The 72089-nt window shown below is 34.7% G+C and overlaps 1 protein-coding gene across 1 annotated transcript; it reads left to right on the top strand.

Moving 5' to 3' along the window:
- The first annotated feature begins 39665 nt into the window (after positions 1–39665).
- On the top strand, positions 39666–65238 carry LOC137405100 (uncharacterized). The gene is made up of 6 exons (XM_068091325.1): positions 39666–39794; positions 40307–40354; positions 47168–47542; positions 49409–49786; positions 61848–62052; positions 65121–65238. Exons 1-6 carry the CDS (start codon positions 39701–39703, stop codon positions 65236–65238), a joined length of 1218 nt encoding a protein of 405 aa, XP_067947426.1. The 5' UTR covers positions 39666–39700.
- Positions 65239–72089: the final 6851 nt, after the last annotated feature.

The following is a 72089-nucleotide window of genomic DNA, read 5'->3' as shown; positions in this document are numbered from 1 at the left end:
AAATTCACGCATCACATGCTGAAATTTACTTTTTATGTCAAGTAAATAATTGCCCAAAGTTTAACAGGTTTGTCGAAAGACTTTTAAGTAGATGTTTGACTGTACTTACACTTAGAGGTTAGACTGTACTCATAAATCAAGGTTTTAGTGTACGCATAAGTAGAACATTGCCTGCAGTTGTAAATAGAGGTTTAACTGTACTTATCAGTAGAGGTTTGACTACTCATATGTAGAGGTTTGATTGCACTTGAAAGTAGAGTTAGACTGTACTCATAAGTAGAATTTTGACTACTCATAAGCAGAGGTTTGACTGTACTCGTAAGTAAAGGTTTGACTGTACTCATGAGCAGAGGTTTGACTGTACTCGTAAGTAGAGGTTTGACTGTACTCATAAGCAGAGGTTTGACTGTACTCGTAAGTAGAGGTTTGACTGTACTCATAAGCAGAGGTTTGACTGTACTTGTCAGTAGAGGTTTGACTACTCATAAGTAGAGGCTTGAGTGTACTCACAAGTGAAGGTTAAATTGCATGACTGTTTAGCGCCAACTCATGCTTTTGGTATAGCAATTTAATGGATCATTTGAAAAGCAGTTGACACAGCCAAAAGGTTTTAATGAGAAAAACTGTCAGAGTGACATTTTAATGATTAGAACTCACAAGCCCTGTTTGTTTTTAAAATTGCTTTATACCTTGACCCTTGCAATGTATAATAACTAGAGGAGAAACAGAGCAATTTAATTCTAGTGGAAAAAAAGTAAACAGGGAGGCTGAATGGAAACACTTTCATCTCTCTTTTCTATGGTTGTCTTTTTATATGAAGTGATTAAACTTTTTTAACATTCTTTTTATAGTGAAAGTCACCCTGCAACTTTCTATGGTGAATGTATTTTAATTTTAAACATTTTAACAAAAGCTAACATCACCGGTGATTGGAATCTTTGAGCCAATTTTATTTGTTGTGGTTTGATTTCATTTTTGTTGAATTTTGTTTGTAAAAATGCAAGAGTTATTTAGAACTGGATCTAAAAAAAGAACTTACCTTTAATAAAAGATTTTTTAAACAAACTTACTAAGTATGTTCCCATATACTTGTATTAGCAGCTCGCTGTGTTAAAAGATAGGAGTAAAGGCAAGATCAGTGGTCTAACCTTGGTTTAGTCAAATCTAAGTTTATGTAATATTTGTTTGTAAAACATTATTTCCCAAAGGTACTTTGGAAATAATATACATAATATATGTAATATATTATGCATATTATTATATATATTATGATATATATTAATAATTTTTAAACTCACAATCAATTCTTGCTCATCAAGGCCCAAAAGGTACTTTGGGACCTTAAGGACCAAGGTATTATTATTATTGGTACTATGATTATCATTTTATCACTTTTTAAACTTGGTTTGCTTAAAGATCTGTATATTATACATGTATATAATATCTGTATATTGTATTATAATATACAGATATTATATACATGTATAATATATAGAGATACTGTATATTATATATTATAATATACATATCTTTAAACAAATTAAGTATAATTCTAAATATTAGGTATTATTCTACATATTTATTTTATTCATTCTTGCAGGTAATTGTCCTCTCTTTATTACAGGATATATTGATGACTCGGATTTATCCTTTAATACATACAGTCAAGGAGAAGGTAGGTATTTAAAGATAAGAAAACTTGCATGATATCGTTACTGTTAGCGCTTAGTAAAATGACAGGCATGAACAAGTGGCTATATTAATTGTCCCACGACCAAACGAGCGGAGCGAAGTGTGGGAGTTTTTATGATAAATGCATGTGCACACAACTTACGAAAATTATTCATCAACAATGAGACGAACCCTCGTCAAGAAATTTCATCAACAAATTTAAGCATCGTTATGTAAAGTCGTTAGAGTATAATAACGATACAAAACACATTTAAACCTATTTAAATATGTTACCAAGTCTCTGTAAACCGTCGGTATTATCTTAAAACTTACCCATCTGATCGGATTATACACAAATAGACAGATTAATTTCAACGAAAATCGCCACAAAACACTTGAAAAGCTTGGTTTAATAAAAGTTAAGACCGAAAATTGAAACGCCGAGGGACAGATAATAGAACGATGAAGTCTTGCGCATTTCACGAAAAAATAACGTGCGCTTTTTACCAGTCTATAGCATTGTCGAATTGCTGAAGGTGTTGGCAATTAACATAGGAGTACAGAAATCATTTCATTTTTGCCGATTTCAATTTTTTCATTTTCATTTGCCTACACATTTGAATACTTTCCCATTCTAACTGATGTCCAACGCAGTATAAGTAAAGCAAATGACAATGATATTTTTTAACGTTTCTTATGAGATTATTACAATAATTAATTATAAGTTTGGATGACTACAGAACAATGACTACGTAGTACAGACTTTCTAAAAATCTAACGCAGTGTAAGTAAAGGCATGACGATGATATTTTTTCTAACGGTTCTAATGAGATTATTGCAATAATTAATTATAAGTTTGGATGACTACAGGACAATGACTACGTAGTACAAATTTTCTAAAAATCTATATAAATATCACAACTTCGTGATATTGTTAGCTATGCCGTTTTGAAATGTAAACAAAATTGTGCATTGGTTTTTTATTATTACTATATAAATAATATTGGTTATTCTAATAATATCAGTGCATTTTACTTCTAATATTGGCCAATATTGCATTTCTTTTTTTGCAGGAGGAGAGATATAAATATATAATCTTTTCCTTTTATTATTGCTATTTGTTGTATGTAATAACACCCAGTACATTACAGCTACCATTGCAGTTATCCTATTTGACTGCTAATATTGCATTTCTCAACCATCAGTACCCTTTCTTTTTTCCAATATCACTTTGGTCGTGGGCTGTATGACAGTGGAATTTCTAGTTTAATAGTACATGTAGAAGTCATGACAAACTTCAGAGTAAGTAGAGGACAACTGCAAACAATATCCAGTTTTCAGCTAGTTTTTTATGAACAGTAATTCGTGAAATATTAAAATTTTGTAAAAATTAGTGTTTGGCCGAATATGCTTCAAATTTAGTTCAAAGATCAGAAGGGGAGAAGAAAAGGAGGGCAAACCAGTTTGTGAAACGTCCAGTGCATGACACTGATCAGGAATACACCAATGCTTCATATGTAGAAAGGTATGCAAATGTTTACATGTCTTCAAACCTGATAATATGGAGCCATTCTAGTTCAATTAACTTCTTTACCTTTGACCGAACTCAGTATATAGAAGGCTCTGGCTTGAATCAGTAACAATAGTCTGTAAAAAGGAATAAACAATATACAAAGTCTATATGACATGCGGAGCAAGTATCTTAATGGAGCAGCATAAATCGTAAAAGACATCATAGAGTTTATGCCATCCAATAGGGCCACCGCTAATCAACCAAATTAATTTGCTGATTTGCTATTAAACTGCAGGTAGATTAATGTAAATGCAGGTAAAGGTGATATGAAATATTGATTTTTTAGGGTCAATAACCAGGATGACTCAGACCCCTATGAAGATATGTCGGACTGAAGAATTTTTTCATCGAATGTGTTACTATTTTAATATTCTAGAGGTTCTGTAATGAGACTTCATCAACTACCAATCATTACTTGAGATTATTTTTACTTGTTCCATATTTTACTGCTTTTTGACTATTATATTCCTTTCCAATAATTTTATTTACTGACTCACTTTACTCACTGAAGTAAATTGTAATACTATAGTAAGTGTAATACTATAGTAAGTGTAATACTATAGTAAGTGTAATACTATAGTAAGTGTAATATTATAGTAAGTGTAATACCATAGTAAGTGTAATACTATAGTAAGTGTAATACTATAGTAAGTGTAATACTATAGTAAGTGTAATATTATAGTAAGTGTACTACTATAGTAGGTGTATCGCATTAATATTTAGTTTTAGTTTTAAGACTTGATTAATTAACTCAATTAGTGAAATTTGCCAGAATACAAAGTCGTATTTGAGAACTTACTGTTTAACAAATTTTTTTGAGATATTTCAGTTGCAGGACTGAACATATTAATAGAGTTTGGAGTAGCCAAACAGTAAAAAAATGGTTCATTTTGACAGAGTATCCTAAATACTGTGGTTAGCATTATTACTATACGTTGAACAGTTGTCTATTGTTAGCCGCGCAATGCTAGGCTAGGTAGCAATGCTAGGCTAGGTAGCAATGCTAGGCTAGGTAGCAATGCTAGGCTAAGCAGCAATGCTAGACTAGGTAGCAATGCTAGGCTAGGTAGCAATGCTAATGTAGTAATTTCTATACTTATTGTCAAAGAAAATTATATATAAACTGGTGATAGATGCACTTTTTAAAGCGATTAACTTTATTGAGTGAGTTTTGACTAGTAGTAACTACGCTAAATTTTTAAAAAAGTTATTCTATAGTGTGATAGTCATTTTATCAAGCTGTTGCTATAAATTGACTAAGTTTGCTGTTTACTTGAGCGTATTGATTTATTTATCCAATCAGTTCTCAGTGGGAGTCTACTCAATAAGTTCTTATGCTATAATAACATTTGTAGGAGAGGTTATGGTTTAGTAAGCCATTAGGGTTATGAATGGCGTTTAACCAAACTTGGAGAAATAACAATTTTTTATATTATTGTTATTTTAGAAAATGTGCACAAAACATCTTAATGAAGGCCTAAAATTATTAGAATATTAGTTATAGGTTTAACAGTCGCTTACTATACTAACATTTTGTAGGCTTTTGCTTTGTTAATAACTAGTTTCTTATTAATGAGCTCAGTATTTAATCCTGTAGAGATGAAAAGTACTTATGCGCAAATAAATTGTTCAATAAGAATATGGTATCTTTAATGTATATGGGAGTCCAGGTCAATATTTAACTCAAATGAAAAATGCTCTAACCTACCCTCATGGATGTAATATAAATGTTACATGTGGTGTAGGATTGTAACAGTACTTTTTTAAAAGAGTCTAATACTAATAAAGTTACCAGTGCACATCTTTATATTCAGGGCACGACCTATAATAGGTGCCGATCACTCTTTGACTACTCCAGCTAACTGTCTTCTGCCCAATAATAATAAATTCGAATTTTCTGTTTTAATTAATAGCTGGAAGATAGGCAGGAATAATTTTCAATCAATCAGTTTCAGTAATATTTAAGGACATGTGTCCTTCCCCGCCTTCTCAAAGAATTTTTACCACAAATTCAAATTATCTCTTAAATTATCTATCAAAGATTCGTAAATGCTTTGCTTAAAAGATTGTGCGAGGCTTGTTCAGAAACCGGCATCTATCACCAGACACGTTGTGTTTGTAATTGATAGAGCTGTAATATCCTACCAATCACTCTACAACATATTGGGAATGGCTCAGTTTATTATTGAACACAGATGGGCTGCTTTATGTAGTTATTGCTAATAGCTCATAGGTAAGGTCTCATATTGATTATTGACTGTTATAATCAATTTATTTGATTGATTAATGTAACTGAGATTTTACAGTTGAACTTTCCAGATGCTGCAATTTAGAACTATGGTTTCAAAGAAAATGAGAGCTTAAGGATAAAGGATGTCAAAGGGTTTTTCCATAACCTGATGTTTATTTTAAGAACAAGAAACAGATGCAATAGTAATAAGTTTAAACTAAATTATACGAATAAAAGTAAATGTTTGAGACCTGAAATATAGTCACCCTCTTGTTCTCTTGATAATCGACTCTTCGGTTTGCTCTGCTGACACATGTCTGCCATGATGAAGCTGTGTGGAAAGAGTGAAGATTATGAGTAAATATTCATTGTTTTATATTGATTCAGCATTAGCCTTAGTGCTCAATAGTGAAACTATATGTTTTGGGTCTTTGATTGTGAATCTTGTAATTTTAGGGGTTTCTAAATACTTTTTTCTATTAGCTGAGATTTCAAAATATGTAATCTCTAATAATAATCCCAGGTCTAATGTAGATTGGTACCAGATATGGATATTGATATTGCACGGCACAAGTTGTTGTCTGGGCTATAACAAAAATGTTTTGGTGATTATCTGAGATTTCCTTATGCCAAATTCTAGAGGTCTTAATACTACAATGGGTACACAGGTTGAGTCTGGAAGTTGGTTTGCAAAGGTGATCATCTCATCCCCAGAATTTGTAGATGCTATCTCCATGAGGATATGTTATGAAAGTTGCAATAGTGATGTAGGTTGTTATTCCCGTTGTGTCTATCTGTACATGGCTGATATCAGATATAATACTAGCACGACTTACCGAGCTCAGGAGATCTTTATTCTTACCGGAAAAAACTCATGAATTCCATGGAAACCTTTCTCTGACTGGAAAAAGCTCACCAAACTCTGGAGCAGTGTTGCTCATGAAACACGACCTTTTTTGTTCAGGGTAATATTTTTCCACCACTCACTCAAACAATGCTTGAAAACCACTGGTGAATGGTGATGCTGTCTCTAGCACACGACCCACCAGGGATCAGGAATGCTTCTGCTTCTAAATTCCGTCTTGTGGAGCAGAAATCTTTGATCCCACCACGGCCACCAGTGTAAAAAAACTATTGTAAAGAAACCTGCTGGTTTCCTTTAATCTACACAACACAGTCAAGAAAGAACACTGAGTGTTAACCTCAATGATATATATGTTTAAAAAATATACATAAGCATACATGTATGACAGCCAATGAACTACATTAAAACATGCAGAGAGTGTGCGCATAAAGTTCAGCCAAACAATTGAATCTTGCTTGTTATATGTGCTTTCTTATTTTTTAGGCTCCGCTCACTTTTCACTTTAATTTTTGCTCTGTTTTCTACTCGGTCGTCTGATTGTTTTCAACAGTGATCAGGCCTTCTCCGGTAGCCCATTCAGTACTTATTAGCTATTGGTTGACTGCCCCCCAAGCCTAATTAATTTTTCAATAGCCTTATAATTAAAATAGAGCTGCACAAAATTGAGTATAATTGGAGTAATTTTTAAAGTAATCCAGATTCGATTTTTGCAACCTAAAGAGAACATTCCAGGCTACAATTTGCTATAAATATCTGTGTATCTTTACAAATTCTATTAACCGCAATTTATAGTAGGCCTACTTTCGTGAAAAATCTTTTTGATCAAAGTGAATGTCTGTTTCAATGCAGCTCACAAGCAAATTTTTGGTACTGACATTGCTGGATTATGTTAAATTGATAAGAAGCCTTATCAGCAGCAAATCAAAAAACGATTTCTCAATTCCAAGCAATGGAACAGGTCTTACAAGCTTCTAACCAACACTACATCACAACATTACCAAACACCATGTGCTTATTCTTGTTCCAATAAAGTCTTGCCTTTGCCTAAAGCCATTGGAGAACGAAACGACCGTAAATATAGATGTGGCACTCTGAGAAAACATTCAGAAAGAAGAAACAAAAGCAGAAACAAGCTACAAACAAAATTCCCACCTTTGTCTAGATACATTTCTATTTCGAATTTTTCGTTCGTTAAGTATTGCAAAAATGATTGCTTTTATTTTTCAAAATGGCTGATTTTTTGTTGCCAACAAAAAGCAATCTATTTTAGTTTGCTGTTGGTATACAAAAATTAAACAAAAAAGACATAAATATAACCAGAAACCGAGTTATAAAAACATTCGCTTGGCGACATAATGGTCTCTCTGCCCATTAGTGTCAGTATCACAAAACGACAATTAAGTCGCTATGTCTGCAAAAGAGTTAATTAAAATATTATAATCATGTGTAGCATAAAAAAATCTTCATCTTACACTGTTAGAATATAGTTTGTTTGAAATTCACAACAAAAAATTTGGTTGTTTTTCGTTTTTTTACCGGTTTAATTATATAGTGCCACGTAAAACTTACCCTCTTCAAGGTTTGTATTCACTTGTTGCTAATTGGGGTGGCTAGTGTTAGGCGACTAGTTATGAACACCTGGGGGTGTGAAAGGGGCGGTGTAAGCCCCCCAACAGGTTTCTCTCATGTAGGGCCTCAGCCGGGCCTCTCATGTGAAGTTTTAAAAAGTTTATCTGAAAGTATCAATATTTTTCTATTTTTTGAGATTTGTTTTGTTTTAGGTGATGTGACTGCCAGGACGTTTTTAGATTAAAATAGGCAAAACTTGACCGCAGTTAAAACGCTCAGAAAAAATACATCGTTTTCTTTTGAGCGTTTTCACAACGATCAATTTTGCCGATTTTATTTTAAGTTCATCCGAAGGTTTCCACGCTTTTGATGGGATATGGCCAAGCGGATGTTTGGTAAAACTTGACCTTTTGCAAAACATTATAGAAATATTTTTTGCCGCTGATGATAATAATGACGCCTAAGAACTACTAAAAGTTGATGTTTGTCTCTATGGCTTGGAATAAAGTGATATTCTACAACGATAAAAACCGTCTCCATAGCCGTTGGGCCAATAACTGTTCGAGTAAATGATGTTGAGGTGGAGTTATCTGAAGCAATTTATCATTGCGTGGGAACGGATCAAACAAATCCGTTCATTTAAGTTAACCTCATGTTAGAGATGAAATGTTACATTTTATCCGAGGGCGAGTTATCCGAGTTTGACTGTACTTAGCCGCGGAAAATTCCTAAAAAGATGGGGCGGCTCAGCTGGCCAGCCGCCCTTGATGTAAATAAACTTGGGTCAGAAGATATGGTGAAGTGTTGGAGGAGAGCTGAAACTTGGTGAAGTCACAACATTTCAGCTATAAAATGTTTCTCATTGACTCTGTACACTGTCGGTTTTTGGTATTGACTCTTAGAGACGGTAACTTTGGGTCACTAGAAACCAAATAAATAACATTTGCGCGTCAGTGTCTTCCAAGGGTTGTAATATCTACATAACAACTACTATGAAGAACAAATCAGAGACAATAATACCTAGATAGCTTGTCCACCGAAGAGACCATTATGTGCACAATTATTCTCTGACGCTGCACTGCAGTTTGGTAGTGCAGTTGGTAGAGTACTTGGCTGGAATGCTTTGGCAAAATATAACTTGGTTCTATTCCTGCATGGAGCAGTCGGTCTTTCCTAATGCTCTTAGTGTAGCTTTGAACAGACAGACAGACAAGGCTCTTATTATTATAAAGCTTAAGCTGCATAATATCGTCATGATGAAAACATTGGAGAGAGAGAACGGAGACATCGACTGGCATTTTTCTAGACATTTGTTTATTTGTATTTATCGATGTTCACTCAACCTGGGGTATCACGGACAATGCATTTTTTTGATATGCAGCTACTCACTGATTTGTACACAAGTAAAACTTTACTAACCGAAGGAGAATGTATTGGTTTATATGGTTTATGTCTTTTGCAATTACATAGTTTTATATTTATTATTATATTATATTATTATTTATAAATCTGGTACTGCTACCATCAAATGTGATTGCTATTTGTTATTGTTTTTATTATCATTGTTACTACTGAAAGCTACGAATATGATTACATTTATTAAAATTACAGACTCTCTCTTCTACACCAGACACTGCAGCCTACGCACGAAAAATCACATGCAACTATCACAGTTGCTTTTATTTCCTCTTTGTCCTTTGTACCCTCCGCTCTTTTTATTTTTAGCTCATTTTCTGTACAACCCAAACACACTAACCTAGCTAGGTACAAACTCATTTGTGACATGAAAAAACCCTCACCCAGAACTACTAGTGCACACCTGTGATCATAGTCTAATTGAATGTTATTAATTATTGAGTACATATCACAGTGGCCGCAGTTTGATGATTACTTTCGACCCATGCAGCCAAACCTTCTCACACCAAGTATGTGTTTTGTCTATACAAGGGACAATGGAGCTAATAATAAAATTGTTAACAACTTTTTGTACTCATTTCCATTCCTCCTTACTTTAAAAGTTAAATCAAAGTTTTAACAAGCCATCAACAAGCATATTGTTGAGCTGATCAGCGAACTTGAGTTTGAAAAACAGAGCTATTATGTATAATGGGCATGAATGGGTCATAGCACCTGTCATCAAGTGCCATATGTAAAATAGGTATACATGGGTCATAGCACCTGTCACCAAGTACCATATGGGATCCATAATACAGACTTATTAAATATTCATGTGTCAGCCTGAACTGTACAAATTTTAATTGTACAGGTTATCATTGTCCACTTTTCAGTCACTGTAAAGATATATATTAAAGCATCATTGGTTCTGTTTTTATACACAATATCTATTGTGACTGTCACAGAACATGGTAGTTTGTATTGTTTATAACAATAATTTTACAATACAATAATACTGTACAAAAGAGAAGAACATTAATGTCAAAAGCAAAAAAACACAAATAAAGTAAAATAATACAACACATGAGCTAACTTATATACACACATATATACACAATGCATACATGTACAAATCTACAACGATACAAGGTATTCGTAGATCCAATTAATCACTTCTGGTATCGCAATGCTGCTGCTGAAAGATGAAATGTGTCCAGCAGTCTGTATTGCTTATGTGGTATACATAATAGTATTGCGGCAGAGTGTTGTGGCCAGAGCCCTAGGGACTGACCCCTGCGTCACTGGGGTAATTGAACCGAGCCTTCCTGCCATCGGAGAAGGCTTAGCCACCAATAAGTAAACTCAGGCAACTGAATAAACAAAAGCAAACCAGATCGGCAAATATGATATGATACAATATGATATACACAATAATATATAATGCATTCAAAAATGTATCACTGTGTTTTACACATTGTCATGCCTTCAGCAAACTACTCTACAACAAACAAGTACTAAATCAGTGAGCACATTTTGTAAGGTATGAGAAAGACAAGTGTAAAATACTACACTGTGTTTATATTTTGAGTCGCGAGTGTAGCTTTGAAAACTACCCACCGACATGCTGCCGCAATTTTTGCATTAACGAAAAGCAAAACAACAAATTATATCTAGTACTAGAGATGTTGTTTGACCATGAATAACGCCCTCACTACGTAAGTACAAGTATTAGATATTTCCGAGAGTCTTATTGTTTAACAAACTATTTTTAGCAATTGTGCATTTCCGCATTTAATTCAAATTGTATTGATAATTAGTATAAAACATATTATTTAAAGTTAATCCTAACTTATACTATTTTTATAGAGTTGGTTAGACTTATATATTTTCATAATGTAAAACAAGTTTCTTACGTGAAGGCACCTGAACCCCGAATGCAATGAGAAGTTTAAAGGTATAACTTTTAAACCCCGTGTATAAGCTGCGCTTAAAATTCTTAAACAAAATTTTAGGTTGAAATAAAATAAACAAAATGAAAATTTTTGTTGCTTTTTATTTTTTATATATTGTATCATTATTAATGATTGGCATATTGAATGCCTTTCATGACTTCTGGTAGCGGGTGTCAAACCAGAGACCTGTTTCTTGCTAATTGCTTTACCACAGTGCTCTTCTTCCTTCTTCAGCTGATCTTACATTTCCAGCGGTGCTCCCCATATATGTGGAAAAGAACTTCAATCGTAGAGTTTTATCACAAGGTCTCAGCTATATGGCGACTGACAAACACTACCCATTCCAGTACAGTGACGATCTCAACTCCGCTTTACCGATAACTGATATCCTACCACAGTCTCAAATCAGACTAGATTTTACAGCTCAAGCCGAAATAGCCTTAGAGTACATGTGCCTTGACTATGTGAACATCACTGGAGTGAGCGGATATGAGAATAACACAGTACAAATCTGTGGTACTAAGGCTCCTCAACCGACGCTCTACTTGAGCGTGATAGACAAGAGTCTGACCTTCATATTTTTTACCGATTACCAAGACATCTACCATGGATTCGTCATGGAATATTCTTATAAGAGAAACTGAGTATAGAGAGAGAGAAATGGAGAGAGAGAGAAACGGAGAGAGAGAGAAACGGAGAGAGAGAGAGATAGAGGAAAAGAGAGGGAGAGAGAGAGGGAGAGAGAAAGAGAGAGAGGGAGAGAAAAGGGGAAAGGGGGAGAGAGAGGGAAATAGAGGGACAGAGAGGGAGAGAGAAGGAAAGAGAAGGAAAGAGAGAAAAAGAGAGGGAGAGAAAGGGAGAGAGAGAGAGAGAGGGAGAGGGAAGGAGAGAGAGGGAGAGAGAGGGACAGAGAGGGAGAGAGAGGGAGAGAGAGGGAGAGAGAGGAAGAGAGAGGGAGAGAGAGAGAGAGGGAGGGAGAGAAAAGGGGAAAAGGGGGAAGAGAGAGAGAGGGAGGGAGAGGGGGAGAGAGGGAGGGAGAGACAAGGGGAAAGGGGGAAAGCAAGAGAGGGAAATAGAGGGAGAGAGAGGGAGAGAGAAGGAAATAGAGAAAAAGAGAGGGAGAGAGAGGGAGAGAGAGAGGGAGAGGGAGGGAGAGAGAGGGAGAGAGAGGGACAGAGAGGGAAAGAGAGGGAGAGAGAGGGAGAGAGAGGGAGAAAGAGGGAGAGAGAGAGGGAGAGAGAGGGAGAGAGAGGGAGAGGGAGGGAGAGAGAGGGAGAGAGAGGGAGAGAGAGGGAGAGAGAAGGAGAGAGAGGGAGAGAGAGGGAGAAAGAGGGAGAGAGAGAGGGAGAGAGAGGGAGAAAGAGGGAGAGAGAGAGGGAGAGAGAGGGAGAGAGAGGGAGAGGGAGGGAGAGAGAGGGAGAGAGAGGGAGAGAGAGGGAGAGAGAAGGAGAGGGAGAGGGAAAGAGAAGGAGAAAGAGGGAGAGAAAGGGAGAGAGAGGGAGAGAGAGAAAGAGGGAGGGAGAGAGAGGGAGAGAGAGGGAGAAAGAGGGAGAGAGAAGGAGAGAGAGGGAAAGAGAGGGAGAGAGAGGGAGAGAGAGGGAGAGAGAGGGAGAGAGAGGGAGAGTAACAGTGTGCGTGTTTCTTACTAGTAAGTGTGATGCCTTTTGTTAATATAAAAGGTTCTAAAGAGTTTTGAGTTTTTCATGATCCTGTGACCTTGTTGAACATACTGAACCTACCAAGTAGCATATACAGTTATATCTCAAAATATGAGCTTAACGTGTTCTGGGACTGAACTCATATGTTAGTGTTCTTATATCTCAATACATTATTTCTTATACAAAATAACTAAATGCAAGTTAATCCGTTCCCATACTTAGAAAGAATCACCTAAACAGGATATTACTTTTTTACTTTAGGATAACATTTTTTAATTGTTGTAATTCGGTACCTACACTATAGAGTAGCAAATACCTACTTAGTGGTTATGATCTGCGCTAGAATATAACATTAAAATGTACAATAGTGGTGTACAAGTGTACGTAGTGGCTGACGGTAGTGTGAAAAGCTGCGTAACATAGCAGTAACACTGAAAGTAACTTGAATAAGTTTAGCTAAACACACACTTAAAACTAAGTTTTAATCTTTTACTAAACTTAACTTTACTTTTGGTCTTCGTCACAATTTTTGTCATCTGTTTCTGACTTGGCGTTTTCTGCCTCGCTCTCACTATAACTTTTAGCTGACCTTTGTGAAACTTTTTAAAACTGATTTAATGTCGAACTGAGCGATGTTGTTTTCGAAAATAATCTTTCGCATACTTGGCCATTTATCGGCTATCTAAAACCGACTCGCATGCTCATATTTCAACTGTTTATCACACTCCAAGACAGAAACTTGCTCCAAATTTTACTCATATCTCGAGTTTCTCGTTGTGTTGGTGAGAGATATCATATGTCAAGATATGACTGTGTATGTATATATGTATATATATCTTGTATATATATATCTCGTGTATATATATATATATCTCGTGTATATATATATATCTCGTATATATATATATATATCTTGTATATATTCCGTGTAAATATATATATATATTGTATATATATGTATCTCATGTGTATATATCTCTACATATATATTCTCATATCTCAATGCAACGTTTCCTATATAAACTAACTAAATACTAGTTAATCCGTTCCCATACTATGAAAAACTACATAAAACAGGATATTATGATATAAAAACATTTTTTTAATTGTTCTAGTTCACCAAATACACACAAAAATAAACAAATACCTATATAAAGTTTATGATCTGCCATAAAATATGACATTATTATGTACAGTATTGTATGGAGCTCTTACTTTCGAGACAGATAGTAGCGGCTAACAATGGTGCGAGACAGGCTTGACAGCAACACGTTGCAGAAAGAGTGTACAATAGTTCAGATGGAGTGTACAATAGCCCAGAAGAAATGTACAATAGCTCAGATAGAGTGTACAATTGTCTAAAGTGTGCAATAACTAATCTCAGACTGCTTAGATTTAAAAACAAGGGTTGAAAAGATTTGCTTAATGTTTTTGGATTTCAGCAAAGCTCTTGAGTAAAACTTCATAAACTGAAATTTGCTGGTTTTAGAAATAAATTGTTGCAATTACTTTAATCCTTTTTTCACAAAAGGCGTCAAAAGGTTTTCATGAATGACAAAGAATCATTGACGCAAGAAATAGATGTTAGTGTTCCGTAGGGGTCTCTTATTGCTCCAGTATTATTTTTATTACACATAAATGATATTGTTAGACTTATTCCAAAAGGCTTTGCCTACGCCGATGATACTGTCTTTGTAAATCATCACAAAGAGGTGCAAATTTTTGGGGCGAATTGCACTCTCCTTATGCAAATTATCAGCAACTAGTGTACTTCAAATCATATGACAATCAATTTACAAAAATCGCATTTTCTTCTTTATAATACTAATGAAAACCTTCGAAACAGCTTTACTCTTAAGTTTAACAGTCAATCTATCACTTGTAGACGTGAGACAAAATTGTAAGGATTTGTTTTGACAGATCGACTCTCTTGAATAATCATGTCGACACTATTTGTAGTAAGGTCATAAAGTCATTGACTCTGCTCCAGTTTTGCAGGCCATACATAAACTCAAAATCTGCCATTGAATTTTATTATCAGTTTATATTTTGCCATACTATTTATGGTATCCACATTTATTAAAATCTAGCCCCAAGATATGTCACAAAAGACTTTTTTTGTTACAAAATGAGCATTCCAACTAGTTGCAAATCTACATCATATTTCTGCATCTATTATTCCAACGAATGATCTTTCCAAATCTTTGCATCTTCTTAATCTGCCTATGCTAAATGTTTATTTTACATCCATTCAAGGTTTCAAGACTTTTCATGGTTTGTGTCCTCATTTTTACATGACAGTTGCAAGTTATCAACTCATTTCAACTTAGGTGACATGAAATAATTCCATGCAACCACTAACAATTATTTTGAAAATATCATTGCTAGCTGCTTTACCAATCTTATACCTAATATCCGTTCTCTTAGCAGAAAAAGACATTTTAAGCACTACTTGTCAAACTACTCATTTGATTTTAATGACTGTTGCCCTTTTCTGTTTTACTGTTGTATGGCCTAATTTGAAAAAAAAACAATTCTATTTTTGAAATGGAACTGTTGCCAATAAAGTACTATAATTTATATATATATATATATATATATATATATATATATATATATATATATATATATATATATATATATATATATATATATATATATATACTGATGAAGAAGAAGGTTGCAGTTCACTAGAAGAGAGTGCTCAATATTAAAATAGAGCATTTATATAAACTATATTAAGAACTGAAAACTTTTAAAACATTTTACAACTTAAAGTTTCATGGTTGCTACCATTCATCAGGTAAAATTAAAATGAACTGAAGCTCATATGACTGTACGTAAAAACACATCGAGTAGCTTAACGATAAAGGCCAGCTACTTATACAGTAATACAACAATTTAATTGGTTCATGTCACAGCATTGCAAATTAAGTGCTTATTTGAATGTCTGCACTTTGACACAAGTTCGTTTCTTGAGCCATATATAATTACTGCCATATATAATAAAGCTGCCATATATAATTACTTAGTTCTGTTGAAGTTCGTTTTGATGGATTGTTGAAGCTGCTACGATGGTTGTAATATCTTTTCTTGAATGAGCCCTCTGTCAAGCCAACATATGTTTGTTTGGTAGCATTAGGTTTGTTGGTCATAACTGTAGCATGATAGATTACAGAACTGGACAAACATACATTTGGCCGTGGACATGTACTTTTATTTCGACAGTTGCATGTTGCTGTTGGCTTTTCGTTTGATAGCTGCGCTTTGTTGTTATTTGTAATAATCTGTCCAATATTCTTCATGCAGCTATAGCTAAGTTTTAAATTGTTTCTATTAAATATCGAATAAAGTTTGTGATCTTTGGGAAATTCTTCACTCATAGCTCTGAAGAAAAGCTTTCCTATATTGGTGGCAACATTTTTAGAAAAAGGGGGGTTATACCAAAGTATATTTCTCCTGCGTTTGTTTCTGGTGTTATGCGATGTTGTATTCTCACTAAATGTCAGTTTATGATGGTATCCACTTCTATTAAGAGCTTCCTGGTGCTCTTTTGTATTTTGTCTAAATATATCTTGATTTGATGATATTGTGGAGAGGCGCAGGTTGACTGATGCTGGAATGTTTTTGATGATGGAAGGTGGATGGTTAGATCTTGTGTGCACGTATCTAGGCGCATTATTGGGCTTGCTGAAGGGTCTATATAATTCATTCTGTAGATCTAACGATATATCCAAAAAGTCAATGGTGCTTTTATTTGCATCTACAGATATTTTCAGCCCATATCGATGGAATAATGTGCACAGATTTTTCTTGAGCTTCTCAGTTTGTTTAGGAGTTGCTCTCACTACGCCAAGTCCATCATCTCGGTATAATCCAAAAGTCTCTTTTGTGATCTGGTTTATCTGATGTAACATAAAGCAGCCAACCAGTTCACATATTTCTGCTCCATCATAGGAACCCATAGCCACATCAAAGCAGTCTGCATGTCCTGATTTTCCCCATGCTTCATGATCACTATATAGCAGGGTCTTTTTGGTGTGCAAGATTATTCTGTGCTCATCAGATGTTATAGTCTCGTAGTTGGTAGCAAAGTCTAAAGCTAGAGATAGAAGGTCAATAGATATAGAGGGGTAGAACTCAACAACATCAAAAGATAGAAATCTACACTCTTTCTTATTAGGAATAGCATTGAACCATGTGATTACGTCATGTGTGTTCTTCCATTGATTTATGCTGATGGCGCTATTTATTTTAAAGTTTATGCGTTCTACTATGTTCTTGCTTACGATGTGGCTATGGCTTGCTTGATGTGGCTATGGGTTCCTATGATGGAGCAGAAATATGTGAACTGGTTGGCTGCTTTATGTTACATCAGATAAACCAGATCACAAAAGAGACTTTTGGATTATACCGAGATGATGGACTTGGCGTAGTGAGAGCAACTCCTAAACAAACTGAGAAGCTCAAGAAAAATCTGTGCACATTATTCCATCGATATGGGCTGAAAATATCTGTAGATGCAAATAAAAGCACCATTGACTTTTTGGATATATCGTTAGATCTACAGAATGAATTATATAGACCCTTCAGCAAGCCCAATAATGTGCCTAGATACGTGCACACAAGATCTAACCATCCACCTTCCATCATCAAAAACATTCCAGCATCAGTCAACCTGCGCCTCTCCACAATATCATCAAATCAAGATATATTTAGACAAAATACAAAAGAGCACCAGGAAGCTCTTAATAGAAGTGGATACCATCATAAACTGACATTTAGTGAGAATACAACATCGCATAACACCAGAAACAAACGCAGGAGAAATATACTTTGGTATAACCCCCCTTTTTCTAAAAATGTTGCCACCAATATAGGAAAGCTTTTCTTCAGAGCTATGAGTGAAGAATTTCCCAAAGATCACAAACTTTATTCGATATTTAATAGAAACAATTTAAAACTTAGCTATAGCTGCATGAAGAATATTGGACAGATTATTACAAATAACAACAAAGCGCAGCTATCAAACGAAAAGCCAACAGCAACATGCAACTGTCGAAATAAAAGTACATGTCCACGGCCAAATGTATGTTTGTCCAGTTCTGTAATCTATCAGGCTACAGTTATGACCAACAAACCTAATGCTACCAAACAAACATATGTTGGCTTGACAGAGGGCTCATTCAAGAAAAGATATTACAACCATCGTAGCAGCTTCAACAATCCATCAAAACGAACTTCAACAGAACTAAGTAATTATATATGGCAGCTTAAAGATCGATCCATCCAGTACGACATCAAGTGGAGAGTATTGAAAAAAGCGAGTAGTTACAATAAGACCAGTAAACGCTGTAATTTGTGTATTTGGGAGAAATACTTCATTCTATACAAACCTGAGCTTGCAAGCTTAAACTCAAGAAACGAACTTGTGTCAAAGTGCAGATATTCAAATAAGCACTTAATTTGCAATGCTGTGACATGAACCAATTAAATTGTTGTATTACCGTATAAGTAGCTGGCCTTTATCGTTAAGCTACTCGATGTGTTTTTACGTACAGTCATATGAGCTTCAGTTCATTTTAATTTTACCTGATGAATGGTAGCAACCATGAAACTTTAAGTTGTAAAATGTTTTAAAGGTTTTCAGTTCTTAATATAGTTTATATATATATATATATATATATATATATATATATATATATAGTATAATATGTAATGTATTATAGTATATTATATATTATACAAAAATACAAGGAAATTGGTACATATAAGGTAAGTAATCTGTAGATACAGTGATATAGCGAGTGATATAAATATGTAGTGCAACTTGCTGTAACTTACTTTACTTCACAGTAGATAAAGCTAAAATTACCTATATATTTTATCATCATTGTCATTTTATTTAAAGTTTTAGTGTTTTAACTTTTACTTGCAGAACTTTAATGCTTTGAAAAAATTCAGCCATCACATGTTGAAAATTATTTGAGATGTCAAGGCAAATGCTTGCTCAAATTTTTACAGGTGTGTTGAAAGACTTGTAAGTAGAGGTTTGACTGTACTCATAAATAGAGGCTTGACTGTAGTCACAAGTAGAGGTTTGACTGTGCTCATAAGTAGAGGATTGACTTTACTAACCAGTATAAGGTTGCCTGTACTTTTAAGTAGAGGTTTGACTATAGTTATAAGTAGAGGTTTGGATGCACCACTAAGAAAAGATTTGACTGTACTCATTAGTAAAAGTTTTACTGTACTCATAAGTAGAGGTTTGACTGTACTCGTAAGTAGAGGTTTGACTGTACTCGTAAGTAGAGATTAAATTGTAGGACTGTTCAGTGATAACTCATGCAATTGGTATAGGTATGCAATAAATCATTCAAAAATCTGTTGACTCCGAAGGTTTTAATGAGAAGAATTGTCAGCGCGACATTCCAATGATCAGAACCAACAAGCCTTTTTTGTTTCTTAACACGCTCTAGACCTTGACCCTTGCATTGTTTAATAGCAATATAATATAATAACAGAGCAAGTTAGTTCAAATAGAAAAGAATAGACAGTAAGGCTGAATGGAAACAGTTTTATCTTTTATGAACAATTTCATGAGTGGTCTGAATTTTCCTTGACATTGTGTGAGCTTTTGTATTAAAACCTTTTATATTTAAATTTTTATTTAGAATAAACTCTAAAATCATTTTATAATTGCTAGCAATTATCATTTCTTCGTTACAGAAGACAGGAGAAACTTGGATTTATTCTCTAATACATACAGAAGATAGGTATTTGAAGATAAGAACACTTGCATAATATCGTTGCTGTTAGCTCTTAGAAAAATGACATTCATGAACAAGTGGCTATATTAATTGTTTAATAGTAAAAATCATGACAAACTTCATCAGTAAATACGAGGCAACTACAAACAGTATCTATATAATTTCTTCACCTTTGGCGAAACTCAGGAAATAAAAGAAGTTGGCTTCAATCAGTAACAATAGTCTCTAGAATGGAATAAACAAGATACAGCGCCTAAATGACATGCAAAGCAAGTATCTAAATGAAGCAGCATAACACATGAAAGACATGCAGTTTCTGCCATAAAATAGGGCCACTGCCAATTAGCAATATTGACTTGTTGGGTATATGAACTGCAGGTAGATGCAGGTAAAGGTTATGTAAAATATTGAATTATTAGGGTCAATAACCGCGACGACTCAGACACCAACTGAAAATATGACTCAGACACCGGACTGAATATTTTTGTCATCGAATGTGTTACTATTTTAATATTCTAGAGATTCTGTAACAAGACTTCATCAACTACCAATCATTACTTGAGATTAGTTCTACTTTCTTGTTCCATATTTTACTGTTTTTTGACTATTATATTCTTTTCCAATAAAACTGTAGACAAATATCGGCTTATTTGTGGAGAGAATATTCCATTGTTGTTTCTCAATATCAGCTAAAGAAAAAAAACCTGGCGTTGGAATATTGGCGTTGAAGTTTTACCATTGCCGTGTGGTTATCTGTTGGTTTGTTGTACAGAAAAAAACTGACCAATGTGCATTTATTTGCATTTCATGGTTGTAGGAATTACAGTATTTAGAAGTTACTTTTCACTGGTTTCCCATGACAAGAAGACAAATCCCAATAAAGCTAAAAGAACGCAGTTCTTCTTTTTATCAGGCTTATTATTGCTTAATAAAAGCTGCCCATTGCGAATGGTGCAAACGAGCAAGTTTTTTGGTATGTCTATGGTTACAATAAAGATACCCCTACTACATCGATGTACTTGTATGTCTATGTTATAAAAAGGATACATCTCACCACTAAATCAATATGCTTGTATGTCTATTCTATAAAGAGGCTACATCTCACTACTACATAAATGTATTTGTATGTCTATGCTATGATTGAATAAAAAGTGCTTAAAATTTTTGCAGTTCCTCTCATTTGCAATTTAGTAAGCTGGATATCTGTGTGTATACTAAGTTCATTGACAAAGAGACATAACACAAACACACGCTAGTAGATAATATACAATATTACTAAATTATATGATATGATTCTTTCGGATTCACACATTATTTCTCTACTTCTGTTTGAATATAAAGTCATAATTCTTTAGAAAGAGAGACTAACATAGTTAATATCTGCTATAATCAGATGTTTGATATGGATAAAGTGATTATTTTACTGAAAATAGTGGAGTGGTTTTAAATGTATCCCATTTTATATATTTGGTATTGTCTCCTCTCTATATATTACATATCGCTATTAAGGGAGTCAGCTTCCTTTATTTATATTATCCGAGCTAATAAATTTTGTGTTTAGATAACCTTTTTAGTAGAATAGAGAGTTGAAAAATAGAGCACCAACCTTTAATTGAACGCCACTCTATTTGACCGCCACTTTGACATTATTGACCTTGACGAACCCACGATAAAAAGTCTATTCTCTTATAATTGAGTCTGGTCTCTTATAACCACTCTTATGCCACCTTTAATTGAATGCCACTTCTGCTTGACTGCCACTTTGACATTCTTTGATCTTTACAAACCCACAATAACAAGTGATCAGTAGAAAAGTGTTTACAACGTCATACTAACAATGACTCGATTACATCAACAATTAATTCTTTCATTGTTTCCGTTTATATCGAAATTCGTTTTCTACTGCCAAAGCTTTACGGTTTTTTAATTATAACTTTGAATACAACGCCATAAAAATAATTAATTACTGCATCAGGCTAACAGTAGTTCCTTGTTTAATGTGGTTTTGATACTTCGATGTACGTGGAATATGTTTTAGCGATTATGCTGGAATTTGGATAACTATCTTTAGACTAAAACTCTTGCATAGCGAATATGTGGCTAAAACGTTCCTTGTTACTGGTACAAAAAATGACGTGTAAAAGTTGTGCTCTCCTAAAAAAATTGTTTGGACGTTTATATCGACTAGTTCAGCAGTGCAGAAAAAGAGTTGAGGTCAGTCGATACTGTAGAAGGTATTGAACAGCCAAAAGATGAAATGGTTCCAATCAAAAGCAACAATCAGAGTTCAACCGGCCAGGTGAACAATGCAAATATTTTTGTTTTAAAAATGTTTATTTTTGTTTCTGCATGTATTATGAATATGTTTTTATGTCACTTGTTTTTAAATGTATTTTTGTAGCATTTGATAGATTAGTATTATACAATTTATAAATCTGCAGATTTATAGTAAATTATTTGATAGCATCATTGCAGTTATCTAAACTCGGCTTACAAAGGATTGATGCTCATAACTACTCTTCTATTGCACATAAAAACAATTCCAGATGCAAACTGTAGCAAGCATCAATGAGTAAAATGAGCTTTTATGTAATATTGCTACATATAATTATAAAATAAAAATATTCTTTGAAATTTAGAAAGAAATTAAAAATTGAAGACTCCAGCAAATTGCAGCACAGGCTATAAGACCATTGTAGGTCATTTGCAAGAAATATATATCAACTGGTAGAAATATTTCTCAGCTTCTTAATGCATATTTATTTAAAGATCTACAACTACTGGAGGTGAGATACAGTAGGTTTTTTGAATCTAAAAGGGTTAATGTTGTTTCGCCTGAAGGAGAGTGCTAGATATAGGTGACATTCGCTTCGCCCAAGAAAGGGTTAAATTTATCTTCCCAAAACTCTTACAAGCTATTTGACAAATACAATGCAACCCTTTAATTGATCATCATTTTTATTAAAGTGCCACTATAGAAGAAGAGTTGAAAAATAGGGTGCCATGGATTTCAAATAAAAGTTTTACGGTATCTATAAACATATAGTAAACCGCGGCTATAATAAACTTTGCTATAGTCAACCATGTATGCAATAAGCTTTGCTATAGTAAACCATGGCTATAATAAATTTTGCTATAGTCAGCCATGGCTTTAATAAACTTTGCTATAGTCAACCATATCTATTACAAACTGTACTATAGTCAACCATGGCTATAATAATATTTGCCATAGTGAACCACAACTATAATAAACTTTGCTCTATTCATCAGCGGCTATAATATACCTTGTTATAATCAATCATATAATTGTTTTGGTATTGAATCAAGTTACTCATCTTTATATTTCTATCAACAATATGCATTGATAATATATTCTCACGACCAAACGAACGGGAGCGATGTTTGAGAGTTTTTATGATAAATGCATGTGCACACAACTTACAAAAATTATTCATTAACAATGTCGCAACCCTTGTTTCAAAATCTCAACAAATTTAACCATCACTTTGTAGAGTCGTTAAAGTATAATAACAATACAAAACACATATAAACCTATTCAAATATATTACCAAGTTTTTGTAAATTGTCTAAATTATCTTAAAACTTACCCATCTGAACGGATTATACACAAATAGACAAATTAATTTGGCTGAAATTCTCCACAAAACGCTTGACAAGCTTGGTATAATAAAAGTTAAGACCGGAAATTGAAACGCCGAGTGACAGAGAATAGAACGATTAAATCGTGCGCATTTCACGGAAAAATAACGTGCACATTTCACCAGTCTATAGCATTGTCGAATTGCCGAAGGTTTTTGTAATTAACGTAGGAGTACTGAAATCGTTTCATTTTTGCCGATTTCAAAGTAACTGACATTTTGAAACTTTTGAGTGCTTTGGTATTCTAACTGATGTCCAACGCAGTGTAAGTAAAGAAAATGACAATGATTTTTTTTCTAACGATCTTTATGAGGTTATTACAATATTTAATTATAAGTTTGGATGACTACAGAACAATGACTACGTAGTACAGATTTTCTAAAAATCTATATAAATATCGCAACTTTTTGATATTGCTAGCTATGGCGTTTTGAAATGTAAACAAAATTGTGCATTGGTTTTATATTATTACTATATTAATAATATTGGTTATTCTAATAGTATCAGTGCATTTTACTTTTAATATTGGCCAATATTGCATTTCTCCTATTGCAGGGGAGAGATATAAACATATAATCTTTTCCTTTCATTATTGCTATTTGTTGTATATAATAACACCCAGTACATTACAGCTACCATTGCAGTTATCCTATTGCACTGCAGTGCCATTTGACTGCTAATATTGCATTTCTCAACCATCAGTACCCTTTCTTTTTTCCAATATCTCTTTGGTCTTGGGCTGTATGACAGTGGAATTTCTAGTTGTAATGATAATACGAATAATATGCAACTACAATAGATTATAATAGAACCTGAGTAGTTATTTACTAACCGGTGATGCTTTCTGTCACACTGTAATACCAAGGCTACTATATGGCATTGTACCATAATCCAGAATGAGGAAGTTTGGTGTGATGAAGTAACCCACCAGCGTGATATTTATATCTGTTCTCTTTAGCTTGCTCCAACGGTCTGCAGTATTTATTGTTGGTCCTTTCAAATCATTAACATGGGCAGAATTATAGAGCAAACAAATTAATCCCACTAATAACAGAGCAGTGAGCTACGCGCAAGTTAAGATTCATGTTAGAGAGATTATAGTTGGGAACGCAAGCCTGGCCACCATAGAGCTCCGTAAAGATGCTTCACTTACTGGTAGTTACATGCAGTTGTCTGTGCTTTAGGGTAATCTTGACATCATCTCCGGGTGAGTGGTTCATACACAGAGAATAACATTGTAGCTTCATCTGTAGACTAACTGTATGTGTAGATGACATTATGTATCCATATATATCGATTTCAATGTTTGTGTGTCTGTATGTGTGCATTTCCTCTAGTATGTCTGGCTATAGCTATTAACATTTTGGACTTAAAAGCTCCCACTCTGCTGGATTTGAACTCACGATGAACGCAACCAAAGGTTAGTAATCCAATTGTCTAACTAGAAGTCTACGAAGACTCTTACAACTCATAGCTTTTACTGTGTACTGTTTTCATGTGCACCAGAGATGTCAAACTCAATTGTACGAGGAGCCAAAACTCAAAACACAATCTAGATTGCAGGCCGAACAGGAAAAACATTTATTCAACACACTAAAATTATATGCTTTTGGAACATAAATAACATAAATATTTTCAAACTACCAACCGACATATAACTCTCAGGTCTCTGGTAGGAGACCCGAGTTAGAGCAGAAATTACCACCCATACGGGGTATCCGGGGTGAGGAAACACTTTATATATATAGATATATATATATATAAATATATATATATATATATATAAAGTGTTTCCTCACCCCGGATACCCCGTATGGGTGGTAATTTCTGCTCTAACTCGGGTCTCCTACCAGAGACCTGAGAGTTTGAGCACTCGCCTTAAGATCTTAGCTGTTCCCAATAGCGCACTTTTCTGCAACTCACCTGAGTTGATTGCCGTTGGTATTTGGGCAAGCCACATTTTATGCGCCGGTGTTATTGCGGCCAGTGCCCCAATGACTAGTGGGATTACAGTTGTTCTTACATTCCAGCATTTGTCAATCTCTTCTCCAAGAGGGAGATATTTCTCTACCTTTTCCTTTTCTTTGCTGGCTATATTGTAGTCATTGGATACTGCTATATCTATTATAGTAGCTCTCTTGTTCTCCTTGTCCACCACCACTATATCTGGTTGGTTTGCTAGGACATGCTTGTCAGTCCGGATGTAGAAGTCCCAGAGAATCTTAGCGCGGTCATTTTCATTGACCTTATCAAGAGCTTCCCACCAGTGTTGTGGTTTATTAAGGCCATACTCATCACATAGACTTCTATACACAACACCTGCAACATGATTATGCCACTCAGTGTATGCGTTTCCTGCTAGCTGTTTGCATCCACTGATGATGTGTTGGATGGTCTCAGGTGCATCTTTGCACAGTCTGCATCTAGGATCGTCTCTAGTGTGATAGATTTTTGTTTGGAGTTGCCTTTTTTGGGAGCACTTGCTCCTGGGCTGCCATGATTAGCGACTCTGTATTGGCCGTTAGGTTTCTTTTGTTCAGCCACATATATGTCTGGTGAAGATCACCAACCTTAGATATTTGTCGGTGGTAAGCACCATGAAGAGGTTTCATGTGCTAGTCATCATCATCATCATCAGGGCGTAGGTCCGTTGTAAGAGCAGCCGATTGAAATTCAGCTAGCAATTTATCTGAAGTGGCCATAGAGGCTGCATATGCTTTGATGCTCTGCTCCTCCTCTTTCACTGTCTGCTTTACACTTTTGAGTCCCCTACCGCCCCTATATATGTATATATATATATATATATATATATATATATATATATATATATATATATATATATATATATATATATATATATATATATATATCTATATATATATATACATGTACACCATAAAACCTTTGTTTGAACGCTATAATGCTCTATTTTTCAACTCTTTCCTCAGAGTGGTGCTTTATTAAAGGTGACATTCAAATGTAGGGTAGCAATGTTTTTTCAAACACCTCGTGAGGATGTTGAGAAGATAAATTTAACCCTGTCACTGGGGAATCAAATGTCGCCCATATTTTGCACTCTCCTTCTGGCGGTGTGACATTAACCTTTTTGAAGGCAAGAAATTTCCTAACTCACCTCTAGCTTGTCATAGCTTTTTAAATAAATTCGCATGAGGAAGTTGATACATGTCTCTACCAGTTGATATTTATTGCTTGTAATTAAACAACTATGATGCTATAAACTGTGTTGCAGTGTGTTGGAGCTTTCAAGTTTTTTATTCCATTTTAAATTTGAAGACATATTTTCATTTTATAATTATATTTAACAAGACTGCATAAAATCTAATTGCACTCATCAATATGTTTGTTACAGTTTGCAGCCAAAAACTGGCTTTTAAAGTGCGATAGAATAAAAGTTATGAGCTTCCGTCCATTGTAAGCTGAATTAAGATTACCCCAATCATGCTATTAAATATTACATTATAACTATACAAATTTATAAGTTCTATAAAAACAATAATTTTTCAAAAACTACAAATATATATTTAAAGACAAGTGACATTAACAAACCATAATTATAATTCATACAACAACAAAAACTAACATTTTAAAAGAAATATTAACACTTTTAAAACAAAAATATTAGCATCGTTTGCTCGGGCAAATGCATTCTGATTGTTGCATCTGCTCAGAACCATTTCGTATTCCTTTGGCTGTTCAATACCTTTTACAATGTTTTCTGACTTCAACATTTCTTCTGCGCAGTTGAGCTAGTCGATATTATCGTCCAATCATTTTTTAGCCGAGCAAAACTTTTTACGCGATGACATTTTGAACAGAAACTTCTAGCGCAAATAAAGAGAAACCCTGTGTAATCAGGATAGCTGAAAAATGTTAGCCTCAAAATACGTAGTAGCGTTAGTAGCTAAAATACTATTAGGCTGATACAGCTAATATTTATTTTTATGGTGCTGCAATCAAAGTTTCTAACGAAAAAACCTGAAAACTTGGAGTTGGAAAATGAACTTTGATACGAACAGAAACAACAAACGAATTAATCATTATTAATGTAAACTGGTCATTATTAGTACAGTTTGGTGGGCACTTTCTACTGATCACTTGCTATTATGCCTATAGATACTGCTGTGTGTGTTTGTGTGTGGGAGCTCGCGCGTATGTGTGCGATTATACATATACATATATATATGTGTATACAGTATATATATTGTATATATACATTATTTATATTGTATATATAATGTATATATACAAATGTATTTGTACATTACACATAAAAACATACACACATACATATATATGTGTGTATGTATAAATAAAACTCAATGATATCACTATAAATTGCTGCACAATAGAATAGCTTTGGTTGGATGTTTTTCATATCTTTATTGCAGATCGAATTCCAATAGATGAGGGCTATAACAATAATAGAGTGATACCTTCAGATATTCCTTTGTACATCACAACCCACTCTGGCTATCCAACTGAAACATACAGAGATAACATTAACTCTTCTCTAACGCTCACTGGTATACCCCCAGGCTCTCTTCTCAGACTAGATATGGTTATCAGGTCTGGGATTGAGCTTGAAAAGCGCTTTGACTACCTGGACATAATCGGAGTCAGAGGGTTTAAAAATCACACAAAGAAAATTTGTGCTGGCGTGAGTGATCAATCAGTCCTGTATCTTCATTTAGTTGACAACAGTATAACCTTCAGATTTGTGTCTGATGGAGGTGTAACCTACCAAGGAACACTCATCAAACTCCATAGTGAGTATACATATAACCTTTTTTTTACTAGCTCAAATTATCCCAAGTTATGAGGGATAGAGATGCTACAAGAACGGAGGCTGCAACCGTTATTGCATCATGTCATGTTGTATAATTTCATATTGTATCATATCATATAATATTGTATCATATCAAATCATATTGTATCATATCAAATCATATTGTATCATATCATAATGTATCATATCGTTTTGTATCATATCGTATTGTATCATATCATATTGTATCATATCATATCATATTGTATCATGTCGTATTGTATCATATCGTATTGTATCATATCGTATTGTATCATATCATATTGTATCATGTCGTATTGTATCAAATCATATTGTATCGTATCATATTGTATCATATCATATTGATTCATATCATATAGTATCATATTGTATCATATCATATTGTAACATATCATATTGCATCATATCATTTTTTATCATATCATATTGTATCATGTCATATTTTATCATATTAAATTGTATCATATTGTATCATATTGTATCATATCATATTGTTTTGTATTATATTGTATCGTATCATATTGTATCGCATCATATTGTATCATATTGTATCATATCAATTTATATTGTATCATAAAACAATGCATCATATCATATTGGTTCATATCATATAGTATTGTATCATATTGTATCATATCGTATTGTATCATATCATATTGTATCATATCATATTGTATGATATCATTTTGTATCGTATCATATTGTATCATATCATATTGTATCGTATTATATTGTATCATTTCATATTGTATCGTATCATATTGTATCGTATCATATTGTATCATATAAAATTGTATCGAATCATATCATATTGTATCATATCATATTGTATCATATTATATTATATTGTATCATATTATATTATATTGTATTATATCACATTCTCGTGTTGGTTCGTGTCTTATAGAATCATCTCAAATTACAGCCCAACAATGAAAACAGCATTTACACAAAACCTTTAAAAAAAATCAAAACTAAGATTTCTTACATGGATGTAAACCAGGGCCAGAAGTAAATTATTTTAAAGACGAGTTCTGATATTGAAACATTTTTCATGTAAAACAAAATAGTATGAAAAACCAAATCTCAGCAGAAATATCCTATATAATTAGGCCATTTTAGAAAGGAAATGAAAATCTTCATCACTTTGAAGATTTTATGACAACAAAATAAACTCAAACCAGATTTCAAAACGACTTTCTATTAAAACAGTTCACATTCTACCATCCAAAAGTTGCATTAGGACAAGCGATACTGCTGTATGTATCATTGTAATTTGCTTTTAGCAAAGACTGTTTCTTTTGACAATGTTTCAGACATCAATCATTCATTGCGGTGTAAGTGTCAATATCTTCAGATGCATTCAAACAGAGGTCTAATTTAGAGGTGACATAAATATAATTAGCTATAACAGAACAAAAGTTTGCTCAGCAATAAAAACAACTTTGAAAACCCGGTTTCAAGCATTTTTTAAAAATAATGCACCACTGCTCTATATGTTTATAGAAAGAGAGATTTTAGAACCGATTGTGGTGTCAATGATCCGGTTGAGTTTAATTCTCTTTCACTAGTAGAATAAATCTAAAACATCAACTACATATCTCTAACTATATCCTCTTTGACCACATTCACATACATTCTAAGTCTTCAACTTTTGTTAGCCAAGACTGCCAACTTGTCATTCTCTTTCAAAAATAAGGACTAAGACCTTTTAATATTTGAACCAATGGTCATGACCTATTGTTCTGGCTGCTTCAAGTAGTGAAGACTGTTTTTACTAGATTAAATCTAGTGATGGTCTTGCCAAAAACTCTAAGGCTCTCCTTGATCTAGCCTGCAATCTTTTGCACTTTATCTTTTTGCACTGGATACTTCTTAGATGCTCACCTGCTTAGCCTATGCACAGTTTTAGCCTATCTATTATAGTCATAGCCTATCCACTCCAGCTCTTTCATTGCCCAACTTTGTAGGATATTAATTAATCATCATTCTAGGTGAGCCAGTCAAATGGTATGTGAATGAAGCGTTTTTGATGTGTAGTCCAGCCACACTGCAACCATGCAGTAACACTGCAACCATGCAGTGTATTTGGTCGATGGAAACTATCAAGGCTGGTTCACACTGTATCACCATATCTCGACGTTGATGCCACAATACTTCGGTGATCGTCAATGATAATGATGTTCATGCTATCACAAACCCATCCACATTTGCATCAGGAAATACTCCATGACGTACTGTCCTGATTTTTCTCTTTGACTTTTCGCTAAGAAACCTCTTTGTTTTTGCATGCTGGAATCAAACAATAGTCCCGCAACAACTATCATAAAAGGATATGAATAAATCATGCCATTCGCAGATTACCATCGCCAAATTGGTTCGCATTTGAAAGGCGGTCCTCGATGCTCAGCGAAATACCAGTAAAGTTTGACAGCTGCAAACTTTCCCGATGTGTCCACGATGCTTTGTCAATGCCATTGGTTCCCGGTTCACATAATTGACGATGAAGGCCAAAAGGAAAACGCTGACTAATGGCAATATAGTGCAAACCAGCCTTTATTATGTCAAACTGTGGAGTCTACACGATAGAGACAGCCACATTTGTGGCAAGAGCACACTATAATAAAGATCATGTGGTGTAGCTTTAATAATAAATACCTGCCAATTTTTACAAAAGTTTCTTGCTAGTCAAACACTGAGTTTTTCATTTGCTAGCAAAGTTGGCGGGAAGCTGACCATGATTAGTCTTGTTCCTGGCACAAAAGAGACAAGCCATTTCAATCCTTAAACCATAACCGCCACAAACAACTTTCATTGTTTGTTCATAGGTAAATCAGACATGCTGATTCTGATTTTGTAATAAAAATAAAGATTGTTCCATTAAATTTCAAATTCATTTTTGTTTTTGAAGGCTTTTTTACAGCGATTCAATATCGGTGTCCCAATCAACACAAGCTCCGCCCATGAATATGAAACATAACCTAGATTTTTAGGAACGGAAGTTGGAGATGTTTAGTCCAATCTATAATTTTAGAGATGGGTGTCTGACTCCTTTCACTGCCATCCATGTACAAATTTAGCTATAGGCCCAGTGCCAGCCGTTTTACCAAAAATTGCCGATATTGCTTCATGATATGTATACAACATCTTTTCAATTTCAAACTCTATCTATAACATTTTTCGTAATATATTTTGATTTGCTAACATTTTAACTAACACTGCTGTGCACAAAAATCAATGTATCTATACTCTGTGCGATGATAAAGCTATGATAAGCGATCGCTACAAAGCTAAGACGATCCTCCACAATGTTCTTTACTCTTACAAAACTATTACTTCCACCACTATCAGAGTCACTGCTGCTACTTTAATTATTTGTATAATCACAAAAATCTAAATCTGAATTGGCTATAACGTCATCAACATAAGTAATTACCTGTTTTCTGACTCATGCGGGGTACCTAATCAACTCACACAAAAATGGTTTGTTGTTAGGTTAGTAGTTCTCAAACAAAAGTTTAAAATTGCTTCGTTATGTTAGGCTAATTTTATGAAGATATCTTTGGACAACGTTGTCAATATCTTGAAAGTCTAAAAGACTGTGGGTTGTGTTGTCAATGAATATAAAATGAAGTTACTACGCGATTGCTGAGAAAGTCGCAATTATGTGTCTGTGGCACTCGACCCTAGAAAACGCATAAATGCGTCTTTGGCAGCAAAAGGGTTAAACCCATTATTCTCTAAATTCAGCTTTCAAAATAATCTCAGCCTTTTCTGAAAAGTAGATAAGCTATTTTACATTGTTTGTAGCTTGTTGCAGGATGTTTAATAGGCTGAACGTCAAGCAAAATATGCTAAAAAAAGAGCGGTTTTATCACAAGCTACCGTTGTTATTGCGCTTTTTTGATCTCATTTTTCTCGGCATTCAGCCTATTAAACATCTTCTAACAAGCTACAAACAATGTTAAATAGCTTATTTACTTTTTAGAAAAGACTGAGATTATTTGAAGGCTGAAATTAGAGAAGAATGGGTTTTAAAACACGCATCTCTATAATTCTAGATCGGACTAAACATCCTTAACTTCCATTCCTAAAAAGATAGGTTACGTCACATATTTATGGGCGGAGCTTGTTGTGTCGATTGCGACACCGATATTGAATCGCTGTAAAAAGCCATCAAAAACAAAAACTGCTTTCAAAGTTAGTAGACCAATCTTTATTTTAAGTACAAAACCGGAATCAGTGTGTCTGATTTACCTAAGAACAAACATTAAAAGCTGTTCGTGGCAGTCATGGTTTAATGGTACTTGTGCCTGTAGAAAAGAATTTTAGAATTTCCAAGTTGGGTGACGCGAGTGACACGAGCAGGTGATATAATCAAGCAACACTAGCGGGTGACAGTAGCTGGTGAGAGTAGGAAGTGACAGTAGCGGGTGACACTAGCAAGAAACATTAGCAGGAAACATCAGCAGGTGGCTTTAGCGGCTGAGACTAGTGAGAGACACTAGCAAAAAACACTAAGCAAGTGACATAGGCAGGCGACATAAGCAGGTGACATCAGCAGGCGCTGTAGCAGCGATAAAGCGTAAGCATTATTTCTGTCAGTTCGGGAAAAAATAATTATCAGAACATCTTGAGGTGTCGGTATGCTAACTGCATGCATTTACCATTTTAATATCATTACGTGGTTTTTAACATGCTTCTTTTTTAATTCTATCATAAAAACTGCCATTTCTCTGGTCGCGGCTGGGAGGTTGCCAAGTGAAACTAGTAAAGTAATCATAACAAATGAACAAGTAATTCTGGTGCAAAGTTGATTAACTTATAGAAATATATGAGTGGATTAGCTGCTAGTATCTCTTGAAGGCTATTAAGATTACCCTATTTGGAGTTGGCTAGAAGAAAGTGTCTCATCTTTGTACAAATGGGTTCAATAACCAGGACTTGAAGCATACCTTTGATTTGAGATTGATATAATAAAGAGCTTAATTCTTTCATTCTGCTTCGCGAGGTTTCCAAATGGGTAATTTTTTTTATTATGAAAATCATGCAAAAAGTTTTGTGAATTTTTCAAATTTTTTTAAAAACTTTATTAAATTTTAGTATGTCCTAATGTAAAATCTTGTCTATCTGAAACGTCAAGTATCTTTGAAGTCAGTTCATGATATATTGACGATTTTGCGACGTTTCGTCGGGATGCAAATACAGTAAGCACTCCTGCAACGTAAATAATCCGTTCCAGGGACGTTTATGTTATAGGGAAGTTACGTTATAAGACTAGTAAAATACATGTAAATTACTTAATTTGTTTCAAGATCTTTTCACACTCACCCCTTTGGCTATGCAAAAAGAAAAAACTTGACTCAACTCTTTTAATTTGTGGGCTGTACCGCAACTGCAGTATTATTCGCTTGCATCAACAACTTTTCTCCTTTTTATAATCAATCTCACTGATTTTATAGATCATGATTGCGGTAATTTTACAACAAGTTGATGGGGACTGCACATTTTCAATGTTCATGTACAGCGATTTGCTTATTTTTTCTAAACAGCGGTCTATTCTGCAAAGTAAAACTAATAACAAATATTTTGTACATCTACAATAAAGCAAAACAACAAAGTATTTTTACTAAAAAATTAGTTCCACCTGTTTGTTGTCTATTTGTATTCAGTGGTCAAAGTTCAAATAAAAGATAATTTCCGATGATACTCCAACTCATAACATTCAGATTGGGAGACCGATGATGTAATACCTTCACCAATCGATCATCTTGGTATTTATGAAAAATGGCGCAGCAATCCTATTCTCCTTTTTTCAGCACATTCACGATCTATTACGACAAACTAGAATGTCCCAAAAGTTATATATAAGTTATATATAACGCTATACGCATGGCATTTTATCTTCCGCAAGTGCGGCGAGATAAACTAACATTCAAATTGAGTTTGAAGGTCGCCCAACTTGACACTTTATGTTATCTGGAATTTTTTACATTGTAGGAAGCAAAAACTTCACATAAATTTTTTACGTTATCTGGAATTTATGTTATAGGAGCGTCTACTGTACATTCGACATGACAAAATGATGGTCATAGGACACTAATGAACTCAGTGACACAGCATGACATGACACCCTGTGTTTACTGACTTGCAGGAATATAGTACATTGTTATGGTGTTGTACATACTTCATGCAAAATACTTCATCTCTTACCTTGGCTCTTCTCCTAAGTTACATTGCAATAATAATTATGACACCACTCACTGTTTTTTCAGCTTTTTTTCCTACTCTTTACAAAGTTTTCGATACTTTTTGCCTTCTGTCAATTTAGAAGGCTTTTTTCTTATAGGCCTATTTGAAATGACATAGGTTAGTTGGAGTAATAGCTTATCATACCGCATAACTTACATAGCTAATATAGTTCTTTATTCCTAAACCAAACTAATTAGAAATTTAAAAATGATTGATGTATAGAGATTGATGTATTGAGGTAAACATTGAAATCGAGATTGAAATTAATGTATAGAGCTAAACACCGTACCCATTATTAAATTAAAAGGGATTTAACTCAATTAAAATTTCATCAATATGTCGATACTTAGGTCAATGAATATATCTTTATGTATTACATGATATATAAATTTGTATAAATTTGAGGTTCACCAATTTTACTAACTAAACTAACTCTCTTTTTGTGACCGGCTAAATTCTTACTAACTAACGTTTATAACACCAATAATATTATATAGAAGATGAACAATAAATATGTACAAACAGCAGTTGTAATCTGAGCTTAGGAGGTAATATTTTATTGTAGTGTTGTACTATTTATACTAATTAACAATCAAATAACTATTATTAATATTATTATATCATATTGATAAATATTATGATAGTTACTATTTGGATAATAAGTATGAGTAGTAGTGGAATGCGTCACGCCTTCAGCAAATTACCCTACTACAACCAAGTACCAAATCAGTGAGCACATTTTGTAAGGCATGCCATAGACAAGTGTAAAATAAGACGCCGTGTTTATATTTTTTGTCGTGAGCGTAGCTTTGGAAACTACCAACCGACATGCTATCGTAGTTTTTGCATTAATGAAAAGCAAAACAAAGAAATATATCTAATACTAGAGATGTTGTTTGACCGTGACAACGAATAATGACCTCACTACGCAAGTACAAGTATTGGATATTAATCTTATTTTCCTAGAGTATTATTGTTGAATAAACTGTTTTTAGCATTTGTGCATTTCCGCATTTAATCCACATCGTGTTGATAATTATTTTAAAACATAATACTTCGAGTTAATAGCATCTCGCATGTAGTGAACTTTGTATTTCTGTATATAAAAACTTCATTTTACATAAAACTTTATTACTAGTCTTGGTATTTGTTTACATCGCAAATCGCTCACTGAAATGTAGTTATACACTAAAGAGTAACGACTGTGATGATTAAATGCTCATACATTCCCTTATCATTATTATTATATATAAGAAAGCATTAAGCCAGATGATGTTATTAAAATTAATAAGAAGCAATTCACAATAGTCACTTTTGCAATTTCCGGTATCTTCCAAAGAAATATATAATTATTTTTTCTTTGTTTAAGATGGGAACAGAATAATTTTAAATTGGCGCTGCTGGCCCAATAATCGTAGCTGAATAAGATTGTCATGTTCGCGATGTAAACTTTTTGGCAATCCTGGTGTTTCAAGAACAATTATTATTGTAAAAGGCTGCTAAAAGTGTCAAGTTTCCTATTTTACCAAAAGTTTGTCTATATGAAACAGGCAATTGTAATTATAATTAATTATTAATTAATGAGGTGGTTATAATAGTTTTTACAAGTGAGCCTATTACTATCAGGACAAACTTAAATGGCCAGCAATACGTTGCACTGCAGGTGCTGTTGGTGCTTGGAGAGCAAAACGCTTGTGAGTTATATATTTTAACTGTAGCATTAGCTGTTCCACTTTACTTTGAGAATATTTTGGAGGTTATATTTTATCTTAACCCAGCGAACAACAACGATAACACTGAATGATACTTTTGGGCGCATTACAAACGCGACCTAAATGACCAATAAAACATTTGTTTTAATTTCATTTTAAGTTAAAATTCATTCTATTTTACAGATCATAATAGAATAATATGTTTTTGAATAATTGACTTTGAACCTTGACTTTCAACCACAACACCATCAAGTTTAAACCCAAATGTAAGTAATCAGTACAGAAAGTTCAAAACTTGAACTAGTTAAATGAATAGTGAAATGGCAGGTTTGTACAGTACACCCATAGCAGGTTTGCCCAGTACAACCATAGCAGGTTTGTACAGTACAACCATAGCAGGTTTGCACAGTACAACCATAGCAGGTTTGCACAGTACAACCATAGCAGGTTTGCACAGTACACCCATAGCAGGTTTGCACAGTACAACCATAGCAGGTTTGCACAGTACAACCATAGCAGGTTTGTACAGTACAACCATAGCAGGTTTGCACAGTACATCCATAGCAGGTTTGCACAGTACAACCATAGCAGGTTTGAACAGTACAACCATAGCAGGTTTGCACTGTACAACCATAGTAGGTTTGTACAGTACACCCATAGCAGGTTGGTACAGTACAACCATAGCAGGTTTGTACAGTACAACCATAGCAGGTTTGCACAGTATAACCATAGTAGGTTTGCACAGTATAACCATAGTAGGTTTGCACAATACACCCATAGCAGGTTTGCACGGTACAACCATAGCAGGTTTGTACAGTACAACCATAGCAGGTTTGTACAGTACAACCATAGCAGGTTTGCACAGTACAACCATAGCAGGTTTGTACAATACACCCATAGACAGAAAAAAAAACAAGAACATGTTCAACATACAGATTAGAATATAAAGTTCATAACTAGAACCTTTTGCTCTTGGTAAATCTCTTTGAGGATTTGCGTAACAAGAATTATTTTAGTAATTAGCAGCAAGTAAGACAGACTAGTTCATTTTGAGTGGGCAAGCCAACTGCTTGTTTGTCTGCTGACACTGACTTCACAGGTCAACGACCAGCCCTTAAAATCCCATATCACTGGGGGTCCTACCATGTTTTATGGCGATTTTGACGACCTCACGACAAGGATAATTGAAAAATGACAGACGAGACGCCCATTTATTACTGTAGGTGACGTTGACGAGGTGACGATGATTGTGTAAGTAGGATTACTAACTGCCTTATTACTTGTCCATAAATCAACCAGATTAAATGAAACTTCACTAGTTTCGGTTTGAAGCATCTGGCCCAGCGTTCATAGACCGATGGGTAATTTCTGTAAACAGCTATAAAATGCCACGATAAACTGACAGAAAATCTGTTTCCAAATCTGTGACTGACAGTGATTATTGAAGACAATCTCGGTCTATTTTCAGTATAGGAATTGTAACCCTAAAACTTAAGCTGCCTGTCACTCTCCGCGATGTAATCAGCAACGCTCCCAAACATCATTCATAAGTTTGTGCAGGTCGCTGGTTGAGCCATGCTTTTGACTAGCAAAAGCTCAAGCTGAGCAAGTTTCAGGTTTTCGATGCAACCCAGTGCCACCAGAATAGATATTTGAATTAAAATAATTAATGTAAAGAAAGAGGTTGTTTTGGTTACCAATTTGAAGATAAAGTTGATCCAGTCATATGATGATTTTCTAAGGAAGTGTAAACAACAATATAGCATGGAAGCCCAAACTCTCAATTTGGGCAAATGCTTAAACCACCTCCTATGCAAGAAGAAAAACACAAAGAAAGTCTATACCATAGTTAATGAGGAATCTTGGGGATTGTTGTTTGGTGACATTGTAATCTCACAAGAAAATTATGAGCTGCTCTGTTACTGAAAAAGGTGACGATTGTGACGACAGTGATTTTAAGTGTGATTATTCTGACTAGAGCTTTGTGCGGTAGAACCCCCTTCACTGACTAACAGCTAGAGTCCACACTCACCAGGCAATCATGTGATAACAACAACCAAGGCCTAGCAAACTGTAAACTGATGCATGCGACTCAAGCTTACTGTGGGTTAAAAATGATGCAATAGACTTGAACAAGAGGAAAGATAACTCCTTCTATAGTTGAGTCTGAGAGAAACGAACATGATAATACACAATCTTTATACTTTTTGTTAGTTTTACTCAAGTAATTATCTTTTAGATAACTATTTTCTACAGCAGTATATGTAAATATATAAATAGTATATTACTTACAATATTATTATCGCCAAGTTATCACCTGATGAGACAGATCTATATTTATTTTAGACAAACTTTCATCTGTTAACTAACAGTTGAGTGCTTTTTTTATTTAATCATATAGTATACTTCCCTCTACACTTAATGCATTGAGTCCTTATTTTTATTATTCTGTATAAAATTAATGTTTTGTAACAATAATAAATATTATATTATATATACATAAAATGTATAATATATATGCATAAGTGTATTTATTGGTATATGAGTAGGCGTATGCATAATGCAGATACGCCCATATGTATATGGATATAATTGACAATGTTTTAATGCAATTAGTGAGAGTATGAAAGCTTAACAACCTGTAGATGTTAATATGTTATTCTCGAAATCTAAGGCTTATTGTATTTTGCTGCCCTGATCTCAGGATATGAAGCTAAGGATGAAATTTCTAGCATTCATAATTTAAAACTAGTTTAAAACTTTAAATGATTAAATACATGTAGTTTAAATGGATTATTGTAATTTCTAAATGATCGTCACACATTGACGATATATTTAGCAACCTAAAATTCAATGACTTCATAGAAAAGACCGAACTAAAGGAATGGAGATTTTAAATTTTAAACAGATGTTCTCTGTGCATTCTAAATACACATCATACATACATGCATACATTCTAAACGACCTTAATGCTGATTAGCTCACTGTGTTATTAGATATTTGCCGTTTAAAATACTCAGATTGTATCTGACCATTCATCACAGTCCTACTTCTCGAGAAAAACTACTACACCTTAATACCGGACACAAACACTTTGCCGATTTACATTATAGAACAGAGTAATGCAAAAAGAACTTATTTTTTCAATGCCTTTCGTTTAATATTTTGTATCAACCTCTAAACCTGACACTGACCGGTGACAGTACAAGTGATTGACTGGTTCATAACTACCTATTTATAGTACTGTGGTATTCTACACAAATCGATATTTCTTTCTGCAGCGGTTCTTCCCATAGACGTCGACAGTATTTATGATAGAAGAGCTTTAGCCATAACTCCTTTGTACATCTCGACCCATAAAAACTATCCGCAAAAGTACAGCAACAACCTTAACTCAGCGCTTACCTTGACTGGCATTTCACGAGACTCGCTCATCAGATTGAGATTCACTGCTAGAAGTGGTATTGCCTTAGAGAAGAGCTGTCATGATTATTTAAACATAACTGGAGTGAGTGGATATGACCGCAATACAGTACAGATCTGTGGTACTGAGGCTGCCCAACCAATGCTCTATCTTCAGCCAATCGAAGAAAGTCTAACATTTACATTCGTCACAGACTACAGTGAGGGTTATGCAGGGTTTGTCATAGAATATTCCGGTAAGTTTCTGTCTTCATTGAACTTTACAACTCCTTGTATCAAATCTGAAATTCAAGATAATTATAAATATCTATCTGCCATATATTAGTAATACTGAACTGCTATATGTTATTAATATTAAATTACTATATATTAATGCTATTGATTTACTATACTATTAATATTGGTCTGCTATATATTAATAATATTGATTTACTATATATGAAGAATATAATTTGATCTACTATATATTAATAATATTGATCTACTATATATTAATAATATTTACCTAATATATATTAAAAATATTGGTCTACTATATATTAATAACATTGAGTTACAATATATCAATAATATTAATTTACTAAATATTAATAATATTTATCTACTATATAACAATATTATTGATTTAATATATATTAATAACATCAACTTAATATATATTGGAACTATTAAATTGCTGCTCATAAGGAAGTTGCTTCAACATGTCATTTGAGTTATTTATGTCTTTTTACACTTTCACTGATTTCAGAAGTTGACGGTATACCAAGTTATGGGCACGACTCTGCTGCTGAGATTGGTATGTGCTTGCCTTTTGATTAGAGCCTTATACCTATGAATTAGGCATCAATACCTTTAACTTTGTAAAGACCGAGGTTTCTACACTGAAGTGTAGAGAACCTAAAAACTGCTGTTTAAAGGAATGCTCTACTGTTTAAAGCCAGCATCTACTATAGTTGGTCATTTTCAGAATAGATAGTTATAAAGTTTTTTGTGTTATGATAGTCCCGATTAAATTTCAACCAAGTCAGGAGAGTGATATTGAGCTATGTTTGTCAAGTAGAATTTTACACTTTAATTTGTCTTATAGTACCATCTTGTTAAATTTGACAACTATTTACGGGTGATTTAAGTTATCAAAAAGAAAATGACATGTGAACATCAACAGACGTAACATGCAGCTTAAAGTAATGAAGATCAGTGCAAGTGTTTTTGTTAAAATGAAGCAGGTTATTTGCTACCAACAAATTCTGGTGTCAACAAGAAAGCTGGTGCAATAAAAGGAAGACAGAAATATCTTTATTTTATTTAACATGCTTGGGAGTACCAGAAATCTGTGTCGACAATATTAACAATATATATGTTAACCATATATATCTTACCAACATATAAGTTAGCTATATATGTATTAAATATATATATGTTAACTCTACATATGGTAAAGATAGATACGTTAACTATATCTATATGCTAACAAGATATATGTCAACTATATATACATGTATGTTTTTCAAAGTTTGTCTGTACTTCGGTTTGACTGGTTAACGCTATTAAAGCATTGGAATGAAGAATCCGTATTGCAGAAGATTTGAACTTGAACCCTCCGTTCACTAGTCTAGCCCTTACAAATTAAGCCACATGAGCTTGATAGATTCATTAGGCAATATATGTTGCAAAGTGAGTGCAAATACGCTGCCGCTTTCCATTCCGGCGCAATGTCACGGAGAGCAGCAGCATAATTTTATGCATGCTAAACTGTGAGCGCAAGTAGTTAGCTCTTATTAGTAAAATCACTCAAATTGACCATTGGATATGTGCCAGACTAATAGCAAGTAGCAGACAACTACATTACCTCTCATTGTTTATAGGCTGATTTTAATACCCGTGCAATGCCGGACAATTTGCGAGTATATATATAATACTAGCGGTTGTATTTCTATATATATATATATATCTGCCATATATTGGTAATACTGAATATTATTAATATATGGCAGATATATATATATCTATATATCTGCCATATATTAATAATGTGGAGCTTCGCCCTGATGATGAGGAAATTGACTGGCACATGAAACCTCTTACTGGTGCTTACCACTGACAAATATCTAAGGTTGGCGATCTTCATCAGACATATATGTGGCTGAACAAAAGAAACCTAACGGCCAATACAGAGACACTAATCATGGCAGCCCAGGAGCAAGTGCTCCCAACAAGGCAACTCCAAACAAAAATCTATCACACTAGAGATGATCCTAGATGCAGACTGTGCAAAGATGCGCCTGAGACCATCCAACACATCGTCAGTGGATGAAAGCAGCTAGCAGGAAACGCATAGACTGAGCGGCATAATCGTGTTGCAGGTATTGTGTATAGAAGTCTATGTAATGAGTATGGCCTTAATAAACCACAACACTGATGGGAAGTTCCTGGTAAGGTCAATGAAAATGACCGCGCTAAGATCTTCTGGGACTTCTACATCCGGACTGACAAGCATGTCCTAGCAAACCAACCAGATATAGTGGTGGTGGACAAGGAGAACAACAGGGCTACTATAATAGATATAGCAGTAGCCAATGACTACAATATAGCCAGCAAAGAAAAGGAAAAGGTAGAGAAATATCTCCCTCTTGGAGAAGAGATTGAAAAATGATGAGATGTAAGAACAACTGTGATTCCAGTAGTCATTGGGGCACTGGGCGCAATAACACGGGCGCATAAAATGTGGCTTGCCCAGATACCGACAGCAATCAACTCAGGTGAGTTGCAGAAAAGTGCGCTATTGTGAACAGCTAAGATTTTGAGGCGAGTGCTCAAACTTCCAGGTCTCTGGTAGGAGACCCAAGTTAGAGCAGAAATTACCACCCATATAGGTTAACCGTGGTGAGGAAACAAATTAAAAAAAAAATATATATATATATCTTTCTGTATATAACTTTATATATAACCATATTGACTTTCTTGAAGTCTGTGAGGCAGTTACAAAATGTAACTGTTTCAACCGACTATGTATAACAGACTTTTTTAAAGTCTGTTAGTTGTTTCATAGCAGGAAGTCAACTTTCATTGGTAATGGGATTTGTGTCTCTTGCCTAAGCTCTGAGCTGCACAGATGAGGCCTCAATAGCCAAAACAGTACTGTCTGTAATATGAATATATATATATATATATATATATATATATATATATATATATATATATATATATACTCATGCTACAGGCAGTACTGTTTTGGCTATTGAAGCCTCATTAAAGCAGCCCTGAACCGGCAAGGGAAACAGATCTAACTGCCAATGAGAGTTGACTTCCTGTCATGAAACAACAAAGTTGCCTGACAGACTTTAAGCAAGTCAATGTGCTGTATATGTGATATATATATATATATATATATATATATACTATATATACTATATATGTATATAGTAGCTGTGCTACTCGGCGTTTCTCGGGTATTAAAAATCAAGTACCCCATCACTTTGCGTCATGACCGAAAGCGGTAGCCTATTTCCTTTCATATAGCGACATATACTGTATTGGCTTGCAAATTCTATCAAGCTCGTGTGGCTTAGTAAGGTGACGAACCGGTCAACGGGAAGTTCCAAGATCAAATCCTTTGCTTAACAGATTCTTAATTCAAGATTTTAATAGCTTTAGATGTACATATGCATCTACAGTCCATCGCTGTACATATACAACGATGGGCGACCAACATTGAGAAATATATATATATATATATATATATATATATATATTAGGTGCATTACCCGCCTACGGGAACAGATTCACACGCAACATAAGGTTTATTGAGAGTTGTCTTTCATATTGTAAAACAATTCCAAAATGCAGTCTACTGAAATTGTTGCCCTGATCAGAGTATGCATGCACATATACATGTCAATAATGTTGAGGAGAACAATACAAATCTGCAATGTGTTTTACAGCTAGATGCGTGTAAAGTCTAGTAAATATTCTAGATTCATGCGTCTAGATTCATGCATCTGTGCATAACCATTTATATTTGCAGTTGACGATCGTGCACTTTTGCTTCCGAGCAAACGCGCTATTGCACTCGCGTCGCAATCAATCGTTTCGCACTCGCAATCAATTGCCTTGTAATTAATCGGCCCGTACTTGCCTCTCAATCAGTCGCCCTGCACTCGCCTCGCAATCAATTGCCTTGCAATCACCTCGCACTTGCCTCGCAATCGCCTCGCACTCACCTCGCAGATAATCGCCTCGCACTCAATCGCCTCGCAATCAATCGCCTCCCAATCGCCTTGCAATCAATCGCCTCGCACTCGCCAACTCATTCATCCGGAGCACTGCGCCTAGAGACTCTCGCTGCAATCAGAGTGAAAAAGGTCTCACGTGCATCCACGAGTGACGCCACGACCCCAAACCCAAACCGCTAGCTGCATTACCCGGCCATGGGAACAGATTCACATACAGCAAGAGGTTTATTGTGTGTTGTCTTTCATACTGTAAATCAACTCCAAATATCCAGTCTGCTGAAATTTTTTGCCCTGATCAGACTATGCATACACATATGCAGTCGTACATGTCAATAATTTTGGGGAGAACAATGGAAATCTGCAATATGTTTTACAGCTAGTCTACAATGCATCAGTCTCAAACCACTCAAATCGGAGTTGCCCTATTTCTGTACAGAGAGCTGATAATGAAATTGACACTGCTAGGCAAACTGAAGTTCTTCAAACTGGCAGTATTAAAAAACTTTGCATCTTTCAAGAAATTATACAAAATATTTTGCTATTGCCAGTATTTGTTGAATTGAGACTTCTACATGCTTAAAACGCTAATCATGGCTCACCAGTTCTTCGTCTATAGCCTGTGTTTTGACATGGTATATACAAACAGTAATGAGGTTGTGTCGATAAAATTCATATGTATAACAGCACAGACAGTATGATGTCAAGGCAAAAACGGCATTAGCACCTTACAATAATAAAACATAACGCCAACATGATAGCCTTTTTATGAGATACAATAAGGAAAACGAATGCATGAAAATATATATACACTGAAAAATATGTTAGAAAATGCTGCATGTGGATAATATGTAGGTATAGCAGAACATGAAGAACATACATTGTAGCATGACATAACAATAACATAATGTTAATTCAATGCAAGCATGATATAACAATAACACAATGTTAGTTCAACGCAACACTTGCGGATAGGCAACATCTTTTTGTTTTTCTGTCGGGTGTATGAACAAACTGCTTGCGGCTTGTGCCTAGTACTTTGGAGCAAGCGATGTACAGCTGGCTAGAGTCATGGCTAGAACAGGGTGACAGTAAGTCGATACCAGCTGCTCTCTTTTTTCTCACCATTGCCTATCACAACCCTTGGAGTACCCGTGCAAGTTCTGAGGTAGTAAGTTACAGTAGGCCTACTCGTAACTGGAAAAAAAATTAGTAACTTAGCTGCTGAAGGAAATGAACATGTTTACTATTGTGAACAGTGGCAAATCCAACGTTATTAAGTAGTGGAGGTATGGCAATTCATAGACAATACAACAATGAATGAGAAGTACTTACTTTTTTGAAGTATAAATTTAGTAGGTAAAACACAGTGACAGTACCCATGCAAGTTCTGTAGTAGCTGTAGTTCTGTAGTACTCGTAGCTAGAAAAGAAGTAAAATTAACTTGACTGCGGAAGGAAATGAACATGTTTACTATCACAAACAGTGGCAACTCCAACGTTTTTAACCCTTTTACTGAAATAGACTCATTTACGCATTTTCTATGGTCGACTGCCGTACATGCATTTTTGCGACTTTCCCAGCAATAGCTAGTAACTGAATTTTATTATTTGTTGATAACATAACCAACGATCTTTAGTACTTTTTTGGTAGTGCCAGTGTTTTCCTAAGATTCCTCTATAAAATTAGCCTAAAGTTTAATTTTAAATCAATGTTTGGGAATTTCCAACTTGAAAACGAACCTTTTTGTGTAAGTTCTTTAAACGCCTCTGAGTTAGAAAACAAATAACTACTTATGTTGATGACATTATAACCAATTCAGATTTTTGTGATTACACAGATAATTAAAATAGCAATAGCAACACTGACTCTGACGGTGGTGAAAGTAATGGTTTTGGAAAAATAAGGAGCATTGTAGAGGATCGTTTTAGCTTCGTAGCTTCACATCGCTTTATCGATGCGCAAAGTATAGATACAATGAATTTTTTGCATAGCAGTGTTTGTTAACATGTTGGTAAAATAAAATGTATAACCAAAACAAACGTTCTAGATAGAGTTTAAAATTAAAAAAAGAAGCAATATCGGCAAAATGGCTGGCAGTAGGCCGATAGCCTTATTTGTACGTTGATGGAAGTGAAAGGGTTATGTAGTGGAGGTGTGGCGATTCATAGACAATACAACATTGAATGAAAAGTACTCACCTTTTTGATGTATACATTTAGCAGATGAGAACAGCGTTTTTCCAGTAGGCCCAAGAAACAAACGTTCACATGGCCTTTTCGGTACACATTGGCAGTAAATATTAATTACGTGTAAATTACTACTGATTAATTTATTTATTTAATGAGTAGTAAAATTGTATAACTGTATAGGCAACTTTGTGTAGGCTGCAGAACTCAGGACGGCACTTTTTAACATGACAGCAACTTTGCTGTTTAATACAGAACAGTACCATTGGGCATTGTAAAGATTCGCGCTAACCGGAGATTTTGGTTAATGAGCCCTAGCGGTGATAGAAAAACCACAGATCGCTGCACCTTTATATAAGCCGCTTGGCTCAAATCATCAGAAAAAATAGCGATCATTAGTCCGAAAGTGGGGTATTTACTACTCATATTAATTCAGTTGGTTTCGTACGACCAAATGGAAAAAGAAAGATTGTTCTATAATATATTTACTGTTACTACTTATATTAATTCAGTTCGCTTCGTACGACCGAAATTCGTACGACGAAAAAAGGTGAGACCGCTCTATAAGGTGGACACACACACAACGATTGCCCTCTATATAGTAGATATGTTTTGACAAGATTAATTGGCTGTTATAGCAATGAGTATAGGCATAAACTTTCGCTTTCGTTTATAAAGTATCCTATTCATCAGCTGGGTAGAGGAGAGAGATGGAAGGGCAAGAAACACCGACTAGTACCTATACATTAATGTGAAACACAGCAAAGAAGCTCTTGAGTTTCTCTTGTCAAAATATTTGTTCCACTTGTCCATGTGACAAGCTATAGCTGGTTAAGTTAGCTTTGACCATGAGAGCTCCCTGCAGGCTAGATTAAATTAAGGGAAGTGTCAAGCTGTGCTGATTATGTAGAGCAAATGACACCCTTTGAAGAAAGGTCATGCATGAACATTATCTTGGGGATGTTTTGGCTCACCTTCAAAGCATGGCTTCACTACTTTGAACTAACATTGATAACAGCCTTTAATTAAAATAACTACTTAATTTTATTTTATAAAGATATATATATATATATGTTAACAAGATATAGGTTAACTATTTATATATTAATAGTATACTTATTAACAATATACATGTTAACTGTAGCCCTGAAAACCAGTGCGAAAATAATAAACAAGTCTCTTGTTACGCAGGGGTGATTCCCATAGAACGAGGTGGCAACTCCCACAGTGCAGCTTCTTCGAGACGCCTCATGCACATTGTTACCCATAAAGGCTACCCGATCTTACCATATGGCAGCAACATCAATTGTTCTCTCACCCTGACTGGTTTGTCAGCTTACCCTCTCTACAGAATTGACTTGACAGCGAGGTCAGGCATTGAGTTGAACAGCAACTGCAATGACTTCCTTGACCTTCTAGGTATCACAAGTCATATAAGGATAAAAATCTGTGGAGGTGAATTGGAAGACTTGACATACTATGTAAATCCCAGTACAGACAGTATGTCTTTTTGGTTTATTACAAGCCAAAAACAAACCTATCAAGGAGTTCTGCTTGTTTACTCAGGTAGGAATTACTGTAACGGACATCCAAAATGGTTTACAATACACATGTATAACCTCTCTTGAAAATGAATGTGATACAAAATAGAAAAGGTGCAGTGAAAGAGGTATAAAATGACAACCAAAAATGTATTCTAAAAATGCAAACATTTATATTAATAAATCTTACTTTGCTATTGTGTGTGTGCGTGAGTTTGTGTGTCAGTTTGAGAGTGTGGCATGCGTGTGAAATGCGTGTGGCATGCGTGTGGCATGCGTGTGGAGTGCGTGTGGCATGCGTGTGGCATGCGTGTGGCATGCGTGTGGGGTGCGTGTGGCATACGTGTGGCATGTGTGTGTGTGCATGTCTGTGCGTGTGTGAGCGTGTGTGTGTGAGCGCGTGTGTGTGAGCGTGTGTGTGTGTATGTGCGTGTGGCATGTATGAGTGAGCGCGTGTGTGTGTGAACGTGTGTGTGTGTGTGTGTGTGTATGTGCGTGTGGCATGTATGTGTGTGTCTGTCTGTGTGAATGTGTGTGAGTGTGAGTGCGTGAGCATGTCTGTGAGCATGTATGCGTGTGTATGCGTATGGGTGTGTGTGTGTTACTCAGCATAACTGCTAATCGTTACCACAATTTTGCCAAAACTTCATGCGAATGTGCTCCATGTCTTTTACTAAGTCACCAAAATATTTTATTTCAAATGTTTCTCTGGCTATTGGGAAGAAGCCTTTTGAACACCCGCCTGGCTAGAAATTCAAAATGCGCTTTCTCCTACCTTGGTTTCAATGAACGCACGTAATTCAGTGACATATTTTAATAAGTTTTGTTTACCAAGCTAGGCAGATAGACAATACACTATAAGTACTGTTGCGGCTAGATAGGGGTGTTTATATAAGTATAGATGGGTCTTCATGACAAATATTGTTCTATTTAAAACAAAAGTAAAGAAACCTAGTCTAAGATTTCTGTAAAAACCTTTTTTGAACACAAAGTCAAAAATAGAAGCGTTGTAATAAAATTGAATTGTAATACATGGCTTTTGACTTGCAACAGATCTGATATTGATGCATTTGTGCAAGTTTTATGCGTAATTGTTTATATGGCTAGAAAAGAAATGCTCAGGGTAGCTGTTGTTTAACTTTGTAACAAGCTTTTAAACAGTGTGTATTTGAAAATAGAAGCGTAATAATTAAATTCTATGTTTTCTTAGCACACAGGATATATAGCAAAAAAGTAAAATGCATTAAAAGAATATCACAAAGAGCTTTTGAAAAGTTTAGTGGATGACGAGGCCTAAGTACACTACAAAACCATGAGCTATAAGTTCACATATATTAGAGTTTAAAAATTTATTATTACATTTTCAATCATTTTATTGCCAAGGCCATATGTAAATGTCTTCTATTAAAAACACGTCAACTCTAAGATTCTGATGTCTTCAGATCATATTCAAATTTGATGTGAGGCTTTTTCAAAAGGAAGAAACTATAAATTCTCAAACTTATCAATTGTTTATACTAAAATGGCAGTAATAGATTTCCTAAAGATATAAGATTTCAATCCAGCTACTGCTCAAAATAAACTTTTCATCTAAAAAGGTTCAACTCTGATTTGTTTATTGTTAGCATGACTTCCTTTTTTGAAGGTTTCCTATCAACCCTTTTTGTTTGTTTTATAATAAACCATAACCTAATCCACATTTCTGACAAATAAAGGTTCTTGGTGTTTTTATTTTGTATACATATATATTGTACTGTATCATTACTACTGATTGGCATATCGGATGCCTTTCATGACTTCTAGTAGTGGGTGTCAAACCACAGACCTGCTACTTGCTAACCGCTTTACTACGGTGCCCCTCTTGCTGCTTTAGCTGATCTTACTATTCCAGCGGTGCTCCCCATATATTTGGAAAAGAACTTTCACCGTAGAGTCTCATCACGAGCTCTGAGCTACATCGCGACTCACAAACGCTACCCAGGCCTGTACCATGATAATATTGACTCCGCTTTGACCATAACTGATATCCCACCCCAGTCTCAAATCAGACTAGATTTTACAGCTCATGCCAACATAGCCTTAGAGTACATGTGCCTTGACTATGTGAACATCACTGGAGTGAGCGGATATGAAAATAACACAGTACAGATCTGCGGTACTGAGGCTCCTCAACCGACGCTCTACTTGAACGTGATAGACGAAAGTCTGACCTTCATATTTTTTACCGATGACAAAGACGGCTATCATGGATTTGTCATGGAATATTCCGGTAAGAGAAACTAAGTGTAGAGAGAGAGGAGAGAGAAAGAGGATAGAGGGGGAGAGATAGGCAAGAGAGAGAGAGAGGGGAGTGAGAGGGGAGAAAGAGGGAAGTGAGAGAGGAGAGAGAGGGAAGAGAAAGAGGGGAAAAGGGGAGAGAGAGGGGAGAGAGAAGGGAGAGAGAAAAAAGAGAGAAGGAAGGGGGAGAGAGATGGAAATATAGGGAGAGAGAGGGGAGTTGGAGGGAAAAGAGAGGGAAAAAAGAGTGAAGAGAGAGAAAGGGGAGAGAGAGGGGAGAAAGAAGGGAGAGGGAGAGAGGGAGAGAGAGGGGGAAAGAGAGGGGGAGAGAGAGAGGAAGAGAGGAGAGAGGGAGAGACGGAGAGAGGCAGACAGGGAGAGTTTTCTTTTAGAGAGGGCGTGCAGGTTTCTTACTAGTAGATGTGATGCCTTTAGGTAATATAAAATGTTCTAAAAAGTTCTGAGTACTTCTTGACCTTGTGACCTTGTTAGAGGGACTAAACCTAACAAGTTGCATGTACAGTCATACCTCGACGTATGGGCTTAATGTGTTCTGGGACTGAGCTCATATGTTGATGATCTCGTACCTGAATGTATTATTTCCTAAATGACATAACTAAAGACAAGTTAATCTGTTCCTATACTATGAAAAACCACATGAAATAGAATATTATGTTAGGATAACGCTTTTTTAATTGTTGTAATTCAGTACTTACACTCATAAAGTAACAAAATATATATTTAGTGGTTATGATCTGCAATAAAACATAACATTACCATGCACAACACTTTGCAGAGCCCTTCCCTTCAAAACAGACATTGTGGCTAATTGCGGTGTGAGAGAGACTTGGCTTTGGTATACTAGACTTTTGTGACACTGCGTAGCATAGCAGTAACATTGAAGTTAACTTGAATAAATTTAGCTAAACACACACTTAAAGCTAAGTTTGAATCTTTTGCTAAACTTGACTTTAACTTTGTCTTCTTAACAATTTTTATCATCTGTTTTCATCTTAGCGCTTTTTGTCTCCCTTTCACTATAATTTTTAGCTGGCATGCATAAGACATTTTGTAAACTGATTTGATCTAAGACTGAGCGATGTTGTTTTCAATAATGGTCTATCACATACTTGGCTATTTAGTGACCATCTAAAACCGGTTCGTATGCTCATATCTCAACTGTTTCTCGTATATCAAAACACAAACTTGGTCCAAATTTTGTTCGCATCTTGATTTTCTTGTTTTCGGGACACTCATATATCAAAGTATGACCGTATATCTACATATACTATATATATATAGTATGAACATGTATATTGTATATATAAAGTATAGATATTCTATATATACAGTACATATATATAAATATATATATATTTATATATATATGTATTTATATATATGTAAATATACATATATATATAAATGTAAATATATATATACACTATACATATATATATAAAATTGTTTCCTCACCCCGGTTAAACCATATGGGTGGTAATATCTGCTCTAACTTGGGTCTCCTACCAGAGACCTGGGAGTTTGAGCACTCGCCTCAAGATCTTAGCTGTTCCCAATAGCACACTTGTCTGCAACTCACCTGAGTTGGTTGCTGTCGGTATCTGGGCAAGCCACATTTTATGCGCCGGTGTTATTGCGCCGGTGTTATTGCGCCGGTGTTATTGCGCCCAGTGCTGCAATGACTACTGGAATTACAGTTGTTCTTACATCTCAGCATTTTTCAATCTCTTCTCCAAGAGGGAGATTTTTCTCTACCTTTTCCTTTTCTTTGCTGGCTATATTGTAGTCATTGGCTACTGCTATATCTCTTGTAGTAGCCTTGTTGTTCTCCTTGTCCACCACCACTATATCTAGTTGGTTTGCTAGGACATGCTTGTCAGTCCTGATGTAGAAGTCCCAGAGGATCTTAGCGCGGTCATTTTCATTGACCTTACCAGGAGCTTACTACTAGTGTCGTGGTTTATTAAGGCCATATTCATCGCATAGACTTCTATACACAACACCTGCGACATGATTATGCCGCTCAGTGTATGTGTTTTCTGCTAGCTGCTTGCATCCACTGATGATGTGTTGGATGGTCTCAGGCGCATCTTTGCACAGTCTGCATCTAGGATCGTCTCTAGTGTGATAGATTTTTGTTTGGAGTTGCCTTGTTGGGAGCACTTGCTCCTGGGCTGCCATGATTAGCGGCTTTGTATTGGTCGTTAGGTTTCTTTTGTTCAGCCACATATATGTCTGGTGAAGATCGCCAACCTTAGATACTTGTCGGTGGTAAGCACCAGTAAGAGGTTTCATGTGCCAGTCAATTTCCTCATCATCAGGGTGAAGCTCCATTGTCAGAGCAGCCGATTAAAATTCACCTAGCATCTTATTTGAAGTGGCCATGGAGGCTGCATAGGCTTTGATGCTTTGTTCTTCTTCTTTCACTGTCTGCTGTACACTTTGAGTCTCCTACCGCCATCTTTCCTATCGAGATATAATCTAGGAGTATCAGATTTTGGGTGGAGTGCCCCATGCATGGTCGGCAGTTTGCGAGTTGCTATATCTGTTTTCTTGATGGTTTCCTCAGTCCACTTTATTATGCCTGCTGGATATCTTATTACTGGCAGTGCGTAGGTATTTATTGCCATGACTTGATTCCTGGCATTGACCTGGCTCCATAGGACCTGCCAAAGGCATTTCTTGTATTCGGCAATGGCTTTGTGATGTACCTCGGCTTCGTGGTTAATGTTGCTTTGCATAATCCCCAAGTACTTGTACCATTCTTCTATATCTTTGATTATACCATTTGGCATTCTTAGGCCATCTGTGAGCATAGAATGGTCTTTCTTAAGAATTAGCCTTTAAGAATTAGGTCTTTCTTAAGAATATGTATATCTATACATATATATATATATATATATATATATATATATATATAGATATATACAGTACATATACATATATTTATATATATACAGTGTATATATATAGTGTATATATATACACTAGCATAAACATACATATATATATATACTATATATATATTATGTACTATATATATACACCATTTGTGCTACCCAGTGTTGCCCGAGTATTAAAAACCAGCTTATAAACAATATGAAGTAATGAGAGTTGCCTGCCACTTGCTATTAGCCTGGCACACTGCCAATGGATAATTTGATTAAGCTTACTAATAAGAGTTAATGCTAATGCTTTGCCATGACTTTGCGTCGTGACCAAAAGTGTAGCGTACTTGCTCCCTCCCATATGCCGGCATATACCGTCGTTGAATCCCTCAAGCTCTTCTGGCTTAATTGGTAGGGCAGCGCACAGGCAAACAGGAGGTTCCGAGATCAAATCTTCTGCGGTATGAATTTTTCTTTTCAAGATTTTAACAGCTATAGATGGACATATACACCGACAAACGAATACACAAACTTTAAGAAATATTTATATATATACGCAAGATATATATATATATATATCTATATATATATATCTATATATTTTTTATATATATATATAACTAAATATATATATATATATATATATATATATATATATATATATATATATATATATATATATATACTAGTTATATTGCACACAAGATGTATGTTTCTATGTGTGTCGCATAAATATGTAACTTGTCCCACGACCACACGAGCGGAGCGGAAGTGTGGGAGTTTTTATGATAAATGCATATGCACACAACTTACGAAAATTATTCATCAACAATGAGACGAACCCTCGCCAAGAAATTTCATCAAAAAATTTAAGCATCGGAATTTAAAGTCGTTAAATTATAAAAACGATACAAAACACATTTAAGCCTATTTAAATATGTTACCAAGTCTTTGTAAACCTACGATAATATCTTAAAACTTACCCATCTGATCGGATTATACACAAATAGACTGATTAATTTGAACGAAAATTGCCACAAAAAGCTTGAAAAGCTCAGTTTAATAAAAGTTAAGACCGAAAATTGAAACGCCATTAAAGCCATGCGACCGATTGTAGAACTATTTAGCAGTGCGCATTTCACGAGAAAACCATGCTCATTTCATCAGTCTATGGCATTTTTTACTTGTAATCGAATTTATTCGAAGGTTTCTGTAATAAACGTAGACCGTTTGAGGCGTAGACCGATTTACAGGTACGAAATTGTGGTACACAGTTTATCAGCCTGTGTTTTTTGTCCAATCACCGAAGGTTTCATTATTTGAAACGTTAGCCAAAATTCTTTACAACTTATGTACAAGCTAGGGCCGAACTACAACGCCCCTTTATGACGAGAACATTTTTATTTTGCTACAGTTTTATACGCGTGAATATTCTTACTCGCTTTCTGTTAAAGATCGCTTGTCAAAACCATTCTAAATTCAACGCAACCAACTTTCAAACTGTGTATAGTACACAGTAGCTTGCCATTTTACTTCTAATTTTGCATTTCAGAGTTAAAATAAACATATTTCTTTATTGTTGTTGAATTACATACATTACAGTAAATTAGGCCTACAGCTTTATAACACTTTTATAACAGCTTTTATTTTGCTGCAGTTTGCAGAACTCTTCGAGACGCATGAACGCTCATAGGTTTTCTATTATTGCTGTATTACTATATTAACAATATTGGTTATTTTAATAATATCAGTGCATTTTACTTATAATATTGGCCAACATTGCATTTCTCCTATTGCAAGGGAGAGATATAAACGTGTAATATTTTCCTTTCATTGTTGTTGTTTGTCATGACCAAACACTTTTTAAATAAATTTTCTAAAAACCTATATAAATACCACAACTTCTCGATATTGCTACCTATGACGTTTTGAAATGTAAACAAAATTGTGTATTGTTTTTCTATTATTACTATATTAATAAAATTGATTATTCTAAGAATATCAGTGCATTTTACTTCTAATATTGGCCAATATTGCATTTCTCCTGTTGCAGGGGGAAAATATAAACATCTTTTCCATTCATTATTGCTTATTGTTGTATATAATAACACCCACACCCAGTACATTACAGCTACCATTGCAGTTATCCTATTGCACTGCAGAGCCATTTGATTGCTAATATTGCATTTCTCAACCATCAGTACCCTTTATTTTTTTGCCAATATCTCTGGCCATCTCTTTGGTCGTGGGCCGTATGATAGTGGAATTTCTAGCTTTTACTTTTGACCAACAGTGTTACATTAAAGGCTCGCTAATCCATAGCCTGGCCTCGTAATTTCATCACAAATTTTATCTTAGCTGTCACTAAAGAATAATCACGGGAAATTATGAACCTATTTATCCTATTATTATCCTATTTGTTATCCTATTACAAAGAGATTGCAGTTATCCTATTGCACTGCAGAGCCATTTGATTGCTAATATTGCATTTCTCAACCATCAGTACCCTTTATTTTTTTGCCAATATCTCTGGCCATCTCTTTGGTCGTGGGCCGTATGACAGTGGAATTTCTAGTGTATATAGACATACAGTATGTATGCGATATACAGTATATATGCAATATGTATATTGTACATATGTACTGTATATCGCCTATATACACAATATACAATATACCCTACAGGATGAAAATATCCGATGGATATAAAAACTCGCGATTTCGGGGCAGACAATTCCGCGAATTATTAAATTTCGTGAATAATTAGTTCTATTTTTAAACACAAAAGAGAACAACTACTGTCTCAAATTAAAAACTAGTCGCTAGGCAGAAGTACTAAACGTAGCCGAGTTCTAAAACTTTTTAAAATTACCGCCGGAGCTTCGAGATAACCCCATTGCTAATGCATCACACGTCTTTACAAAATTATTCAAGGTTTTCACAAGTTATGCATAATGGCGTCATCGCAAAAATAGCCGTTAGGCAGAAGTACTAAACGTAGCCGAGTTCCAAAATTTTTTTTAAAAGCATCGCTGGGGCTTCGAGTTAACCCCATTGCTAATGCATCACACTTCTTTACAGAATTATTCAATGTTGTCACATGTTATGCAGAATGGTTTCGCAAAAATCTATATTACAGTTTTTTACATTAAAATCGACTGCATCAACTTCTAAAACTGAAGTTGATGACTCTAGGGATTCTGATCTGGATATCATGGTATGTATTTGATTTTTAGAGTCGTTTTTTTCCATATTTATCTAACTGCGTTAGTTCATTATCTTGTTTAAAACCGATCGCTTTTATTCGATACTTCAGCTATTGTTTCTGTACTTCTTGTACACTTGTTAATATTTTTCTTTTTTGTGTTTACTGCAGATTAAGAATGAAACAGCGTCTCTTCCTGTCACGAGAATTAGAGACAACAATTCCAACTACACCGATAGTGAACGCCTTACCGTTTGCCAACATGCGTATACCTATGGCACAGCATCTACTTTGCGAAAATTTCCAAATATTAAAAACGAATCGACTGTACGAACGTGGCTGAAAATTTACAAGGAGAAAGTTGACACATTAAAAAATAAATTCAAGGAAGAATATGATCTCAAAATCCATGTGGTGTCATGTTTATATGACAAGTTTGATGATAAACGCGGACGCCCTAAGAAATTAGGAGACAAAATGGACAATCTTGTTATTAAAAAACTTGAACAAATTCGCACAGCTGGTGGCGTGATTAATCGGCGGATTGCTCAGTCCGTGACAAGAGCAGTTATTAGCAAAGGAAACCCAGGTTTTCTTAAGGAAAATGGAGGTAGCATTGAGCTGACTGAGGGCTGGGTGAAGTCGCTGTTCAAGAGAATGGGACACACACAAAGGAAGGCCACTACTGGAAAACTTAAGCTCCCTACGGACTACATAGAGGAAATGTCGCTAACTTTTATGCGTGAGATTTCCCAGCATGTGATGGCAAAAAACATTCCTTTGTGTCTGATCCTTAATTGGGACCAAACACCACTCAAGTATGTGCCAGTCTCAGATAAAACCATGGCCCCCAAGGGCTCGAAAAAGGTAGCCATTAACGACCTTAGCGACAAAAGAGGGGTTACTGTTGTATTAGCAGTGTCTATGGATGGTACGATGCTTCCCTATCAGGTCATTTACCCAGGTAAAACTGCTAAAAGTTTGCCACAGCACAAAATGCCTGTAGGCTTTGATTTACAAGCAAACCCTAGCCACTGGGCCAACGAGGAGACAATGATCAAATATGTGGAGAATGTCATTCGGCATACTTAGATGAAACGAGGACTCGACTTGGCAAACCAGATACGCCAGCTCTTCTTCTTTATGACGCTTTTCGAGCACACAATACTGATAATTTCAAAAGCAAACTCAGCTCCATGAATGTGATCTGCGTGCAGGTAAGCCTAGATTTTAAATGGATACTTTCCTAAATTTGTGTATCAGTTTTATAACATAGCCAAATCCTGTTCTTCGTTTCATTGTTTGCAGGGCATAGTTATATATATATATATATATATATATATATATATATATATATATATATATATATATATAGTACTTTATTGGCAATAATTTCATTTCACAAATAGAAATGTTGTTCAAATTAGACCATACGACATAGTTCAGGCCAATCAATATTTAACTGCAATTTGTTTTATAGATTCCGAAGAACATGACTGACATCCTGCAGCCGTTAGACCTCTCAGTCAATAAACCGTTTAAAAACTTCATCAAATCACAATTCTCCCAATGGTAAGCATATAAATTTAAAATGAGCCTGACTGCGAAGCCATAAAAAAATTGTGTAAACGAAGACATTTTAAAGCCTCTGCAAACGCTCTTTGCAATGTTGAAGCATTGGATGCAAAAAGAATTTGCTTGAAAAACCTGTTTTGCATCAATTGTAACTGTTTATAAAATAGCAGAATGTTTGATCTAAGCATAATTTTCTGATTCACAGGTACACAGAACAAATCATGGAGGTCGGCCATCAGTATGAGAAGGTTGCGTCACTGATTAAAAACGTAACCAAGCTAAGAGAGATGCATGCCAAATGGTTGTGTGGATCATACAGGCACTTTTTGTTACCATCGCAGAGGATGACCATACGGAATGAATTCACTAAGGCAGGGATATTGGAACCATGATTACATTATATATATTCAGAGATGTGTAGAATGTAGAGATATTTAAAATGTATAAATACATATTTTACTACCTTAACTAGAGTGTTGGAATAGGTTAATGTTACTTATCTTTTTTCCAGATTGATGTTTTACTCTAGGGTCACGACAGGTCTTTTTCGTGCTGGTGCTCTCTTAAGGTAAAATGTGTTAAAATCCAGAATTTAACACAAGTCACCTGAAAAGTGCACCAGCACGAAGCAGACCTGTCGTGACCCCAAAGTAAAACATCAATCTGGAAGAAAGATAAGTAACATTAACTTATTCCAACACTCTACTTAGTTATAACACTCCACACTTTTTAGAGCGTAGAGTGCTGTTAGCAGTAGGCCTGACCACTCACTATAATTACATATTTTATAGAACATTAAATATATTATATATATTTGAAAAGAATTCATATATATAGATATTTCTGAAGGATTTTAGATATATTTTTATGTATAAATATATTATAATTAATTACAAACTTGAGTGTACAAATAATGTATTTCAAATACAAATAAAATTTTAAAAACAATGAATAAAGTAAATAAAAAGTTACGCCCATATGGTGGTTGTCTCGCAATAAAATTAAACTGGTACTCTTGATATGTGAATACTAGCGTGCAATGGTGCTCTCTGACTAGTTATTTTGGTAATAGCAGCTCTGTCGCTGTCAACTTCTTGGGTAGATGTTAAAGGCAATTCTCTTACTACTACGTGGCTGATAAGTCAGTTATCATCAGAAATCTCCTTGTGGCTTACTATTGCAATGTTCTGCTGGTTGGCAAAAAGTTTGTGATCGTAAAGGCGTTCTTGCTCCTTTTTTAAATCAGATATATTCTCCTCGTTAGCAGCTGCGGTCACTTCAATTTCAAGACATCCTTGAATAATTGGTGATCTTCTAGGAATAACATCCACCACCCTTGCAGTCATCGTATCTCCGGATATGATGAAAAAGCTGCTTACTATACTTATTTCACGGGGTAGATGACCAACCGTTGCGCAGTCTGCGTTTACCGGTATTAGCTTTACTGCCAATGGTTCGTGTAGATTATTGGGCTCTTTCTCACACTAAAACGAATAACAAAGTGGTAGGGATGAAAAAAATAAATATTGCGTTTTACTAAAGTAAATTCAATTATTAATTTAGTAAATGGTTTAAAAAACTCATTACTTACCACAAGTTGTTGGCTTATCAACGGCCTCCAAAGCGATGAATATTCATGAAAACCTCAGGACTCAGCAAAAATTGTTTACCGCAGCTTAGCATTATCGCCTCGCAGTTGTAAGCTAAATATAAACCGGAACACGCTGTGTGCGCATGCGTAGGAATAACTCTATTACTAGCCACAATTGAGTTAATTTTTCCTAGAGAGTGGCAGTTTTCAGCCGCGAATAAATTCATCCGCGAATATGCATAAAAAGACAATTTTCGCGAAATATAACTCCGCGAAGTAATTCATCCTGTACGGTATATGTATATATTGTATATATATTGTATATATATATTTTGTATATCGTATATATAATATATATACATATATACAATATACATGTATATCGTTTATATCATATATATATACCTCGTATATATAATGTATATGTATATATGAGAGATACATATATTATATGTATGAATGTTGTATATATATATTGTATATATATCTCATATAAATATATATATATATTTCATATATATGTATATAAGTTTCATAAATATATATCTTGTATACATATACAGTGAAACATGGATAACTCAAACTTCACGGGACCGAGCGAAAGTGTTTGAGTTATCAGAGCGTTCAAGTTATCAGAGCACAGTCACAAGTGAATGTATTTATCAGTAGATATATATACAAACTACATGTATATATAAAACTAAAGTATAGGTTGTTTGCCGTAAGTTAAAGGACATCTGATGTAGAGTTTTAAAGTATTTATCAGAAAGTATAGATATTTTTATACACTTGAGATTTGTGTGTTGTTTTAGGTGATGTGACTGCCAGAACTTTTTCAGATTAAAATTGGCAAAACCTAATCGCGGTTAAAACGCTCAGAAGACATTTTTTCTTCTGAGTGTTTTACTCGAGATCAATTTTGCCAATTTTAATCTTAAAACGTCTTGTCAGTCACATCACCTAAAACTGCAAACAACTTTCAGCCCAATAGACAAATATCTATTCTTTCTGATAATTTTTAAAACTGGACATAAGTAAACATTTATGACCAATGCAAAAAGCATGCTTTACATCTGATCAGTTGTTTCATTTAAAAAACTTATCGAGTGTAGTCTGTGACAAGGTATTTTTTTGACAAAGATAAACAGTGTGACTTATTGTAGAAATAGATTTTAAACAGTTATTATAGTCCTTGCACTCTCTCGTATCTATAAAACGTCTGAGGACATCTAAAGCGTTGTTTGCATCAGCCAAGATAGGTAGATCAGGTTCAATAATCTCAGCTTTTAACTGCAGCTGACTCTCCAACAACTATCTGACTGCCAATAGAATGCCTATTCTTCCACCTGTCGATCCAACCGCGAGAAACAGTAGTATCCTTTCCTAAATCCTGTAAAAACTTGTTAGCCTTTTCTAACAAAATTGGCCCATTGATAGGTACGCCTTCACTACGCACTTGTCTAAACCAGGTCAATAATACACCATCCAAATCATCGTGTGACATTGAACGATCTCTTAGCCTTGATGAATTTTGGTCACATAACGATCTTATTCTTTCTTTTTGTTTAATCCATGTTGACACTGTACTTTTTGGAAGATTTTCTCTTTTTGATAATGCTGATAGCTTTTGTCCTGCTTCGATTTCCTCGAGTACTTTAAGTTTGTCAGAAGGTTTCCACGCTTTTCTTTGCTTGCGTGATGCCATCGTAAAGCGGATGTCTGTTGTAGCGGACGCCAAGCCACGAGCCTATTTGTGACATTTTATCTTTATGTATCCGCATATAATCACTGTTACAATATGTATTTTGCATGCTGTGTCTATCTTTATTAGTTTTTTATCGCTAATACCTTCATAGTTTATAGCTTGGCCGTAACTAAGCGAACGTCTTAGCGACCCTATTAATCATTTTTATACGATTTCTTTTTCGGTTACATTATACGGTACGGGGGAAATTATATGTACACTGTACGCGTATAAAAAGCGCTTTCGTTAAGAAAGCAGAGTAGTCTCAGCTCCGCGACTAGTGGAAACTCCTTCGAAATAAATTGAACGGAAACCACGTTTGTGAATTCGGCAAAAAACTGTTTGCGTTAACGGTGCCGAGGTCGAGTTATATAAAGCCATTTATCATTGCGTGGGAACGGACCGAGCAAATCCATTCGAGTTAACCATGTGTTCGATTATCCGAGGGCGAGTTATCCATGTTTCACTGTATCTCATATATATATATATTTTTTTTTTGTATCTATACAAATATCTACATATATTCTCATATCTTAATGCAATATTTCTATATAAAATAACTGAATACTAGTTAATCTGTTCTCATACTATGAAAAACCACCTAAACAGGATGTTACAATAGAAAAACATGTTTTTAATTGTTTTAGTTCATTACTTACACTCAAAACTAACAAATACCTATCTAGTAGTTACGATCTGCAATAAGATGTGACAATATTATGTACATGTACAGTACTGTATAGAGTTTTTACCTTTGAAACAGACTGTACCGACTAAAGATGGTGTGAGATAGGCTTGACAGCAACAGGTTTCAGAAAGAGTGTACAATAACTCAGATGAAGTGTGCAATTGCCCAAAAAAATGTACAATAATCTAGAGAAAGAGAGTGCAGTAGACTGGATAGTGTTGATTCAACTTAGCATGTGTACCAGTTCTATAGTAGCTAATAATCTTCATTAACTTCTAACAGATATGGTTTTATTGATGACAGTCTAACTTATATTGGAAGCTATACAAATCTTTGTTCTAGTAATTTCACAACCAGACACTACGGAGCTAGTGAGCACAACAGTTGTAACTTCAGCGTCATCCCCCCTTATCTCGATAGATCCAACAGCGTCAGCAACCTCTATAGAGGAAACAGCAGTTGCTCTCATTGCAGTTGTCTGTGCTCTTGTAATGGTCATCATCGTTCTGGTTGTCATTCTGGTGCAAAACAGAAGAAAATCAGCTCTGTAAGTACCTAACTAGCTTTAACTGTTTAATTCTCACTGAGTCTAAAAATCCACCATAATGTGATGGAATCTGCAGCCTTATATTCTGCAGCCTCTATGCCAGTCCTTATTTCACTGCCGCCTCCAATTAACCACCACTATAGAGAAAGGTGTTGAAAAATAGAGCGCTATGTCGTTTAAAAGAGGTTTTACGGTAATAATATACAGTATTAACACATATATAAGCAGGATATATATATATTTCTTATATAAAAGACTAGCTGCATTACCCGTGTTCGGGAACAGATTTACGTAAAGCAATAGTTTTATTGAGAGTTGTCTTTCATACCGTAAAACAACTCCAAATATGCAATCTACTGAAATTTTTGTGCTGATCTGACTGCATACACATACGTATGCAGTTACACATATGCAGTTGTACATGTCAATAATGTTGGAGAGCCCATTGGAGATATGCAATGTGTTTTACAACTAGTCTACAATGCATCAGTCTCGAACTACTCAAATCGGCATTGTCCTAATTTTGTACACAGAACTGATAATGAAATTGACATTGCTAGGCAAACTGACGCTCTTCAAACTGGCAGTATGGAAAAGTTTTACATATTTTAAGAAATTCTAGAAAATATTTTGCTGTTGCACTGCTTAGCTATCGCCAGCTTTTATTGAATTGAGACTTCTGCATGCTTGAAACATTAATCATGACTCACCAGTTCTTCGTCTATAGCCTTTGTTTTGACATGGTATATACAAACTGTGCAGCAGTAATGCTGTTGTTGATAAATTTATTATCAATAAAATCTACTATATCAACTACATATATGGCCTCTCGCCTTTTCAACGTAAGGCGTTACATCTGGAGCATTTTTGGACATTCGTCCCATAAAAAAAATTCAACTCTATACTGTGTTGCATGACTGTAGTCAAGCGCGAAGTTTTCTGTCCATACACAGCGCCTGGTAGCAGCTGCTGTAGTTAGTGCATCTCGCTGTTGTCGCCGTTTCATCCGCTCTGAAAATTCAGCTCGGTGAGCAGCTGTTGTAGCTAGTGCATCATGTTCTTGTCGCCGCTGCATCCGCTCGGAGGTTTCTGCACGTCTGGCCGATGTAACTGCTGCTCTGAGCCGTTTGAATTACTGCTGGGGTCGGTTTAGTAGTCTCTGCACTTCTAGCGGCTGCAGCATCTATTCTGGCCTGCTCTCGATGTACCCGTGTTTGTTCGACGGTTTCTGCTCTTCTAGCAGCTGCAGCAGCAGTTCCGTTTCGTTGTGGGCGTAGCTGCGTTTGCTCTGCAGTTTCTGCTCGTCTTGCTGCTGCTTCGCAAAATCGATCACTCTCTAGGGGAATCAATCTGTTTTTGCGTTTGGGCAGTAGGCTTTTTGGAAGGCATTGTACTGCTTCAAGCATTTCTAACATTGAATGAGATGCTTTTTGTAATATACGCTGCTCGCCTTCTTCTCACTGCTGCCTATCGCTAGGCTCGTAGTGCCCGTGCAAGTTCTGTAGTTTCTGTAGTTCTCATAGCTGAAAAAAGAAGTAAAAGTAACTCAGCTGCGGAAGGAAATGAACATGTTTATTATCAAAAACAGTGGCAAATCCAATGTTTTCAACCCTTTTACTGAAGTAGACTCCCTCATGCGTTTTCTATGGTCGACCGCCATATACACATTTTTGCGACTTTTCCAGCAATTGCTAGTAACTGAATTTTATTATTCGTTGATAACATAACCAACGGTCTTTAAGACTTTTATAGTAGTGACAATGTTGTCCAAAGATTTCTCTATAAAATTAGCCTAAAATTTAATTTTAAATCTTCGTTCGAGAATTTCTAACCTAAAACGAAGATTTTTTGTGCGAGTTCATTAAATGCATCCGAGTTAAAAAAAAACAAATAACTACTTATGTTGATGGCACATGACAGAAAATAAAAATGCACAAAGTATAGATACAACGATTTTTTGTATAGCAGTGCTTGTTGACATGTTGGCAAAATGAAATATATAACCAAAACAAACAGTATAGATGGAGTTTGAAATTGAAAAAATATCGTATACATATTAAGCAATATCGGCAAAATGGCTGGCAGTAGGCCGATAGCTAAATTTGTACACAGACGCAAGTGAAAGGTTTATGTAGTGGAAGTGTGGCAATTCATAGACAATACAACATTGATTAAGAAATACCTACCTTTTTATGTAGAAATGTAGTAGGTGAGAACTGCGTTTTCCCGTGACCGCAAGAAATCAACGTTTGCGTGACCTTCTCGGTACACGTTGGCATTAATCGCATGTAAATTACTATTCATTAATCTATTTTATTTAATGATTAGTACATTTGTATAGTTGTATATGCTGCCGAACTCAGAACGGTGCTTTTTCACACGGCCGCAATTTTACTGTTCCGAACGCACCAATGTCGATGGGCGCCGTAAAAAGGCGCGCTAACCAGATATGACGTGCTCTGTGTAAAACTATGAATAGGTTATGTATAGAGGCATGTAGTAACCGAAGACTCCCAGTAATGTGCCCTAGATACCTAGTAGCGGCTAATAGTCCGAAAAGTACGGTACTCTATAAAGCGGACAGACAGATAGACAGATAGATAGATAGATAGACAGACAGACAACGATTCCCATTTATATAGTAGATATGCAAGCAAGACAAACAACCAAGGTTCTCTGCTTGTCTTCTGAGCGGACCTCTTTATATATAGTCACATAGTGCTGTGACTTCATCCCATTCTAAGTTGTCTTATTCTCTAGCTAAAAGTCCTACTGTTTAGCCAGAGTTGAGCCGAGAGTCAGCCGGGGTACAAGGCCGGCTGGTTCCAACCACAGAATCAAAAGAGTTAAAAAGGTTTCATTCTGTTTTGTTTTGCAATTCAAGGAAGCTTGGAATTTTTTATTGGCCATAGAGTAAATCTTAAATGAACCTGAATGGGCTGTTAAGTAGATATTCAGAGAACTCGTGCTATGATTCTATGATAAAAACGATTGCATACTGACATACAGTACAGCAGTGAGTAGCCATTACATTGCAACGTTATAACTTCTACTGTCTCTACTTGAAGGTCAGCCTCCAAGGCCATGTCTGTTGCATTAGCAGAGGTTAACCCACCACCAAGGGTCGAGCCAAGCAACATAGATAGTAAGTTCTTTCAAAATCCAGCTGAGTTCTATCAAACATAGACATATGAAGTTAATGCGTTTAGATATTGCTTCACTTGTTAGAGCCGTCATATCTTGAAATAAAGATATTGGTGCAAAATATTATAAGAATGCGCTATCATTGTTTTAATTCATTGTAGATCTGAAAAACTTCAATAGGTACTTCAAGTGATTAAATACAGCATTAAAATGTATTATATTATGATACATACAATATAATATGTAATAAATTATAATATATTATACAAAAAGACATAGAAGTTTGGAAGTGTAAGCTAAGTAATGTATAGATACAGTGGTAGAGCAAGTGATATACAGTACATATGTAGCGCAACCTGCTCTAACTCACTTTAACTCACAGTAGATATAGTTAAAATTAACTCTATATGTTTTTATTATTGTTACATTTTATTTATAGTTTTGGTGTTTGACTTCTACTTGCAGAACTGTAATGCTCTGAGAAAGTTCAGGCATCACATATTAAAATTACTTTAGATGTCGAGGCAAATACTTGCTCAAATTTCAACAGGTTTGTTGAAAGACTTGTAAGTAAGGGTTTGACTGTACTCATAAGTAAAGGTTTGACTGTAGTCACAAGTGAAGGTTAAATTACATGACTGTTTAGAAACAATCCATGCTATTGGTATAGGAATTTAATGAATCATTTGAAAATCAGTCGACACAGCCAGAAGGTTTCAATGAGACGAACTGTCAGAGTGACATTTTAATGGTTAAAACCCACGAGCCTTGTTTGTTTCTTATAACGCTTTAGACCTTGACCCTTGCAATGTACAATGACTAGAGGAGAAACAGAGCAAGTTAGTTCTAGTGGAAAAAAATAAACAGTGAGCTGAATGGCAACACTTTTATTTCTCTTTTCTATGATTATCTTTTTATATGAACTGATTAAACTGTTCTAGCATTATTTTTACAGTGACAGTCACTCTGCAACCTGCTATGCTGAATGTATTTTCATTTTAGATATTTTAACAAAAACTATCATCACCGGTGATTGTAATATTTGAGAAAATCTTATTTTTCATGGTTCGAGTTCAGTTTTGTTGGATTTGGTTTGGACAAATTCGAAAGTTATTTAGGATTGGAATTAAAAACAAAGAACTTAAACTTGGTAAGGTTTCTTTTAAATGGATTTACGGAGTATGTTCCCATGTACTTGTTTTAATAGATAGCTGTGTTAGAAGGTGGGAGTAAAGGTTAGATCAGTGGTCTATCCTTGGCCCAGTCAATCCAAAGTTTTAAGTAATATTTATTTATAGAACATTACTTCCCAAAGTTATTTTGAGAATAATATAAGATATATAATAATATACATCATTATATATATTTTATAGTTTTACTATTTCTCATACTTGGTTTTTAAAGATTTTTATATTACGTAAAAATAATATATAGATATTTAAACCAAGTATAAAAACTACATGATATAATTGCAATTTTTATTATAATTAAAGTCGTGTCTGTCTGTTCGTTCATAGCCATGGATAAAGGTCGAAAAACATTGCGTCATTTTGAATTCAAACTCATGACATTTACCTTAGCAGCTGAGCGCTGAGCTGGGGTGTTAAGCTACCCTAATAAAATGAGAACAATTGTGCACATTGTTATAACACCCGGCCAGCACTTACAGTCTATCAGGACTACTGGACTACCAAGGTATTAGTAATAAAACTAGTTGATAACCAAAAAGTCTTTTTGTAAAAAGCTCAAAAGTTGGGCTATAGCCTTGGAAATAAATGGCGCTAAGGGTGTGTCAGAGAGGGTAGAAATAAAAATACGAAGCTAGTCTAACTTATGCTACATAAACTTTAGAATATCACAACTTTTTTTATACATTCCCGTTTGCATATATGATACTTTTAAATTTTTTTCTGCTATTATCACAGCTTCTACATTTTCACTTGTTTTAGTCCTTCTTTGCATCTCTTCGTTTTCACTTTGTTCCTAAACAAATTTGTAAATGTTAGCAAAGCATTAAGTTAATGATGTTTGTTCAAGTTTATAATAATTTTTTGTAGTATTTTTAAACAAAGTATACTCTATTTCTTTTGGCACTTTTACCATTTTCTGTAGTCCTTTTAGTATTTATCATTTTGAAACTAAAAAAGGGAAGAATAAAACCCTGCTTAATATTGTTGAAATTTTGTGTAAACTATGTGAAAAACAGCATGCATATGGGCAGATAGTAAATCAGGATTATGATTTATTTTTTTCATGGTTTACTGTGTATAATATTTCATGAAAGTATCATTATTTTACAAACTTTATTAATATATCCATTATAATTTATAAAACTACAACAACAATATTTAAAACTAGAAATTCCACTGTCATACAGCCCACGACCAAAGTAATAATGGAAAAAAGAAAGGTTACTGTTAGTTGTTGAAAAAGTAGTTCTCAGCAGAAATTGACAGAGTATAGTGTAAATGAGACTTGTTTGAGATGATATAAAATAAATTTGAGGGAGCACGACTCTAAAAAGGCGCAACTAACAATTTATTTTGGAGGTAAAGTTGGGTTGAAACCAGGTATACGAGTAATTGGTAAATTGTTGGTATTACAACATTTGTTATAAGTATACAGTATCTGTTAAATGTCGCGCAGTCTAGTCTCCTCTCTTTTGTGTTGTAAGATTTGGTCATTGATAGCTAATCGAGTGATGCGCTCCCTAGCAAAGTTGTTAAAAAGTAAGTCATTGCTTTATAATTTGATTTACTCAAACTTATGTTTTACAATAATAAAATAAATATTAATTCAAGCTGTAGACCTTGTTGTACCAACTGTACGTAATTTAACTAACAACAGCAATAATGAAATATGTTCATTATATCTCTTATTTTATGGAAATGCAATATTAAAAGTAAAATAGCAAGCTGCCGTGTAATATACAATTTGAAAGTTGGTTGTTGGTTAAAATAAATATTAATTCCCGCTGAGGACCTAAACTATTGTACGTAATTTAACTAACAACAGCAATAATAAAATATTTTTATTATATCTCTGAAATGCAATATTAAAAGTAAAATATATTGTAATATACAGTTTGAAAGTTGGTTGTGTTGAATGCAGAACGGCTTTGACAACGATATGTAACAGAAATAAATATTAATAAAATAAATATTTAACTACATGTATCTCAAACTTATGTTTTACAATAATAAAATAAATATTAATTCAAGCTGCAGGCCTACCCTACTGTACGTAATTTAACTAACAATAACAATAAAGAAATATGTTTATTATATCTCTGAAATGCAATATTAAAAGTAAAACGGCAAGCTCATGTGTAATATACAGTTTGAAAGTTGGTTGTGTTTTGAATGTAGAATGGTTTTGACAGCAATATGTAACAGAAAGCAAGCATTGGCATTCACGCGTCTGGAAGTTTTATGCAAACTGGAGTGAAATAAAGAAATATTCTTGTCATAAAGGGGCGTTGTAGTAACGCCCTACCTTGTAGATAAGATGTAAAGAAATCATCTAGCTGATGTTCTAGATAACTTGAAAAACCTTCGGTAATTGGACAAAAACGTAGGCTGATAAACTGTGTACTACATTTTATCAGCCACATTTTACCTGTAAATCGGTCTAAGCCTCAAACAGTCTACGTTAATTACACAAACCTTCTTGGCAATTAAACAATGCCATAGACTGGTGAAATGTGCACGTTTTTTTGGTGAAATGTGCACGTTTTTTTGGTGAAATGTGCACTGCTAAATAGTTCTGCTATCTGTCGCACGGCTTTATTGGCGTGTCGTAGGTCGGTCATAACTATTAATAAACCAAGCTTTTCAAGCATTTTGTGGCGATTTTTGGCCAAATTAATCTGTCTATTTATGTATAATCCGATCAGATGAGTTAGTTTCGGGGTTTTGCGGTAGCCTTTCAAAGACTTGGTAACATATTTAAAAAGGTTTTTATGTGTTTTGTATCGTTATTATATTTAAACGACTCTACACAAAAATGGTTAAATTTGTTGATGAGATTTTAGTACAAGAGTTTGCGACGGCCGTTAATGAATAATTTTCAAGAGTTGTGTGCTTATGTGCATTTATCATAAATCTCCCAACCAATCGCTTCGCTCTTGTTTGGTCGTGGGACTATATAATACTATAACTATAAATTATATTATAATAAAAAACCCACTATGTTAAAAAACTCCAGATGTTGTAGATTACATCTACATGTACTTTGAATCTTATGACAAATATTTGCTCAAATGTATGTAGATGAATTAGCATGATAAAGTAAATTTAAGTGTGCCTTTATTGTGGTAAACTTTAGCTTTTTTACCAAAAAATAATTCAAAATAGCTGCTAAAAAGAATGAGATGTAACAGAAAGTTGTGGTCAAATTTTAATTTAGTTCATTAAATTATTTTAAAACATTTGATAATTATAACTTGATAATTAATGAATTATGGACAATTTCATGGGTAGTCTGAATTTTCCTTCTTTTATCAAAGACATGGAGTAAGCATTTGTATTAGCGAGTCTTTATATTTAAAACATCATCTAAAATAAATTCTGAAATCATGTCATAATTGCTAGTAATTGTCATCGCTTTGTTATAAAAGACAGGGAAAACTTGGAGTTATCCCCTAATAAATACAGTCAACGAGGAGGTAGGTATTTGAAGATAAGAACACCTGTATGATATCGTTGCTGTTAGCTCATAGTAAAATGATGGCATGAACAAGTGGCTATATTAATTATTTAGTAGTAGGAGTCATGACAAACTTCATCACTAAATGCAGGAAAACTACAAAATATTTCCAGTTTTCAGCCAATTTTGTTGTGAACATCAATTTCTGAGGTGCAGAAACTTTGTTAAAGTTACTGTTTGATTAATGATGTTTCAATTTAGTTCAAAGGCCAGATAAGGAGACGAAGCAGAGAGCAACCAAAGATGTAAGACCTCCAGTGCACAGCATTGATCAGGAATACACCAATGCCTCATATGTAGAAAGGTAAGCAATTGTTTACATGTCCTCAAACCTGATAATATGGAACCATTCTAGTTCATTTAACTTCTTTACCTTTGGCCAAACTCAGTAAATAAAAGGCTCTGGCTTCAGTCATTAACACTAGTCTCTAGATAGGAATAAACAAAATACAAAGTCTATATGACATGCAAAGCAAGTACCTTAATGGAGCAGAATAAATCGTGCAAGACACCAGAGTACATGCCATCCAATAAGGCCACTGCTAATCAACCGGATTAATTTGCTTACTCGCTATTAAACTGCAGGTAGACACATGTAGACGCAGGTAAAGGTGATATAAATTTTGTTTTTTTAGGGTCAAAAACCAGGATGACTCAGACACCTACGAAATTATCTCTGATTGAAGATTTCTGTCATCGAACGTGTTAATATTTTAAAATTCTGGAGATTCTGTAATGAGACCTCATCCACCATCAATCATTACTTGAGATTATTTTTACTTGTTCAATATTTTACTGTTTTTTGTCTATTATATTCTTTTTCAGTAAAACTAGACAAAGTTTGGCATGTTTGTTGAAAAAATATTTCATTCTGTTTTCTCAATATTAGCCAGAGAAAGACTACTTGGCGTTTGTATATTTACTTTAAATAAGAAATTTTACCATTGCCAGTTGGTTATCAGTTAGCTTGTAGCATTGAAATAAACTGACCAATATGCTTATAATCCCATCTCTTGGTTTCAGGAGTTATTTAGAAACTACTTGTTGATAGAATAAAAGGCTGTCTGATGCAGTATTATTAAATTATTTTCAGTTTGCTGGTGCACTTCATTGTTGCGAATGACATAACAAGTTTTGGGCTGTCTATGCTTATAATGAGGATACAGCTCACTACTACATCACCATACTTGTATAAGTACGCTATAAAGAGGATATACATCTCACTACTACATCAATGTACTTGTATGGCTATGTTATGAAGAGGATACACCTCACTAATACATCAATGTACTTGTATGCTTATGTTTTGAAGAAGATACAACTCACTAATACATCAATGTACTTGTATGTCTATGTTATAAAAAGGATACATCTCACCACTAAATCAATATGCTTGTATGTCTATTCTATAAAAAGGCTACATCTCACTACTACATTAATGTATTTGTATGTCTATGCTAGGATTGAATAAAAAATGCTTAAAACTTTCACAGATTTTGCTAATTTGCAATTAAATAAGCTGGATATATGTTTATATTCTAAGTTCAATGATGAAAACATAACGCAAACACACGCTAGTAGATAATATACAATATTACTAAAGTATATGATATGATTTTTTTGGATTCACACATTATTTCTCTACTGCTGTTTGAATATAAAGTCATAATTCTTTAGAAAGAGAGACTAACATAGTTAATATCTGCTATAATCAGATGTTTGATATGGATAAAGTGATTATTTTACTGAAAATAGTGGAATGGTTTTAAATGTATCTCCTTTTATATATTTGGTACTGCCTCCTCTCTATATATTACATATCGCTATTAAGGGAGTCAGCTTCTATTATCTATATCAAAAGAGCTGATAATTTTACTGTTCTGATAATCTTATTAGTAGAATAGAGAGTTGGAAAATAAAGCACCAACCTTTAATTGAACGCCACTTTATTTGACCACCACTTTGACATTATTTGTTCTTTATGAACCCACGATAAAAAGTCTAGTCTCTTATAACCACTCTTATGCCACCTTTAATTGAATGCCACTTCTACTTGACTGCCACTTTGACATTCTTTGATTTTAACAAACCCATAATAGCGAGTGATTAGAAGAAAAGTTTTTACAACATCATATTAATAATGACTTGATTACATCAACAACAACTAATTCTTTCATTGTTACTGT

This window comes from Watersipora subatra, chromosome 9 (genome assembly GCF_963576615.1).
Source record: "Watersipora subatra chromosome 9, tzWatSuba1.1, whole genome shotgun sequence".
Lineage (NCBI taxonomy): Eukaryota > Metazoa > Bryozoa > Gymnolaemata > Cheilostomatida > Watersiporidae > Watersipora > Watersipora subatra.
This window is presented reverse-complemented; position numbering and strand designations above follow the sequence as displayed.

Excerpts from the sequence above, each read along its gene's own strand:
- LOC137405100 (XM_068091325.1), top strand. The coding sequence starts at position 39,701 with ATGCTCTATCTTCAGCCAATCGAAGAAAGTCTAACATTTACATTCGTC. Across the intron at positions 40,355-47,167 it reads CGACTCTGCTGCTGAGATTG|GGGTGATTCCCATAGAACGA; the intron begins GTATGTGCTTGC and ends CTTGTTACGCAG. Across the intron at positions 62,053-65,120 it reads AACAGAAGAAAATCAGCTCT|GTCAGCCTCCAAGGCCATGT; the intron begins GTAAGTACCTAA and ends CTCTACTTGAAG.